This window comes from Amaranthus tricolor, chromosome 2, assembly GCF_026212465.1.
Source record: "Amaranthus tricolor cultivar Red isolate AtriRed21 chromosome 2, ASM2621246v1, whole genome shotgun sequence".
NCBI lineage: Eukaryota > Viridiplantae > Streptophyta > Magnoliopsida > Caryophyllales > Amaranthaceae > Amaranthus > Amaranthus tricolor.
This window is the reverse complement of record NC_080048.1, coordinates 12,202,354-12,262,353: the sequence shown is the minus strand read 5'-3', so window position 1 is coordinate 12,262,353 and position 60,000 is coordinate 12,202,354. Positions and strand designations below refer to the sequence as shown.

The 60,000-nt window shown below is 33.8% G+C and overlaps 3 protein-coding genes across 3 annotated transcripts; 1 reads left to right on the top strand and 2 right to left on the bottom strand.

The window, feature by feature from the left end:
- Nucleotides 1–9,160: 9,160 nt before the first annotated feature.
- Nucleotides 9,161–10,094, bottom strand: LOC130805527 (DEAD-box ATP-dependent RNA helicase 53-like). Its single transcript, XM_057670299.1, has 2 exons — nucleotides 10,005–10,094; nucleotides 9,161–9,929 (listed from the first exon to the last, which is right to left on the bottom strand). The coding sequence occupies exon 2, from the start codon at nucleotides 9,452–9,454 to the stop codon at nucleotides 9,161–9,163; it is 294 nt and encodes a 97-aa protein (XP_057526282.1). The 5' UTR covers nucleotides 9,455–9,929; nucleotides 10,005–10,094.
- Nucleotides 10,095–12,352: 2,258 nt separating this feature from the next.
- On the top strand, nucleotides 12,353–31,254 carry LOC130803058 (uncharacterized). Its single transcript, XM_057667219.1, has 18 exons — nucleotides 12,353–12,682; nucleotides 14,640–14,712; nucleotides 16,196–16,239; nucleotides 17,414–17,456; nucleotides 17,570–17,710; nucleotides 17,913–18,032; nucleotides 23,676–23,747; nucleotides 25,890–25,934; nucleotides 26,022–26,101; nucleotides 26,280–26,344; nucleotides 26,427–26,493; nucleotides 26,589–26,702; nucleotides 27,958–28,031; nucleotides 29,480–29,577; nucleotides 29,662–29,718; nucleotides 29,818–29,886; nucleotides 29,972–30,025; nucleotides 30,585–31,254. Exons 1-18 carry the CDS (start codon nucleotides 12,573–12,575, stop codon nucleotides 30,660–30,662), a joined length of 1,404 nt encoding a protein of 467 aa, XP_057523202.1. The 5' UTR covers nucleotides 12,353–12,572; the 3' UTR covers nucleotides 30,663–31,254.
- Nucleotides 31,255–51,800: 20,546 nt separating this feature from the next.
- On the bottom strand, nucleotides 51,801–54,885 carry LOC130803050 (protodermal factor 1). The gene is made up of 3 exons (XM_057667210.1): nucleotides 54,564–54,885; nucleotides 53,343–53,748; nucleotides 51,801–52,387 (listed from the first exon to the last, which is right to left on the bottom strand). The coding sequence occupies exons 1-3, from the start codon at nucleotides 54,649–54,651 to the stop codon at nucleotides 52,036–52,038; spliced, it is 846 nt and encodes a 281-aa protein (XP_057523193.1). The 5' UTR covers nucleotides 54,652–54,885; the 3' UTR covers nucleotides 51,801–52,035.
- Between the last annotated feature and the right edge of the window lie 5,115 nt (nucleotides 54,886–60,000).

Genomic DNA, 60,000 nt, shown 5'->3' with positions numbered 1-60,000 from the left:
GTATAAACTTGTCGACAAGCAACAAAAGTTTTATAAACCATCACAATAAAATCACATAACCATTATAATAGTCAACAAAAGTCAATTGTCATGGTCATAGTCAATGCCAAAGTCAAGTTCTCCATTTACATGACTTTAACAACAAATGGTAATAAACTATCTAATTAAAATAAATAAGTAGTACATGGAATTAACACATAACCTAGCAATTAGGTACATGACCAAAATTAATGAATTAATAAATTAAATCAGATTTTAATTCTTCTTAACCTAAATTAATTCACAAAATTTAAATTAACTAGTTTAAGCCATTATTAAGTAATAATTTTTGTAAAATTAAACCCAAACTCATTAATTAAATATTAAATGATTACCAACTAACTAGATACTGAATTAGATCACATGAAATTAGATTTTAACCTTTTTAGCTAATTCACTTAACACTTTACTCATAAATTAGTTAATTTAATTAACCAAAATGAAACTAGACCAATTATATTAAATAAATTTACTAAAATAATTATTAGACTTAAATTAATGATAAAACCTAATTTCAGACTCAAATTTAAATAATTTACGTGGCTAACTAATAATAAAAAAAATTCTGGAAATAAACTGTCAATTAATCGCAATAGTTGAATAATTACTAGAAATTCCATTTTAATTAGATTAATTGGCCCGAATTAACCAAAATTAATTTACACTATTACCTACTGATTATAACATATTTTAGTGTTAAAATAATGTGGAAATAAATTAAAATCAATAAATTACAGCCAAATTACTATTAAATAAAAAGTGCAGATTTTCTAGATTTTCATAATAATTTAAAATAAAATTATTCAAATCACGAAAATTAGTTTTAACCAATCCTAAATTAAATCTATGTTATAACACATCATATAAAATTAAAATAACAATAATATATGCACGAAAATAATTAAAGCAAAATTTACAATATAAAACCGAATTAATCAATTTTAATTTTAATTAATCCTAAACAAGACTTCTATGTTTAATTAAGGAACTAAGTGAGGAAAAATCTAGTTATCTGGATAATGGAGGAAAGTAATAATCTTTAGAAGATTAAAGAAAACTCCAAGAAATTCTCCCAAATAATTTGCAAAATAAATTCCTTGAAGTAAGCTTGAATAATTCAAAGTAAGTCTTCAAAAGTAGCCCAAAAATATGATAATATTTTGGCACTTGAAGAAAAATAAAGCAAGTATTTTGTTATGTTCTTTTTTTGAGAGAAAAGAATGAGAGAAAGAAAGTTTATGAGCTAGTGAATGAATGAAAAATTACATAACAGTAGGCTAGTATTTATAAGAGGGGAAAAAGCATCCCAAAAGACTTCTCATAATGGCTGAAAATTATGAGCATTAGGGAGTTCAATCAATTTGAGGAAAAGAAAATGAAAAAATACCTTCAACTAGTTGTTCGTTGTTACTAACAGCGAACAAAGAAGTTTGGTTAAAAATTTTTTTTTAATAATTATATTAGAAAAAATATAAATTAAGAAGGTAAAGCTAACAAATTAAAGGATAAGAAACCTCCAACTCGTAGTCTGAATGGAAGTTAAAATAACTTTCCAAAACTAACATGTAGGCTCAAATTACATAACTTCCTTGTTCCATCACTTTGCATAGCTTCCCACTAATGCTTAATTTGCAATTTCCTTGGTGATTACTTGATGCTTGGATCTTTATTATTGGCAACTTCCTTGACCAGATAGTTATGTACCCATGTACCAGTTGTCTTGATTGATACTTCATGCATTTTTGTTTTAACTCGCACAAGCATTTTGATTTCAGGTTTACCACCAAGTTTTGGTGTGGTATTGAATATTTTTACTATGTTTTTCTGACTATTGTTCAATACTCTGTATTTCATTCAATAATGGTGAAGATAATATATATACAAGAGACTTCAGGTAACTGCTCCTAATATTCCTAGTAACTACTCCACTACTCTCCACTAATAAAAAAAACTGTCCTATATGAATAACCGAATAACCATTACACTATCTAACACTCCCCCTCAAGTAGGGTCGTAGGGTCACCAACACCCAACTTGCATAAAACCTCTTCAAAGAACTGAGTTCCAACTGCCTTTGTAAGAACGTCTGCTAACTGATCCTTGGACTTAACATGCGGAAGCTTGATTACTTGGGCTTCTAATTTCTCCTTTATAAAATGCATGTCTACTTCTACATGTTTGGTGCGATCATGTTGAACTGGATTTTCTGAAATATTGATAGCCGCTTGATTATCGCAGTACAGCTCGCAACTCCTTCTAGGAGGGAATCCTAGTTCAGTTAGTAACTTTCTCAGCCACAGGACTTCTGTGATTCCCTTTCCTACACCCCTAAACTCAGCTTCTGCACTAGACATGGCAACTACTTTTTGCTTCTTGCTCCTCCACGTGACTAGATTTCCTCCCACTAAAGTAAAGTAGCCTGATGTTGACTTCCTATCATCTCTATCTTCTGCCCAATCTGCATCTGTATACGCCACAAGATCAAGATGACCATTCTTCTGATAGAGTACTCCCTTACCGGGGCACCTTTTGAGGTACCTGAGAATCCTATAAACTGCATCCATATGCTGGACCTGGGGCTTGTGCATGAACCGACTGACTACTCCTACTGCATATGCGATATCTGGCCTTGTGTGAGCTAAGTAGATTAACTTCCCTACCATGCGTTGATACTGCATGCGATCAGCTAGCTTTCCTCCTTCAATCATCTGTAGGCCATGATTCATCATCATTGGTGTCTCAATGGGCTTGCAGTCCAGCATCCCTGTTTCAGTTAATAGATCTAAAACATACTTCCTCTGGGATATGAAAATTCCTTTGTTTGATCTAAGAACTTCAATCCCTAGAAAGTACTTCAGCCTACCCAGATCTTTCATCTCAAATTCTTGAAACAGTTTTTTCTTCAGATTTGAAATTTCGTCTCTATCATTCCCAGTGATAATCATGTCATCAACATAAATTATCAGGCATGTTGTTCTGCCTCCCCTTCGTTTAAGGAACAAGGTGTGATCTGAATTGCTTTGCCTATAGCCAAATTTCTTCATTGCATAGGAAAATCTTCCAAACCACGCTCTGGGGGACTGTTTTAGCCCATACAGAGCCTTGCTCAATCTGCATCCCTCATTCTCCGAGAATCCTGATGTAAATCCTGGTGGAGCTTCCATGTACACTTCCTCCTGTAGATCTCCATGCAGAAACGCATTTTTAACATCAAATTGATGGAGGGGCCAGTCTAAGTTTGCTGCAATGCTGAACAGAACTCGAATTGTATCAAGCTTAGCAACTGGAGAGAAGGTTTCTGAGTAATCAACTCCATATGTCTGAGTGTACCCTTTCGCCACCAGTCGAGCTTTGTACCTTTCAATCGTGCCATCTGACTTGTACTTGATCGTGAATACCCATCTACATCCGACGACTTTCTTTTTATTCGGTAAGATGCACTTCTCCCATGTACCATTCTTATTAAGAGCGTTAATTTCTTCCTCCATCGCCTTTCTCCAATGTGCAGACATTAGGGCTTCTTCGACTGTGACTGGGGTCTTGGTTGTATCCAAAGTTGCCTTAAATGCTAAGGCATTCTGTGACAAGTTTCCTGATCCGGACGACTTTTCAATGGGATATCTCGATCGTTGTGCTTCATATTCAGGATCATATCTTCTTGGTGGGACCCCTCGAGTGGAGCGAGGAGGTAACGTATACGAAGCATCATGACCCCTTGTTTCAATTGTATCTGTGGCAGCTTCCTCAGTCAAAGTATTAACAAACCCATTATCACTGTTGCCTGTGTCAATTTCCTCATTCGAAGTATCAATATCAACTATCACATTATCACTGTTAGTACTTGCTGAAACAATTTGATCAGGAGCTGAATGACTTACCTGATGGTCAGACAGGATTGGTGGTGGTATAGGAGTAGTGGATAGACCATCTTGGTGAGGTGACTCCGTAGCATTGTCAACTTGATCTTTTGGGTGAAGGTTGGGCAACCATGGACCAACTAACCAACTGAGATCATCGTCGTCATGATACTTCTCCCCCTGACGGCGAAGATGGCGATAGTAGTATTCATTCTCGATGAACTCGCAATCCATCGTGGTATAGACTTTTCTAGCTGAGGGATCATAGCACCGATAACCCTTTTGATTTCGACCATATCCAATAAGAACACATTTCACTGCTCGTGGTTCAAATTTGTTTCGTACCCTTGCTGAACAATGAACAAAAACCGTGCACCCAAATATACGAGGAGGTAGAATATGCGTAGAGGGAATAGGGAAATGGGTTTGGAGGGTGGCTAGGGGTGTGTGGTATTGGAGACTCTTTGTGGGAAGTCTATTGCTAAGGTAATTGGCAGTGGCGATGGCTTCCGGCCAAAGATGAGTGGGGACACGAGAGTCAAGCATAATCGCACGGGTCATCTCAAGCAGTGTACGATTTTTCCGTTCTGCCACACCGTTTTTTTGGGGTGTGTTAGGACAAGATGTTTGATGTATTAGGCCTTTTTGTTTAAAGAATAAGTCCATGTTCGAATTGATATATTCTCTACCATTATCCGTGCGGAGCATGCGGGGCTGGGTTCGAAATTGGGTACAAATCATATTATAGAACTCAACAAACACATGAAAGACTTCAGATTTCTGTTTAAGGAAATAAATCCAACTCATGCGAGTACAATCATCAATAAATGTAACATAGTACAAAAAACCATGTAGTCCTATGACTGGGGCAGGACCCCACACATCAGAATGAACAAGCATAAAGGGCACATCAACTTTAGTCAAGCTATTAGAATACGAATGTTTGTGGCTTTTTGCAAGAATACATGTTTCACACTTAAACTTAGGTTTTAACCCTACAAAATTAGGGAAAAGTTTTTCTAAATACCCCACTGAAGGATGTCCCAGACGTCGATGCCATAGTTGTCTTTCCTCTAGCTCGCGAACAAGTGCCACTTTGCCTTTTGGAGTCTCCTCTTCCAAGTAATACAGTCCATTGCTCTCAATACCACGCCCAATGATTTTTCCTGTCTGAGCATCCTGCACAATACAACAACCGGGTTTCATGAGTACCGTACAATCAAGATCTCTCGTAAGTTGACTCACTGATAACAATTTATGTGACAGGTCTGGTACGAATAAACAATTTTTTAAAGTGAGGTTTTTTGTGAAAGAAATAGTTCCGGCTCCGCTCACTTTAATCCCTTCCCCATTCGCGGTTTTAATGACGTCTTTCCTAGGTTGGTCATGAGTCAAAAAATCATTAGGGTCAAATGACATTGTATCGGTAGCACCGCAGTCAAAGATCCACCCCTCTTTAAAATGAGATGAAGTATTAAAACAGGACGAAATGTTTAAGGGTGGGAGCAAGGAATCAGAGGCACGTGAGGCACGTGACCTCCTTCCCTTATTTAAAGGCTCTTTGAGCCTTTCATCTTCACCTCCAGTTTCAAACCCTAATCCGCCGTTCTCTTCCTTGTTGCTTCTGGTACCTTCCTCTGTTGGTTTCTTCCCTTCGTCTTCCTTCATGGGTTCATGCCTCTCTGTGCTCCATCCCATGGCTACTCTTCCGGTGCGGTGCTGATCGGAAAAATGGGTTTGTTTTTTCTCCCCTTTCTTCTTCGGATCTGGCCACCATTCAGGGTAGCCCACGAGTTTGAAGCACTCATTTTGTGTGTGCCTTGTACCTCCACAGTAGGTGCATTTGAGGTGAGATTTGTCATCCTCCCGCCGGTAAGTCTTCCCTTTGACTGCAAAGACTCCACCGGAGCCCGATGATTCTAGATTTGATGAGGGCTCTGTTTTCATGATTCCCCTCCTTAATACCTCCCTTCTGATACTCGCATATGCTTCCTCCACTGTGGGAAGTGGATCTAACAGTAATAGATCTCGCCTATCCTTATCAAAGGTTTGATGGATTCCGGCTAAAAATTGGTATAATCTGTTTTTTTGAATTAATTGATTATAAACAATGATATCACCTGGGTCTTTCATTGGGTTTGGTTGTCTTCTGTCGATTTCCTTCCATACCATAAGAAGCTTGCTGTAATATGTCTCGATTGTGTCTGTGCCTTGCTGGATTTTATTTGCCTTGACTGTTAAATCGAAAATTTGCAGGCCATCTCTCCCACTACTGTAGAGAGTTTCAATCCCTTGCCACAAAGCTTTGGCTGTTGGGAAATCAAGATATTGATTTACTAGGTCAGAATCTATATTCTCTAAAATCCATGAAATAACAATCGAGTCACGTTTGATCCATTGGCTGTACGCTGGGTCATTTGTGGGAGGAGGATCGTCGATGATGTGATTGAGAAGATCTCGTCCACTGATGGCTAAGTGCATCAGCCTGGACCATTTGGTGTAATTTTGATTTGTTAATTTTTCCGAGATGGAGAGGGTATGGGTGTTGGTCACGGTTTCAGTGGGCGGTTGATTGGAGTTTAACTGTTTGAACAGTTGCAACAATTGCCTCATTGTGACCGGTTGATCTGGTGTTATGACAGTTCTTGATTCGTCTGCCATTTTTTGGGTTTAAGCTTTGTTAATGGTAAATGATGAAGCTGCAAAAACGACTTAGAATCGTTGCTGCTCTGATACCATGATTTCAGGTTTACCACCAAGTTTTGGTGTGGTTTTGAATATTTTTACTATGTTTCTGATTATTGTTCAATACTCTGTATTTCATTCAATAATGGTGAAGATAATATATATACAAGAGACTTCAGGTAACTGCTCCTAATATTCCTAGTAACCACTCCACTACTCTCCACTAATAAAAAAAACTGTCTTATATGAATAACCGAATAACCATTACACAATCTAACACATTTGATAACTTGCACGAATTTATACATTATGTAAATATCTTCATAGGTGTGATTTCTCTTGCAACATAGATCCTGATTTTACACATAAAGTCCTATATGCTAAAGTCCTTAAACTACTACAAGTTTACAACTTAATAAGAGAAACTAATAAAAGCACACAAAAAACATCCTAATGAGTTAACTAATAGTCCTTAAATTAAATCATTACAATCAAAATAAAAAATAAATAAAAGCTAAATAAAAGCTAAAACACACCTAGCTTTTCTTGGATGAATGGATGATGGATTTTGATGAATGGGGAGGGGTTGACATTGTTAACATTTTCTCCAACATCGAGAAAAGTTTGCCCTCAAACTTAATTCTTGAAGATTGCATTGAACACTGTTATGGGGTCAATAATAACACATTTAGTCAAACCCTAACTACCCCCTTTGTCCACTACTATCACTACTCTTAGTCACTTCCTAAAATAACTCCCCATTATTCCCACATCTACAAACATTATGTTCATGATCATCCCATGATCAAGTAACCACATTTAGAATCCTTATAAGAAATTGCTATAAATATGTCATGAAACTACATAAAATGGCAGACAATTCTACTCTTCTACATTCAATTTATTTTACCAAAAGTACTTCCTTCAATCATTTAATTAGAAAGAAAGTTTATATATTCCTACCATTACTCCGCAAAAATGGCACTACCCTCCTACTTACAATCTATATTCTTGATCAAATATTTCTTCAATTGATCTGAACTCATCCTACAATCCGTTAATCTTGTATTCATTCATTATCATATATTCATTACTTTCTGTCTCCCGATCTGACTTGAGCGTCGGAGGGGTTTTCCGGGAAATCACCCCCGGACAAGGCTAACGTTGTATTGCAGGATTTGAGGTCTCATCAGCGGAAGGATCATATAAACACTTTCAGCATATTGAGAGTTGTACCCGATTACACCTATCTCCAGGTATTTAAGTGTCTTTTGCACTTCCTCGTTTCATTACCGAAACAAACACCTTGTGACCCAATAGTCCTTTCATATCAAGCTTTACTCCACCAATATCCTAATTTTAGAAATCTTTTTAACACCCTTCAATTTTGCGACATTGTGAGTAATTTGCCTGGTTTACTAGCAAATAAAATCAAAAAATTATGAAATTTTACGAGTGCGTAGATCTCGAAAAAATATCCAAAATGAAAAAATAATTGTAATTTGGATATCGAATGAGGGAGATATGAACTGCCAGAAATTAAACTTTGGGAAAATTTGCATTTGTTTCTGAAAGGATAGTATTCATTTAGATGTCTATGGAGCATGTGCGGCGAATTTTTGATGAAACATGATGGAATGTCGCGTGATATGAGTTGGAATGATGTTTGATTATTTAGGACGTAATGTTTATAAGGTAAATGGAAAGAATAAGGGAATGGAGATGAATGCAATTCCTCTTTATTGTTGCAGAAACACAACTTATTTAAGATATATGTAAGTATGAGAGATGAGTGTTAATGGACCTTATTGATACAGCAACACCACAAGGAACAAGTAGAGAAGTGACTAAATTGTACGAACAAATAGAGTAAATGGTGTGTTGAATGTAAGGAAGTTGGATTTGAATGTTAAGTGAAATTGTTGCTATAGCCAAAATTGTTATCAGATAAGAATTTAATCGAACTTTTCTCTCTGAGTTTGAACGATATCCCCATGTAACGCCTCACATTTGTGGTTTTTGCTTCCCAACGCTATAGCTAACCAATCTGCATCACGTTTTGTTTGAGTGAAAACAGTACATTTCCCTCCATTTGCATGTTCCTGGGAGCAATACTGAACTCATTATATGGATCAACAGACAAATACCGTTGAACAAATGAGAAATTCATAGATTTTACCGTTACAAGAGGTCCAATGACACCTGCTTTAAATGCTGATCCACTAGAACTGAATACAAAGTTATTCCTTCAGCTAGCTTCTGCTTAGAATCTCCAACCTACAATTGATTAACATTCAATGATGAATTATTACAAACAAATAAGACTTAAGCTTTGCGAAAAGAAAAACACGAATATTATCTCTCACATGTAATGGAACAAAGAAGGAATGCTCTTTTTTTTAGTTTCTATCCAATCAAACTTGTAAAGCCCCCTCCATCATTCTTTCCCTCTCTCCTTATCCTACCTAGTTTCTCGGTAGGAGAAGACTTTAACAAGAAAAAAGCTCATCAAATTCTAAATCAAACTTCAACAATATGGGCCATAACCTAGATCAATAACAGTACACAAACAATAAAATCTATGTTTTCAATCTTACAAGATCAATCATCAATGGATTTTTCATATACTTTCTAGTAATGTCCCTGATCTGATCGGGCATTGTGGCTGAAAACATCAAAGTTTGGCGATTTTGAGGCAGCATCTGTAATATAACCCCGACAGGTTCCTCAAAACCAACATTAAGCATTTTATCAGCCTCATCCAGAACAACAAACTGAACACTAGACAGATTTAAAGCTCTTCTCTTTAGCAAATCAATCACCCGTCCAGGTGTCCCCACAACCACATCAACACCGCGACCGAGGTAACTCATTTGTTTCCCGATTGGTGTACCCCGTATACACACAAAGTAGAGCTATGACCTGTACCAACTCATGTACATATGGAGATATGGAGATACGCCTGTGCAAATGTGGTGTTCGTTAGGCGTAATATGGAGATACGCCTGTACCAACTCATGTACATAGTAGAGCTATGACCTGTGAAGTTATCTCCTCCAACCAATCTAGAAGCTCGGTCATTCCACGCATCTACATGCGATCTATGTCGTACGAGGTAGTTCTTGTCCCCAGTCCTCCGATTGATCGCATGTAGTTGAGGTTGGGTGTTTCTTAGGCTTGCGGAATTACCTGCTCCAAACCGAATTGACGCATGACACGATCCGGGAGATGTAGCTCGACGATGTCAAAGCAAATAAGTGGACAACGCGATCTCCAAATCTCGTGGCCCGATGTACATATGTGCGGCAGAGCGTCCATCTTAGCCGCTGTGTAAGGCTGTCATGTCATCTGTAATAGAAATCAATATGTTTAGTAATATATACAATTTATTCATAACTAATACAAATAGTAAATGTTAATAACCTGCTCTTCCCGTTGTCGATCTAGTGCGTCTCTATAGTAGACGAGAGTATGTGGAGAGTGGGATCTCGAAAGATATACGCGAAGCCAGCTGCAAACAAATAAACATTGTTTAACATTTTCATGTATCATAAAATAGTGAAATTATGAATTTGAATAGTAAATTGAGTGTTGCTACCTTACTGCCAAAGGATCCATCCCGCGCCGATGCTGTGACCCTAATACCGGTTCAAAATCATCCGCGTCATCTTCCTGATCATGTTGCTCATCCGGTCGAATCGTCCCAATAATGGGCCTCCCTATATGAATGTGCTCCCATGACCATATCTGTAACAGCATCAAGCAGCCACCAATGTCCTTGGCACCCTTACGAGATACTCGACATAAGTTACGATACAGATACGCTATGGTAGCACTTCCCCAACTGTACTCATCTACGCGCTCCAAGTCTCCCAGTAGAGGGAGATAGATCAACTGTACCGAGTCGCCGCTCTTGTCTGGAAACAAGATGCATCCAAACAGGTACAAGATGTAAGCTCGCACATGTCTATCAACCGTCACATCATCCGCGTCATCTTCAAGCGCGCTAAAATGCTGTCGGAGCCAAGTGAGCTTCAATGACAATCCAACAATGATCTTCGGCTGTGTGGGGTCTTGAGGGTTTTCAGGCCAAACCCCTAGTAGCTCATGAACTATTGCTGGCCAATTTCTCTCTCCATGACATGACCAATCACTACTTGTCCTTCAATGGGCAGTCCCATGATAATTGCCACATCTTGCAACGTGATCGTTGCCTCGCCAACTGTGAGGTGGAACGTATGTGTCTCCGGCCTCCACCTCTCCAGCAATGCAGTGATAAGAGCTTGATCGAGTTCTAAGCCCCCGCCCAACAACCTATGAATGTATCTGAATCCAGCTAGTTCGACTGCCTCTAATACCCTGTCATCCACCTCCCACTGTAATGTACTCGCCTGGTAGTGCTGACGAGTAACCAATTGGGCAGTGGAGCCCTCCCACGCAGCTATGCTTCTGTATGTCGCCTGAAGCATAAGCACTGATGGATCAACTGGGCCCGGCATCGCCATAATCGCTGTTACATACATAAGTGTCACAAACTTGTTTTTCATGTGATTTCACATACACTTTATTGTTGATTATGAGTAAGGGAAGTGTAAATGTGAATACAAGAATTTCTCATATTAAGGTATTAGAACACTTATTAGAACTTTCAATTCAAATATAAAGCTAAAAATACCATGAATATATATTAAAACCATTAAACTAACCCAACAAAGTAATAAACTTTCATTGAGGCATTTCATCAAACACTTTATATGCATAGAAACCAAATCATAAAATTCAACTACAAATGTGTAAAATGTAAGCTCAAATCATGAAATCAAGAGAATGTAACAAGCAATCAATGTATTTATAACTTCAAATGACAACAATAATGAACAAAATATTCAATTTGCAAATTGAAATAAATTAGGGTTTATATTAATACCTTAAATGATGATGAAAATGAACAAGTAAAGAAGGAGAAGATGAAAATGTAGTTGATTAATTTAGTTGAATGAGAGGAATTGTGAATATGAAGTAAATGAGGATTGAAGAAATTTTTTTTAGAGAACAACCCGCAGCTTGAAATGGCAAATGAAGTAAAGTGAAGAAAGAAAACCAGAAACTGGCATTTTGTACAGCCATAAAACCGCCAATTGAAGTGGCAGTTTGCTCCATATATATATATATATATATATATATATATATATATATATATATATATATATATATATATATATATATATATATATATATATATTTAAAAAAAACGGAAATTCATCTAAACCGCCATTTCATATAGCGTTTTAGTTCAGATTTCTAAACAAAACCGCCATTTCATGTGGCGGTTATATTAAAAAAAAATAAAAATAAAAACTGATCCTACGTGGACGGTATGTTGGGAAATACTTTTTCATGATACGTAAAGTGGGAATTATTGTTTTTGGGGCAATATAATGGGAAAACACTCCTAAAAGTATCATCATTTTTTTAAATAATATTTTTTACCTAAAATTAACACCTTTTAGCAGAAAAATAACAATTATTTATTAGATAAATTAATTACTTTAACTTCTTCCATTTAATGATTAATATTGAAATAAAACAAGTAACTAAGTGCACCAAAGACTTGAGTAATCCAAGTAGAAGTAACTAGAAAAATAGAATTGTAGAAAACAATAAACATATTTTACTATTTACTATTTACTATTTACTATTTACTATTGAGCATAATAATCATTTTATCATGTGATCTACCTTATACTCTTGACTTTATATTTTTTCAAATATTATTTCTGTTGTTCTGTGCCTACCCGGATACCCATTGATCCGCCTCTGCACTGCGTATTTTGAATAACGTCCGCTTAGTAGACGCCGCAAAACCCCCAACCATAAACACAATCTTCTCAGTTTTAACTCTTAAATTCTTAATCTCCAATTTCACTTTCAAGTTTTAGCTCAAGTGAAGATCAATAATCAAACCCAAAAGAATTAGAAAAAAAAAAAACAATGTCGCATCAGTCTAGAATAGAGTTGGAAGAACAAGAACTCCGCCGGAAAAAATTTGAGGAAGCTTTGGAAGTCAAATCCCTCCGACGAATTATCAGTGCTTATCTCAAGTATGTCTTTGATTTTTAATTCTTCATATTTCAATTTACCAATTTTAATTTGTTTTATTGAAGTAAATTCCATTAAATTAGATAATGTTTGTTACTTTGGGGCTGTTTACTTTGGAGCAAAACATTTTCCAATGCAAAATGCGAATTATAATAATTTTTTGTTGAATTTTTTTTGTTACGTTTGACGAAAAACTCTTATGGGAAAGGGAAATGTTCAAGATGGAAAAATGTTTGCAAAGTATGTAAAATGTAAAGTTATGTGCTTGTCAAACCAAAGAACTGAAAAATGGGAAAAATATTTTTCTTGGAAAATATTTTCCCCTAACCAAACACCCCTCCAAGTGAACTGTTTTTTATTTTTTAAAATTTTTTTTATCCCAAACTGCTTTGTGCATATTCATGATTTCCGTTTTTGGGTATTGTGCTTTGACATTTTGGATTTTGCTGCAATTGCTTGCCCTTTGTCGAAGACTGTTTCAAATTAAGAGTTTTAATAAGAACCAAGAACATATGCTATTTTTGAAGATTGATCAATATATGAAGTAAAACTACTGAGTTAAGGTTAAGAATACTGCTATTTTAAATGTTACTAGTTTTGTAGGGATACATACTATTTTAGGATGTCCATATGAAGTTGTCTAATTTGCAAAATTTTGTAATATGGTAATGCCTATATCAAGTGATTGTGAGATATAGTAATGACCCATGTATTGCAAAGGGTCTATTTGTAGAATCATGTTATTTTAATTTTTAGTCATCATATGTTCAGTTCAATTTCATGACTGATTCAGGATGAATTTTGTAAAATTCTGGCTTTGTTTTGGTTCAGCGTGGGGGGTTTTGGAGCATATTGAATTTGAAACAAATCATAAATTTAGACAAAAGAAATTCTGTATGCAGATTATAGAATGTTGATAGAGTAGCTTTTTTGGGTAATGCTTAAAACAGAAAGAAATATTTGTTTTTCTGGAATAGTGGGAAGTTTGCCATTGATAGGATAAGAACTTAGATCAGTATAGCAATGAAGGAAGTAGTCAGACACAGGCATCATAATAACTATTATATTTTTCGTTCAGAGGCTTATAACCATTGCATTAATCGTAATAGTGAGTTTGTGTGTACCGTATATTTGTAATGAAGTAAACAATTATCCTTTCCCTGACTTTTAGATTATGATCGCTTTAGTCAAGGTGACTAAACTTTCTCGATGTTTTTGAAATTTTATATACTGTGATGTATCACACAATGATGGATCATCCATCACCATTTGACTGGATTGCCTTTGCATACATTTGACTGTCCATACCTCTCATGAGATAACAACCCTTGCAGAGGCATTGGAGTGTTCTTGACATTCATGTGTTGTTTTTTTGTCTATTAATATAACAGGGGTGTTTTGGTACATGGCTTTTAGCTTAGCTTTTTGGTTGGCTTTTGGCTTTTGGCTTGTTGGTTGGTCAAACAGCCAAAAAAAGTGTTTGGTAAATGGCTTTTAAAGCAGGTGAAAAGCTAGCTTTTAAGCCAAAATGGAAAAGCTAGCTCTTTTGGTTGGCTTTTGGCTTGTTGGCTCACTTTTTCTCTAATAAACAGCCAACAACCAATACTGAAATTTACCAAACAACTCCACAAACAACTAGCTTTTTCAGCTAGCTTGAAAGCCAACAAAAATAGCCTAACATTCCAACTGGTCAAACAAGCCAACTAAAAAAGCCAACCGCCAACGGCCAATTGCCAAACACCCCCAATAACATTGGATACATTTATGTCCATTTTCGATGCATTTCTGTTTTAGATACCATTGCATGTGGCGTTGACTTTTTGTTGCCTAAATAATGGGTCATTTATTTAGGGCTGATGTTTGTCTCTTTCTTCTCTCTTCTTTGTGCTCCTTTTCTCCCGGATTGAAATGACACTGCTTCTGAATGGACTATCTTTATTGCTGAAACTCCTTACACAGTTATCCAGATGCGTCGGAGGATGATGTCAAGCGATATGAAAAATCTTTTAAAATGCTTCCACTTGCTCACAAGGTATTCCACTCATTTAAGTTCTTGTATTTCGTAGTTATCTTATTTATGTAAGATTTCATGGTTGTTATATTTTTAAACATGGAGTAATAGTAGTTTAACTGCTTATGAAATCTTTAAAATGCTACCACCTAGTGATAAAACTTATTTCGATAATAATCGTAAATTGAAAAAGAAATATGGTTTGGAAAATATAGCGCCGAAATAATTTGGTTTAGATTAGATTTGAGCATGTTAAAAACCGAAAATCAAAATTCCAAATTGAATAAAAATAGGAGCTAACATTCTAAATTGGGTTAAACCACTAGTTGAGTAAACGTAGTGCAATCCGTCATTCACATGTGGAGACTTTAGTAGGTTTGCTGATAAAACTATTTAAGCACTCTTAAAAAATAATTTAATTAAAAATTCAGGTTTCATTTTTTCAACCTCTCTTTTTTAACTATAATTTTGCAGTTTTTTTCGACTTAATATTGTGGATTTCTAATTTCGTTTGGCATGTAGATTTGGTTTTTGGTTGAAAATTTGCTTTGATTTAAACCGAAAAACTAAATTGAAGTATTTTAGTTTGGTTTGGATTTGGATTGAAAATGTTAAACAAATTTAATGTGGTTTGGTTTGGTTATGAATAAACCAAGTCGCAAACTGAACTTTCAATTGACTTCCACCTTCTCAACCTGCATTAGGTCTTAAGCTTTATAATTAGCTTATCTGTGTAAGGTTTCATGGTCGTCAAATTCTTATAATTTGGAGTAGTGCAATTTTAAATAATTTTGCCTTTCACAATTAATTCCCCAAACGAATCATTACTTATATACCTTTCTAGAATATATGGCCTTAATTAATGTTGTCATATTTGGTATTGGTTAATGTCGTAAGAGCTAACATTCAATCTTTCATTAGAAACTCTCTTATCAAATCTAATTTGTTATTTTATGAGCTAGTATTTGTATCTAACAACAACAGTTTTTAAGTTGATGCATGTGTATGACCTAGAAATACTAACAGATTATAAGTTAAAAATAGTGTAAAGCCATCGAAGTATTTCCAAACAAGTTATAATACACCAATACAATCTTTTACGCTAGTATTTCTCAGTATAATTGTTGTAGATAATAATTGAGCATGTTTATCTTAAGATCAAGACTTAACGTATTTGTTTCTTGCATTTGGGGATTGTGCTAATTGAGAATTATGAAATTATTTCATTTGGATTTATGAAGCTCTGACTTGTGCATATCCTAGTCTATAAATTAGTAAGGGGGTTTGGCAACATGCATGTTCTTAGACCAAGGGGTTCACTGATCCGGTATGGCTTCGCTACTCTTGACCTTCAAAATTTACGAACTCTTGTATTTCCTTAAAGAACATGCGATATACTTAAAAAAAATTTAAGTTGTATTTTTTTGAATTGAACTTTACGTAATTTGTGATAGCCTTTCATTTCGTTTGGTTCTAATCCCATTTACTTTCTATACTTTTGCAGTCTCTTCTATCCCATTTGCCATCGAAATACCGAAGTTTGAGAAGGTGATTCTGATTCCTTATATAGCATCTACATGTGTATAACTAGGAGATAATTATATTGAGAAGTAGTCTCAAGAGGATTAATTGGCTTAGGCTTATTCTAGTATGGTTTCATTTGCGTAGCAGTGATATATTACATGCTTAGCATGGAGATGCTACCCTTTTTGAATCTCGTCCCATCTATCTTGTGGTTAAATAGAAGCCTTTTTGACCATCCATTGGCTTTCTTTTGGTGAACTGACATATTGTGGCCTTGGGAAATTTTAACTTCATTATTTCGTGAATATCTTATTTATAAGTACCAGGACTTGGTCTGGCTTAATTGCTTTGGATTCCAAAGCTGTAGCTTTACTTTTGATCTGTCTTTATACTTGACCATCCCATAGAGCTTTTAAGAAATTGAAGGCTAAAGCTTTGAGTATCATGAAGTTCATTTGTAATTGCTTTCCAAAGCACAACAAATCAAAATATCCTTACTTAACTCAACTTGATTTACATGGCTCATTCTATCCTTGAACAAATTGATTTCCTGTTCAGATTTAAGGAACAGTAAGTAAAAGGAAAGCTATCGTAAAAGTTTTGCTCCCTCTATTCCCATTTGTTTACGTACGAAACTGTATGGTCATACATACACATAAACATACACATACATACATACATTCTATTATTTCAATGCCATTAAGTGGTACGGTGATGCCCACCTAAGCTGGGTCTGGGGAGTTAGATATGCACAGCTTTTTACCTTTGTTAGTGATAAGTAAGAGTTTAATCAGAAATTATTGTTGTTAAAAATAATTATCTTTTAGGATATTTGTTGGATGTAGCAATTAGTAGACTTTGGAGAAGAATATATGTGGATGATTATTGGAATTGATTTCAAAAGGTTTCTGAGTACGTCAGTATGGTGAGCTTGAGTGTGAGTGAAACTTGAGTAGCTAGAACTTGGGGTTTGACTCATGAAGACCCTCTATTTTTACATATAATGTCCTTGTTACTTAGTTGGGATATTGAATTCTTTGGATTCAAAGAAGTATTTCATTTGAAAATTTTCAGCACTGTAGCTTGCCATGTTGAAACATGCTAGCCTGCTGCCAACTTTCTTTGTTTGCTCTTGCAATCAGTTTCTAATTCTTAGAGTTTGATGCGGCAGTTATTACATCTAATCACATTGTTGCAGGTGCATATCAGCGAATACATATTTTATTTTAAGTATGCTTCAGGTAAAGAAAGTGCATATTATCTTCTTTTGCTCGTTTGCTTCATTTTGTCTCAGCACATTTATTTTAGGGCGTTATTAGTATTTTGCGGATTTACAGTGACTTATTCAATGCAGACTTTTCATCCCCCACTAGATCTGAGTATGGATATAAGTATTTGTGAAGATCAGCATATGGAATGCTGTCCTGATGATCACCATGGTCATCCAGATGGGATCATCTTGGAAGGTCATCACGGCTCAGCAGGGGGAACTATGGTGAGTACAAGTATGCCAATAGTTTGTGATCCAAAAAAATGAGATGTCTAGATCAGCTAGAGGAAATGCAAAAATCAGGATTCTTATCCTGCTCCAATTACTTTATTAGTAATGGAAGATGTGACTTCTTTTATTTCTTTCCTTCTTATTGCTGTTGCATAATTTTTCATTGGAAAATTGACCTCATGTAGATGAAAAACAGGGAGAACAATCGTCAGGCTTTCAATGTAAACCAAAGTGTGGGGAGGCAGGTTGTAGTGACACTGAAGCAAATAGCGGTCGAGAAAGAGGGCAATTCAGAACAAATGATGCAAATGGCAATGTAAGTATACTCATATATTTCATTATTTCTTTTCTTCTCGAGTATTCACTTACTTAGTTTGGTGTCTTTTACGGGTGTGCTCTCACCCAAGATTGAACAATATGTTAAGCCTATCTCGCAAGGCTCTAAGTCATCCATGTTTATTTCTATTTCTCTTTCATTTTACCTCTGGTAATTATTTTAAAATTTTCTGCATGTGTGTTTTTTGAAAAATTTTGGTTGAATGATGCACTCCTTACTGTTACTGTACTACCATCACCTCACAGACTTTTCTTAGGAAAAACATAAATTATATTAAATTACTTTTCATGTAGTTAAACAACATTGCTACAAATACTTCCTCATAAAGCACCCACCATTTTTAGGATCTAATCCCGCTGCCAATGTTTTTTATTGCGAATGCAATCTCATCATTTTTAAATATATAAGGATTGGTCCATTCCCAAATCTTGTCCTTCATACTAAAACTATGCACAACTGTAAGAATTTTCCTATGATGTATTCCATTCAAGTCTTCAATCTACGCAATCTAGTTTCAAATTAAAATTAGACAACACAATGCAAATTGTTATACTATGTTGGCCCTGCTTCGTGTCTACTGGCTAGTTTCATGGCACAATGATAAATAGGTGTAATGAACATAATAACCAATAAGTACTTGTAATATCCTGGAGAGAAAACATGCTTGTATATACAGAGGGAAACATAGGTAGGGATTGTTATTAATATTTTTTTCATAAAATATGAAAATATAAGAAATAAAAATCTAATACAAACTAAAAAGTTACCCAAAAGTTTAGTATGATTGTTATTAATTTTTTTATCTAATAAAATAATATAAGAAATTAGATATCACAAATTGTGAAGAAATGTAAATCTTATCTATATAAAACTAATTAAAGTCAGAGAGAATTAGAAACAATCACGACTCACAACGCTTTCTTTCACTTTTGATTAAAAGAGTTTGATCGCTTAGAGAAGACTAATTTTGAGGTAAGTTTTAAGTACTAAATTAGTTTTATTGGTATTTTATTATTATTATTATTATTCAATTCAATCCAAATTCCACAAATGTCAACAAAATATTATAAGTAAATATCAAAAAATCATCGTTGCTTATACGATTGATGAAAAGATGACTAGAATCAAGAAAAAGTAAAGTTGTGTTGTTATTTATCTTTGTTTTACCTCCCAACAGTTGAAGTCGTAGAAATATCAAATTTTTGAGAATGATAATGATAATTGAATTTTTTTAGTTGAGTATGCATGATGTTGGCTATTAATTCATACTATGTTGTTTTGATAATTATATATTATGGTCGTTAATCTAGATGTCACAACGTCTTCAAAATACTCTTTTATATTAAGGAAAAATTACCCTGAATAATCCAACCTTTTGCTGATTTTCGTAGAATAATCCCAACTTTTGATTAATCATGCATAATCTAAAAATATTAAGTCACTTACCCAAGAATGTAAATGTGCAAATCATGACCTTTTTCTGAAGGTAAATTAACAAAAAATAAAGGAAAACTATAATAGAATAAAAAAATTAAAAAAGAAAAAAAAAAGAAAAAGAAAATTCAGAATCCATTCTCCCACAGCCTTCCCAACCGTCACATCTAAGGGAAAATGAAACCACCCAGAAATTTTTAAAAAACAACAATAATTTTGCAAACTTAGATAGATTACAATATACGAACATTGCGTAAATGGACCCGAATTTACCAAGGATGGCTAACGATTGTGATTATCCAGATCGACAGAGTAGTTAATCAGCTCTGGGTGGCAACTCCTTCATTGATGAGATGCCGAGGATGAGCACAGAAATTTCAACAATGATGATGTCTCCATGGAACCAGATTTCACCATTGAAATCTCCTTGGTCTCACCGATCTCAACAATATTAGGACTCTGGTCAGATTAACCTCCTTTTTGGGTCACTTGGGGAAGGGGTATGGCGGTTGGGGAGGAGCATGAGAGGGGATGCGACAGCTGGGGAGGGGCAGGAGAGGGGTTGTGGTGGGGAAGGTGGTGGCAGTGGGGGGTTGGCTGGTTGATTTCTTTTTTCTTTTTTTTTATTTTTCTAATGTTATTTTAATTTTATTTTTTTCAAAAAATACCTTTTATAGTAGTTGACCAGTCATCATAGCATACACTAGGCAAATATTCCTCAAAGTTTGAATTACTTCATGGTTAATCAATAGTTGGGGTTATTGTAGGAAAATCGAGTAAAGGTTGGATCATTTTGGGTAAATTTTCCTTATATTAATTTACATCAAACAGCTCGTATGATGCTAGTAGTGTACCACATATGTATGCACAACTCTGAAAGTTCAATCGTGTTGATTTGAGTAACCTCTCTAGGGATCCAACACTTGGAAAAAAACTTGAGTATCGTTCGGATAACTCGTTTAAACTTATGAGACATTATGCTGTAAAAGAACTCTTTCAGCCTCTTGTTAATTTTTCTCCAAAAGTCATTGGAGGATATACTATTCATTTTAAAGAAGAGTGATATGATACTTAAGAGTGATTTTTTGGTTATTTTTTTGTGAAAAATGTTGCATATCATCGATTTTCTATTTGTTTTAATATGATGAATCTTAAAAGGAGGATATAAAGCTTTATAACTAATGTGTGGTCCTCTTTAAACAAAAACGAAATATTGGAAACTCATGTCGATAGTCTTGGTAGTTCTGAAAATCAAGAAAAGATTATGTGTAAAGCTTTAAACAAACAAGAGAACTATTAAACATGCTTTAAACATTTTCATTGAGAATAAGATTAAAGATTATCGAAAAATGCTTAGAAGCTTCGATTAATTCTATAAGATGACTATGCTGAATATGTTTAGCATTTAGAGGTCATGACAAGACTATGCACTCGGAAAATCAAGTAGCTTTCTTGAACTAATAAAATTTCTAGCAAATTATAATGACATTGATAAGTTTCTAAAGAAGGCACCGAAAAATTTACAAATGGTGGCCCTTGAGATTCAATAATACCTTATTCATGCTTGTTCTAAATTGAAAGATAAGGTCATTATGAAGAAATTAAACATGACTCAAGGTTCAAGTAATTTGTTTGAGATATGTAAATAAGAAGGGACATAACTAAGGTGAGGACTATTGACATTTTGGATAGTTTGTTAAGGAGAGGTGTGGTAAGATGGCTCACGCTTTAAATTCTTTTGTAATTCATGATGTTTTGTGTTAGTCTAGTATCGTTTTTACGACACTTTGCCTCTTGTTAACATAATAAATACTCATTTGCTCTTTCACTGAGATATCACAAAATTTATCGACAAAACCCTAAATGATTCATCTACAATTATTTCCATAGTGACCTTCAATTGCTATTTAGAACATGCATGGACAATGTCTTATTGAATCTCAAGGGAAACCATTTGTAAATTTTTTGGTGCTTTCTCTTAAACAATCCAAACAAAGTCATCGTTATTATTTTCTAGAAATTTAATTGTTTCAAAGAGTTGTTCAGATTTCTCGAGTGTATAGTCTCATTATGGCCCCTAAATGCTAGATTTATTTGTCAAATTCATCTTATAAAACCAGTCGAAGCTTCTAAGCGTTTTCGATGCTTCTTTTTCTTTTTCAATGGATGTGTTGAAAGCAGGTTTGATAGTTTTATCTTGTTTCTTTAAAGCTTTAAACATTATGTATGCTTGATTTTGAGATCCACTAAATACACCAACATGGATGACCAATCTTTCATTTTTTTTAAGTGGATAATACACAAGTAGCAAAAGTTTGATATCAGTAGTGCAAAAACAAGTATGCATCATATTAGGTGTGTTTTAAAGGTTTTCACAAAAAGTGATTCAATATTTCTTGTGTTGCAAAGGTGTTAAAAAATTGATTTTCGGACGTTTTAAGGGATATGTCATGATTTCAATCGATATTTGGCATTACGATAATCACATCATTCCTGTTCCGTAGCAGTGTGTCATATAGTGTAGTAACGGTCGCGATTGCGATAACGGGAATGGTGCAGCTGTCATGACACCAACTATCGGTCGAAAGTTCGAGATATCCCTTGATGCCGCCCAAAATGCAGTTTTATTAAACATTTACAACGCGGAAAATAACTTTGTTATTTTGAAAACCTTTGCAATCCGGCCGTTGCGAATTGCGATGCGGTGCGACCTAAATTTTGCACTATGTTGCGTTGTCACCAAGATTGCAATTGTGACGGTGTTACCGTATTTTTGCACGATGTTTATATCCCTCTTTTTTGTGTTTATAACTATAAGATTAAAGCAAATAACAACGTCTACCATATTTCACATTTTTCACAAAACTATATCTAACCAACCACTATAAGTATCATACCACCGTAGTTTAAAATGAATAGTGAATCCCCCAATTACATTTTGTGGAAAATTAAGGTCACGAAATCGAAAAGGTTTTATAGCATGATGTTTCCTAGTTTGGACTTGGTTACCTTGATATACGCTAGAAGTTTATTTTGATGATGTTTTGACATTTACGTTAAGAACCATTATTTATTTTTATGAAAACAATATTATATAAATTTTAGCCTATAAACATGCATTTTATACTAAAACTTTCAAATTTGTCACCATTATCCTTAATAATTGCTATTCTTCTATGTTTAATTGTTAATAAAACAAAAATTAAATAACAATCTATTGTTATTTTTCTTGATTATGATCTTATTTTTCCAAATTTGATTGTATTTGATGATCTTATTTTTCCAAATTTAATTGTATAAGAAACAATGATTTTTGATTCTCATGCATGCCTTAATAGTATGAGTAAGAATATTTTTTGATTCTCATGCATGCGTTGAAAAAGAAGCCCTTGAAGGCTAGAACTAGATGCCCATGACATGACACCAACGTTTGACGTCCTTCTATTTTGAGGAGAAGAGAAGACTAAACGTACTTTATTTATATTGCTAAATTTTAGTTTAACAACATTGACTTCAAAGTTGATTTTGAATTTTTTGTAGACACTTATTGGAAAGTCTTAACATTAGTGGCTTTTTGATTGGCATAGACAGTTGTAATGTTGTCGTTTGCTTTATGTTTTTTTCTTCTCTTTTTCTTTTAAATTTCATTCGATATCCCATTAACGAATTTTCCTTAATTCCGGTCTCTTTAAGAGTGATTTGTTTCTTGTTGCTTTTACAAGAATCATTTTTTGCCTCCTTTTCAACTTACATTTTGAAGGCCCAATTTTTCTTGTTCTTATGATTCAAAAAGATCAAAGAGGGAGAGTGTAAAATTGTTGATGAGTTATTTTTAATATTCGACTTATGCAAAGAAAAAAAGTATTAAGAATGGAAAAAAAATGGAAGAACACATGATATTTCAAGTTGATATTTCAATGCTTTGAGCAGACATATATTGAAACCAGTCTGTATGGAAAAACTTATTTCTAAAAGAGATGCTTTTTATCTCCACTATGCAAGTAGCAAATGTGTTTTTGCATTGAATGATAAGCTTATTATGTCCCTCTCTGTCTCCGTTTTGTATCTTCTTTTTCTTTTAATCAGTAAAAGGTGCCTTGTGGGGCCTGTTTATGAAAATATCTAGGTAAGTTAAATTGATTGTTGTCCTTTGACTAGCTGCTCGATGACAAATTCTTATATTCCCAGGTATTATCATCCTCTTACGATTGGTTGGATCCATCATTGCAGTTGCATGTGCCACTAATTGATGTTGACAAGGTATGTTGTTTTTACTTTATTTTATCAAGATTGAACTTTTTAGATCCCAGTGAATGTGGCAAAATGTTTGCATTCATCACAGGAGAATATACTATATTAAAATATGAACTAAGATGATTTCTGAAGCACATATAGAGATAGACAAGTATGCCAAGGTTTGTAAATAAATCAATTGCATTAAGAAGTACCTAACATGAGTCTTAATTATAAGAGCTAAAGCCTCAACAAGCAAGTACACAAGGCTACTCAGGGCAGGAGTTGTCATCATTTTTAACTTCATGTTTCAGGAAAATAAAAAATCTAGTGGCTCGTGGAGAGAATTATGACAATGATTTCTCCTCATGGAACACCAAGTTTTGTTGTCAAAGATATGTCTCCTAAGGTGGATGAATTTGTAGAGGGTGTGCTGCTTGGGGAATGCATGTAATTAAGTAGATTAACAGTATGGATTGAGGTTTCCTTATTTGGTAAGGAATACTACATATTTCCAAATTCATAATGACTTGGGTTGTTTTCATAAATAAGAGTAGTTTGTGCTATTAAAAGAATATTTGGAAATATAATACATTTGAGTTTTGCTCGGTGATTAGCTTGAAGAAAAAGGCTGGAGAGTTAATTAGAGGAAATGGGACGTTAGCTTATTAGGGAACATTTGGTTGGGAAGAATTAGGTAAAGGAAAGGTAATCGACACTCCTATCCCTCATTAAATATTTTATTTGCAGTTTTTGGTGATTTCATTTCCCACTTATCTTCCCGATAAATCTTCTAACCAACTCTCGGGGGGCGGGGGGCAGGAGGCATATCTTTGAGTTGTTCATGGACGATGAAGATTTCTTTATTTGGAGTATTTTGGTTAGTGCGATGAATTATTTTCATTGATGTTAAGACTTACTTTGAATTTGTATAGTGATTATATTTCTTGTGGAATGTTTGTTTGTATTTTTAAGTTTATATTTTAAATTTTTTATATTGGTCATGCCCATTTACTTGCGCGTCCCGCCCTCTAAGAAAAAGGGTGGATAGCTGCCAAACAATTAGGTCCGCAATGACGGCCGGGCTTTTGAAAATTCAAGCCTATGGAAAAATTTTATAAGCATGCCCCCCGCCCAAACCCGCCTAAGAAGACCTCAAGTGCAACTTAATAGATCATACACAACACCAACCACCACCGAGTCAACGAGCCTTCGCCGAGTGAGTAAAGATCACTAGTATTAGTAGTGAAATTGTCGCCAGAGGATCAGTGATATGAAGAAATCAATATTACCATATAGCGACTGTAAAGGTTTTTGAGCTTAACGCGACTAAAATATAGCCTAAATGATCGTGAAACCATCCGTATTAACTGCAAAAGTTTTCAATCCTGACCAAAATCGTATGTTTGCACTATGTTATCAATTAGACGATGACACTCACCAATAATACACCATCTACAACTCTCGAAGTAATTACCCGATCCGCAACATGCAATACGTTTTTAGTGTACCTGTGACCGGAAATAGATATATGTTTTTTTGAGGGTCATTTTTGTCCACAAAGCTATGGTTGTCAAATATTGATGGTTTATTTTGATGTTCAATAATCTTAATTTATAGGTCCAAACACACCAGACTATCTTTCTTTCCCATACTATTTTTACCTCCCCTATCTAAAGTGAATGTTATGATTCAGTTGTGATATGATGAATGGGGACGTAGAAAAAACTTTCAAACCTTGGATGAAAGTTAACTACCTTTTAATGGTTTATCGAGGTAGCACCTATGCAAGATAGAATAAATTGACTTGTATTTTCTTGTGCCAGAGGTGGTTTAAGAAAAAATAAACTTGCTACAGTGGAGCTCAAACTCATGATCAATAATGAGCCCTATCATGGACGCAGGTCACCGACTAGATTAGAGGCTGCGAAAAAAGTTTCATCCCTTTTTGTGGGTCTCTCTGAAATGAGTGTTGAGTAAAATATTGCAGCTGATGGAGATTGTTTAGGTGTTCAATATGATGCATTTTTGTACTTTTGGGAGTATTTGTAAATATGTTTTTGCAAATGAACTCTTCCCCCGAAATAAAACTCTTACTAAAACTAAATATAGTAGTCTGCTCTTGAATTAGTGTAGCTTTTTCTCATGAATATGCTTTTCCATTATTAGGTTCGCTGCATAATAAGGAACATAGTTAGAGATTGGGCATCCGAGGTAAATTCTTTAATCATTTTTGTCTTTTTCTCCTTTGCATGTAAGGAACATGCTTTCCCAGGTATTCTTACTTTTGATGTGCAACAGGGGAAAACTGAGCGTGATCAATGCTATCTGCCAATTCTTGAGGAGCTTGAGAGATGTTTCCCTAAACGCAGTAAGGAGAGGTAAAGTTTTCTGATAGCTTTTTCCATGTGCTTTGACATGTTGCAAGTTATTGTAACATCTTATTTATCTAATGACCTTCTTTGCTAGTGGATTTCTTTTTTTGTTTACTTAAAGTTCACATGAATCAGCTTATTATCTTTTGGGCTTCACTTTTTCTCTCTTATATCTGTTTTATAGACCTCCTTGCTGCTTGGTTCCTGGTGCTGGACTTGGGAGATTGGCTTTGGAGATTTCACGTCTTGGTATACAAATGCTCAATAGTTTTCTGAATTGATGATAATGTATAAACTAGCCACTGATATGCTTGGAGGAAAATGTGAACAGGGTTTGAATGCCAGGGTAATGAATTTTCATACTATATGATGATATGCTCTAGCTTCATTCTTAACCAGTAAGTTCCCATTCTCATTTTCAAATTTCTCTTGCAACTTATTTGCTAGGTTTATGTATCCTTATACAGTTTTTTATGGGCTTGTTTCCTTTCAGCACTCAATCCATTGATGAATGGACTATATACCCTTGGATTCATAGCAACTGCAATTCGCTTTCAGATGAGGACCAACTTCGTCCCGTTTCTATACCAGACATTCTCCCTGCTAGGTATCGTTTAGATTTATCGATGGCATTTGCTAGAGATACTTTTAAGTTTGCATGTTTATATTATTATGTATTAGTTACTATATGTTTGGTTTGTAGTATTTTATTTACTGCACTTACAGGCTGAACCATGTACAACTAAACTAATTATATGATGTTATTATTCCCCCCCCCCCCCCCCCCCCTAAAAAAATGATTCCTTGTCTAAAATTCAAACTAAGCTTCGGTAACTTTGAGTGAGATAATGGAGGGTCTGACGTGTAAAAACATTGAATAAAGTTAATTCCAAAAAACCTAATTAGAAGTTAGAACCTACATTGCTTAAGAAGCTAAATTATTTTGTTTTGGGACCAAAAAATACACTTGTGCTTTGTTGCCTTTAATAATTACACAAGAGAGGGTGATGATGCTATAAGGATTATCCTCTGTATGATTAAAAGCTTTCTTTGAAATTCTAATTTTATTAGCCTTCCCTCACGTAGTCGAATCATAACTTAATAAATTTTATGTTGAAATTTCTGAATTAATATATTGCACCACTTTTATCCCCAAATGAGAATCCCTGCATTCATTAATGGATCAAAGAATGTTATATATCATGTGTGCATTTAAAATTCAATTGGGAGATAAGATTCTCTTTTGGGAGGATTGTTGGGTGGGTTAAACTCTTCACTTTGATTATGCAAGAGGATTGTGGGGTAAACTCTTCCACATCAAAGAGGAATCTTGAATTGCTCCACAAGATATTTGTGATTTTTTGGGAATAAAATTTTATGGCTTTGCGCCTAACAATATTGTAGATAAGCTTTGGAATACATGTTTCTTGGCTACCATTTGGTCAACATGGTTAGAACGAAATCATCGTATACTTAGAGACCAATTTTGTCAATATATATTATGTGGGAGAAAATCATGTTTTTAGCATCTTTATGGATGAAAGCTTTCGGATTTTCAAATGATGTGTCTATGGGAGATCTTTATCGAAGTGAACTTAAGGTTATTTTGTAAGTAGTTTCTTGGATGGGACATCCTATCCCTTAAATTACTTACTATTTTTATTAATATATTTTCTTTACCAAAGAAAAAAAAAAATCATGTGTGCATACGGTACCAAGGCAGCAAGGCTATATATGTGGTCTAATATTTATGAGAATCCTCTGATTCTTCTTTTACTTTTGTCATAAACAGTTTCCTTTGTTGTTTTCTAGTTGGAGCTTTTTGTTGATTAAAATATTGAGCTTAACTTTTGACTAAACAGCGCAGGAATAACTGAAGGTTTTTCCATGTGTGGTGGGGATTTCGTTGAAGTATATAATGATCCAGCTCAAGAAGGTAAAGGATACTATTTATTAATTTTGAAAACTAATTCTGTTGCAAATAATTGTTGACCATTATGTTCTTTAATGATCCAGCTCAAGAAGGTAAAGGATACTATTTATTACTTTTTTGATCACGTTTTGCCAATACTTGACCATTATGTTCTACAATTGTATTTTGCATAAGCTAGAAAATGGAAATCTCATGAAAGTACTTTCTGACACAAACCTTAACATTAGAACTCTACACAATATGACTCATTGCCTAAGAGATCTTTGATAACAAAGTCAAATGTGGCCTGTTGTTTCTTCAAATGGGAGAGAGTTCTCTTGCTCGTAACTTTTGAAGTGACATACTATGTCCTATCATTCTATCCTGTTGCACAGCAGGGAGGGGAGTAATTAGTCTTGATTACTTCTTATTAACCCCGGTAATAGTGAAATGTATAAGCTGTTAGTTCTTGCAGTTCCCTCTATTTACTGCACTCTAGAAAGCTGATCACATTTTGGTCACTGATTGTAAGCGATTCTTCAGCTTAGGTGGTCTGAGAGCGGTACGAAGCAGTTTAAGCACATTTTCAGGATTTTTCTTCTCCCTAAATTTTATATAATAATAATACCGAGAAACAATCCTCAATTGCTTGGATGGAAAATGCAGTTCTCAACATTCATATTAATAGAAATATTAAATTAGCAGAGTTTGAATTCATTTGCAAGCCTCTGAACCTTTATGAACTATATATGGCTTACACTATGCTTTGTAGTTGCTAAAAATGGATCCTTAGTTGGGTATTAGCTCTCTTGGATTATCTACATCTACCATCATGAAAGTGTTTTTTTAACATCTTATAGACATTTTGAGGTAGTGTCTTTGGGAATTAATGTTGTATGCTACTATGCTAGAATATGAAAGTGTAATGCATGGTCTTTGGAATTAGGTTTTTCTTGTTTTGTTATGTATTTTTCTTGTCATCTATTTGGGCTTTTACCAACAAATGACAATCATTTTCAAGGCATCGTTCCCTCTAGTTTCGTCTGTTGGTCAGAATGGTTCAAGTAAGAAGAGTTATCAATGAAATATATGAAAATGAAATGCCCTGTTTGAGCTCCTCTGAGCTGTACTCTGAAGGCTTTGTTATTACTGAGTCAAATTTGAAACATTGGAAAGTGGAATCTGATACAATTACTAACATGTTATCTTTTCTTTGTCAAATTGACATACTCGTGAAGAAAAATAATCATAATGCTTGCACCAGTTTACATTTTCCTTCAACGAAATACAATTTGTCGGATTACAGGTTGCTTATCGCCACTGTCACTTCGAGGTGTCAACAAAAACTTATGTTCTATTTGATCTGTGCAGTTCAAAACCATTAGTCAGAACTTTAAATTTCCCTTTGATGTTTAGGGTTCCTGTAATCCTGTCATTTAATAGAAGCTTTATGTGGGTTTGCTATCGTGCAGGAACCTGGGATTCGGTAGTTACATGCTTTTTCATTGATACAGCTCATAACATCGTAGAGTACATCGAAATTATATGGAAAATCCTGAAAGATGGTGGAGTAAGGCTCAATCTGGTTCCTATTTGGTATAGTGTGTTTTTTTTTCCTTATTCGACATGTTTAATTAAGTTACTGCCGAAATAGGTGTGGATAAATTTTGGACCATTGCTTTATCACTTTGCAGATACTTATGGGGAAAACGTGAGTCTTTGACCCTTTATTCTTGTCTAGATTTCGACACGTCTCTAAATGAAATATGCGTATAAGTTGCTAATCTCCCTTGTTTTGACACTTGAATAGGAGATGTCCATTGAATTGAGTTTAGAAGATGTGAAGAAGGTGGCTTTCCATTATGGATTTACTTTAGAGGTTAGCTACAAACCTTACATATATGTTGCTTTCTATGCAAAAGTACATGGTTTGTACTTATTAAACTAAGTTTATAATTGTACAGAAAGAAAGCACCATCGCAACTACATATACATCAAATTTTCGGTCTATGATGCAGGTAATACTCTTAACGCTCATTAAATTGTGGTAATGATGATGAAATATTAGTGTACTTTTAGTGGAATATATCTTGACAAGTTTAATGGTCATGTTTATTCTCTTTGAACAATCTCATTTCTTCACAAATTTCATTCCAATGCATTACTATTTAAATATGTGGTATTAAGTGGTAATGGAAAATTGTGAACAAAAAAAAAACTTTTTTTATGATCAAACTTTCATTACTATGGGAATAAATTGATAATACCTTGTAAATTTACACTATAAATCTTCCTATTACCACCAATTAGTACCGATAACCAAACAGGCCGTAAGTGTGGTATGTAGAGTATGGCTAATTGCGGAACACTTGGGCAACTAACAAGTGGTGAAATATCGGCAGCACCCTTAACCCAACTATGTTTTGCTCATTCAGGACATTCAGAATATTTCACCACCTATTAGTTGCCCCAAAACAAGTGAGGAATTTATGCAACGCATGCACCTCCTTTCGGGGTGCATTTCATAATAATGGGCACAAACTCCAGTATGACTAATCAGATGTTACATATGGGCAGAACCGATATTATGCAGCGTTCTGGACCATGACTAAGAAATCTGGAAACAAGTTGGCAGGAAAGCATGATGCACAATGAAAGATCTTATCTTTTACTACATGTAGATCAAGAATGTTTCAGAGGGAACTGGGAAATGTTGTTTTACATTTATTACCAATTATAATTATAATAATACTAATTATATCGAGAGTAATAATTTTATTCTGGGTTCATTAGGATGGAATTACATTTACATTTGCATTTGCATGGACTTAGTAGTTAGTACCTGAACTAATAGGCAGTTTATCAGACCATGTCAGTGTTGGATACACTCTGGCTTCTGCAGGCTGCAGTACTATTTATTGTTCACTGAGAACTGACAAGACTACAGTATTCTTTGTGGGCCCAACTCTTTTGAATTTAATGGGCCCCTGTTTCAGGCTCCTTGATTCAGAAATATTTTCTTTTCTCCTGAACAAAGTACTTCCTTTGTTTTTTTAACCGAAAATGACATTTTTTTTCTCATAATGTAATTTTCATTAGCAAACTTAAAGAGATATAGGAGTACTTTTAGTCTATTTTATACTACATTTGATAAGATAGTACTATGAATAATGTTGAGCATTATGTAATTATTTATTTACCTTTGTTTTTCATTAAATAATCTACTATAATGAAATTGGTATTATTCTACGCAAATCTATAATTTGATAATATTTATAATTAATCAAAAATTGGTACAATTAGGAAAATCCTTAAAAATTTATGGTATTTGCGATAAATTTTTGCGATAAATTTTTCCTTGTGGATCTACTTAGTTGGTGAATATTGTTTGTTCTTGTATGGTAATGAACACAATGATGATCATATTTGATTGATTCCAAAGGGAAGTGGATGTAATGCTATAGATTTGTCAGTTAATTCATAGCCCGTTCTTCATAGAATATCACTTAATATTATGACTGCACAACCAGCACATGTTAGGGGACCCGAAGGGTGTCTTTAGAGACCGTCTTTGACGCCTAAATTAGTATTTATATAAGGTGAAGTACCTAAATAGCTTGACCAAAGTGCACTATAGCCTTTAGCTTGGGAAATTTTTGCCAGGATTTCTTTAATTTCGTGAAAACGTAATAAATGCAAATGAATCTTATAACACTTTTGGGATTTGAATACTCTAAAGGAACATAATAGTGCGTAACTGGCATTGATGAACATACAAATATTTATAGTATGAAATTTGGTTACATGTTAGATTAACTCTTTTCTACATTTTTATTTGTCGGTTGCAATTATTCAGTTACTGACTATCCTAGGTTTTCCCATTACTCCATTACTTGGTTGTTGTTAGGTTTAATGCTAGTGGGAAAGACTTTTCCATGTATAACCTACCTTGGAACACAAGATAATTGATGGGCTTCAAGAGAACATCATTACCGATCAGGTCCAAGCCCTGGATGATCCAAAACATACATTATTAATTTTTTTAGGTTGTTCTAGGCCTAGCCCGCATATGGCATGTTGGTTTAGATGCATACAATTTTCATCCCAAACCCTAGAAGTTGTGAAAACAGATTTCATCGGTTCGCTTCTCATTTGGAGCATTTGAGACCCTTTATCCAGACTCTTGGACGATGGTATCATTTGTCTGGGGGGATACTTTTGGGCAAGCTTTCAATGGAAAGATGTCTCTGTGAAGATCCTTCCTTGAAAAGAAGTCACAGGGATATTTCTTGTCTAAGTTTCAACTAATATTCTTGGAATTCATACATATTATATCATGTAAGCTTTCTTACAAGCCTTGTGACATCATCTGCAGATTGACAAGACAATTTGGAAACACCATTTGATTACACAATTAAAAATTTATTTAAATTTATAAAATACCATACCCACAAACGCTAAAATTCACCGAGTGTATTTTAACACAAAACGACCCTATAAACACCATACTCATCTCTTCATTTGCAATCTATATATCATTCCACAAACTTGTATCCGCATTTTCTATCTCCTGAACTTCTTCTAACTCAAAGGACTATCTTTTTGGAACAAGTACACCTTCTTCATATGATCAACACAAGGTTGATACTGGGAACAACATAGAGGAACAGCATACTGAACCCAGACCAACTCAAGCAAATGAAGAAGAGGAACAATTACTCAATACCATGAATATACATGGTCCAGCCTGGAAAAAAGCTTACATAATCCTGTACCTAAAAGAAGAAGGATAAGGAACAGCTGAGTGTTTCCAGTCTCTAAGAAGGAGAATAAGGAACAGCTGAATGTTCCCAAAATCCCAGCACATTCTGTTTTAAGCCTTCTGTTATAGCCGTTAGAAGTAGGCGCCCTTTTCTTGTTTAAGTCGTTAGAGGATGAAAGCCAAATCTATAAATAAGGCTCTCCTCTACATTGTAAAGACATATATGTTTTCCAGTTTTAATTCATCAACGATTCTAGTAATCATTCAGAGAACAAAGTGTTTGATTCTGTTTTGCCATTTTCTGTTGGAAAGGTTGAGTGTGTTCAAGCCTTCACAGATTCATACTTCCCCAAGATCACGTTGATCATTGAGAGATTTGTGAGGATTAAGGCGTTGCATTCCTTAGGGGAATCATTGTCTTCTTCCAGGATAAGTAGTCATTAAAGATTACTTAGAATTCATCTTAAATCAATCAATTTGACCGAGAAAACCTTTCGTCCTTGATTGTCTGATTGTTGTGCGATTGAACAAGTGAATCATAATCGATCTTCTGCTGTAAACTTATTCCAACTTGGTATCAGAGCCGTGTTCTGATAAGGGACACGAAGATAGGTTACAAAGGAAGTCAGGTAATAGGTAATTTTGCGTTTTTTGAGAAAGGAAATCAAAAAATCAGGTATTGATCGCATTTTGTTTCAGTTGGTAATCACAGGTATAAATTCATTCTTGCTTGATATTAAATTCTGTGTTAAAGATTGTAGAATTCGATTTAATCATCACATGCATTTGATTGTGGAAAGATTTCTGAAATCTGATTTTATTATCAGTGCATGCATATAAAATTGTTGTCTGATAATCGAATTTTTGAGTTGTCGAATAAATTGATTCATATAATTCATTTCTTGATTGTTTTGATTGTGTTCACTGATAAGAATTTAACAAGCATTTGTTTACAAATTTTTGAACATTACGTTTCCTTTAAAAATTTTTGGTATATACAATCTGATTCTTGAAAATTGTTCTGAGAAATTAGGGTTGTGTATCTGTGCATTCATTGTTGTTTCTGAAAATTTGTTGATTGGGAAAGTTTCTTGCAAGATTATGACTGGTGATTATCTGAATTGTGCTTTTGTTTTGGTCTCTGAAAAATTTGTTGTGGAAATCTTCTTGCAGGTTCTGGTTGTTAGTTGCCTTACCATTGTCTTGTTTGTGAGTACCTTGGAAAATATGGATGTGGATGAGAAAATAGAAACCCTTACCAATCTACTCCAACAATTAGCCGTTACAATAGCCAATAACATGGGGAATCAAGGGGAAAGACCTCAACAACACCCACAAAATCATAGGAACAATGAGGATAAAACCTTGAAGATTAACTTACCTAATTTTGATGGACATTCTCTAGACCCAGAGGTGTACTTAGATTGAGAAGCCAACATGAAAGATATTTTGATTTTAAGGAAACCACACCTGAACAACAGTTTAAGCTAGCTAAGATTAAACGGACCAAGCTTGCTACTATATGGTTAGAAGGAGTGCAGAAACAAAGAAGGAGGGAGGATAGAGAAAGAATCAGTACATGGGAAAAATTAAGGAAGCACTTAAGGAGGAAGTATGTCCCACGCAATTATAGGCAACAGCTATATATACAATGGGGTACATTGAGACAAGAACATAGGACTGTATCAGAATATATCCAAGAATAGGAAAGGCTTTCTGTTGTGTGTGACACTAATGAGACTGAGGAGATGAAGATTGGGAATTTTATAGGTGGCTTAAGGGAAGACTTGAGGAGAAAGCTAGAGCTGACCCCAAACCTTACCTTCAGCCTAGCTTGTAGCAATGCCCTCACTTTAGAGAAATATTCAAAGAAGAAACCCAACACAGACCACCCAAGAAGTGTTGCAGCACCAACACATACTGTCACTCAGACTATTGCACCAGATAAGATTCCACCCTTGATCAACACTACCAAAGATAGGGACCCTAGGGACTTGAAGGGGGTAGTTTGTTTCAAATGCCATGGACATGGTCACATAAAGAATCAGTGTCCCAATGCTAGAGCCTTCACTGTGCAGGAGTGGGCAGCAATTAGGAAAGCAGGCAAACCTAGGGCTATGTTAGTCAGCAGGAATGGGGAGGAAGAGGTAGTTTGGCCTTCCACATCTAAGGAGGATCCTGATGGTTCATATTTTGTGAATGATGAAGGAGTTTTAGAGACTTTTGGAGGAACTGAGAGCGGTGAGGAGGAAGAAAATAGAGAGGAAGTCTACCCTGAACCAGATATGCAAAATATGTTGATTAGAAGGAACTTCCATGCTACTCCAAAGATCAAGCCAAATGACCAAAGGGAAAATATCTTCCAAACTAAGTGTAAAATCAAGAGCAAGATTTGTGACTTAATCATAGATGGGGGGAGTGAAACTAATTGTGTTAGCAAGGATTTAGTTCAGACCTTGGACTTAGAAGCTAAGCCACACCCACACCCATATAAGCTAAAATGGTTTGATAGCAAAGCTAGTGGTTATGTGAAGAAGAGATGTCTGATTCAGTTTGCTATAGAAACATTCAAAGATAAAGTGCTTTGTGATGTGTTAGATATGACTGCCTGTCATGTGCTCTTAGGTAGACCCTGGCAGCATGACAAAAGGACCTTACATAATGGTTACACTAATGTTTATACCTTGAGACATGAGGGGATATTGAAAGCCCTTATGCCCCTGTCACCTCATAGAACTGTGCCTCCACAGAAGACAGCAGGCAGTAAGTCCACTTTACCTTCACAGAAACCAGTAGGTAGTGTACCTTTGTTAAGCAAGAAGGTGAGTATTAAGGGAGATAGAAGGGAAGGGAAAGCCTTTCTATTGTTCAGCAAGAAGGTCAGGCAGAAGAATAACAACTTAGATGTTGGGAATGTTAACTTGTTAGAACAGTCTGCTAACAATCCAGACCATGGATCCATTAGACATACCTGGGAACAGAATAGACTTAATGCCAAGCATGCTAAGTGGGTTGAGTTCATGTAGAATTTTAACCTTGCTGTTAAGCATAAAAATGGAAAACCTAAAATGGTGACACATACATTAAGTAGGACAGCACACTTATTAGCTCTACCAAATTCTAAGGCCTTGGGAATTAACATGATTAAGGGACAGTATCAAACTGACCCAGATTTCAGAACTATATACACAGGGGTTGAATGTGTATATGGAATGCATACTATATTTCCTGTATCACTAATTGATCTTTCTTTGCATTGTAGAATACATGGGGATGCTAAACAACACGCTGAAAAAAAGATGAACATCCAGAAGCAAATGCGAAGGAACACTGAGAAAGCTACAACTATATATCAGCAGAAGGTTAACAAGCACTCCTCAGCTACACAAGAGCTCCAGATTGAGGATAATGAAGTCCCTTCCATATACAACATTGGGAATCTGCGACCATACTATGCTGATTCTGAATTGGGGACAATTCGAACTGAAGAAGGAGGGAATGGAACAAGTAAACTTTTTTCATATAATCAACCCAAGGTTGATACTGGGAACAGCATAGAGGAACAACATACTAAACCTAGACCAACTCAAGCAAATGAAGAAGAGGAACAGTTACTCAATACCGTGAATATATATGGTCCAGCCTGGAGAAAAGCTTACATAATCCTGTACCTAAAAGAAGAAGGATAAGGAACAGCTGAGTGTTCCCAGTCTCTAAGAAGGAGAATAAGGAACAGCTGAATGTTCCCAAAATCCCAGCACATTCTGTTTTAAGCCTTCTGTTATAGCCGTTAGAAGTAGGCGCCCTTTTCTTGTTTAAGCCGTTAGAGGATGAAAGAAAAATCTATAAATAAGGCTCTCCTCCACATTGTAAAGACATATATGTTTTCCAGTTTTAATTCATCAACGATTCTAGTAATCATTCAGAGAACAAAGTGTTTGTTTCTGTTTTGCCATTTTCTGTTTGAAAGGTTTAGTGTGTTCAAGCCTTCACAGATTCATACTTCCCCAAGATCACGTTGATCATTGAGAGAATTGTGAGGATTAAGGCCTTGCATTCCTTAGGGGAATCAGTGTCTTCTTTCAGGATAAGTAGTCATTAAAGATTACTTAGAATTCATCTTAAATCAGCCAATTTGACCGAGAAAACCTTTCGTCCTTGATTGTCTGATTGTTGTGCGATTGAACAAGTGAATCATAATCGATCTTCCGCTGTAAACTTGTTCCACTTTCAAATACCACTTTCTTTTTCAAAACCTCCTCTTTAAAAATTCTTTTTATTCAACAATGCCACGAGTTAAACCCATTTTTGTTATTGATGAAGAGTTGACCCATGACTTTAATGTCAGTTGTGAGGATCAAAAAACTTATGGCTTTCCACCATCATAACTATCGTAAGGCTCTTCCTCATGAATATGCACATGAGTAGGTTGAGATAGTTAATTCTTTTATATCTTTTCTCCTCACAAGGGGTGGAAACACTAGTGTCAGACGAAACCTATTGAGAAGGCCAGTGTTGAAGACCTTGAAGGTTGTTCTTTTATAATGCTTCCGCCGGAGGACCTCTAGGATCAATGCCTATTGTATTTGAGGCCAAGCTTTGTTACACTGATCTCATTTTAAGGATATGATTCCTCATATTTTCGAGCGTGATAGGCATGCCTTATTGTACTTTAACCGTACCCAGGACTCCAGGAGGGTAAAGGGAAAGATCATTTCTCTGAGAACCGAATGCCTCTCGTAAAGGTAGTAATGCAGGTTATTGTCCTTGCTATGGTTGGCATGACCAGCTACACGTCATAAGGTACTTTTATCTCTAACTCTGGTTGATTCACTACTCTTCCATACTAATTTATGCTAACACTTTTTTTTGTTCTTTGTTGTTAGTGAATAATGATTAGTGTATGCTTTTTGATATTATGGTTTCTTACAATATGAAAACATAGAGATATTTATTCAATTATGTGGGTATTAATTGGACACTAAGGCTTGATCATTAATAATACTCTCTCCACACCAATATAAATGTCCCATTTGCTTGGGCACGGATATTAAGAGTGGGGTGGGGTCCATTGAAAATGTGGTAGTTGGGTATAGTTAAGTGATTGGATTAATTGTTAATGATTCCCTCCTTTTGCTTAATAAAGTAGATAGAATTGAATTTTGAAAAGAAAATTGGGTTTCACATTTCCAATAGAATTAATTGACATGAATACATTTCCGAGATTGTTATAATTAACAAACCATTAAACTACTTAATTTAAATTACAAAAACTTACATCAATTAAATTACAAAAACTATCAAAATCATAAAATAAACTAAGTTTTCAATTCTTCCTCGATTTTTTCAACGTTTTTTGAACGACAATTGAAAACGAACAACCCTCTCGCCACATGCGCATGCGGATATTAAATCTTTCGTTGACTTCAGATTTACAAAAAAACAAACACGGTATGCATTTAGTGTTCAAAATTAATTAAGTAGCTACAACAAATCTAAATGTTTTGATTTTGAAAAGAAGCCGTCAGTGAAATTGGAAAAAAAATAAGCTGATGAATGATCAACAGATATGCAACAAATCCAGAGAGTTGACAGTTAGCTTTGGTGGAATGGCGCCAAACTAAAAAAAAATTGCGCCTATACAACACCTCAAAACACCAAGAATCAGTGCATATATATAAGACAACATTAAATAAAGAAATCAACATTAAATTTCCACCAAGCCACATTGAAGTATACTCATGGTTACAAAAAAAGAGCTAGATCATTTTAGTAGGAGTCAAATAATGTGTGAGCTTTCACTGTCACTAAATAGTAAAGGGAAGCCAAAACACGGGTTCATCAATGAAATTGCAAAAAAGTACAATGTGCATAGGAGGACAATAGGAAGGATATGGAGACATATTCGGGATCAAAAAAATAATAATCAAGTACCAATTACTAGAGAAAAGGCAGCAAAGGAAAGCCATCCATCCCCTTTGATAAAAAAAATTAAATCAATTGAAAAAGTGAAGAAGACAAGTTTAACACCACTGTCAAAGGCCATGGGTGTTAGCTAAACCACAATTTGCAGATGGAAAAAAAAGTACTTTCGAAAGCACACCAACGCAATCAAACCGTTTCTTACAGACAAAAATAAACTCGACAGGTTAATTTGTTGTCTTACTAGTTGCATTTTAGATGAGCATACAAGCAACTTCACATTTAATTACATGTCAAATGTAGTGCACATAAATGAAAAGTTATTTTACATTACAAGAACACAACAAAAATTTTATCTGACTCCAGATGAAATGGAGCCACATAGAGAAATCCAATCTAAAAGATTTGTGCGCAATATCATGTTTATGTGTGCCGTTGCAAGACCAATCTTTTCTAGTGAAGGTTAGATGATTTTTGATGGAAAGATAGGCATATTTCCAATTACACATGAAGTGGCAGCACAAAGGAGTTCAAAAAACAGGAAGAGAAGAGAGCCAGAGACCAAGCCAATACAATCAGTCACTAAAGTACACACAAGAGACATGATTGTGCACAAGATACTACCAGCAATTAGAAGTAAAAGGCCACAACATTTAAGCAAAACCATTTTCATTCAACAGGACAATGCTAAGCCACACATTTTAAATGATGATGAAGTGTGTAGAGAGGTGGCAACACTTGATGGATTTAGCTTCCACTTAGTTCAACAACCTCCTAACTCACCAGATATGAATGTGCTTGGCTTAGGGTTCTTTAGGTCAATACAATCGTTACAACATCAAAAATTAGCATACAACTATGCACAGTTAGTAAATGCAGTGAGTGCAGCATTTGACAATCTACAACTAAATACATAGAAGTGTGTATGGACCACACTACAAGCATGTAAAGTTGAGGTTATTAAGAAACTAGGTGGTATAAATTATGACATTCCACATATGAGCAAATCAAAACTTGCAAGTGAAGGGAGACTCCCACATTGTTTGGGGGTACAAAAGGAAATTATTTATGAGGCAATACGTTATGTGGACACAAAGGTGGATGAAACTACATTTGAGGTCATTTTATTTTACTTGGGGATCAAAGACGAAGAATTTTTCCATCAACATCATTTACCAACAGCAACCACAGAAACAGTAGAGCCAACAACAAATTCATGTACATCAACAGAAGCAGCACCAGATATTCCAGCAACAAATGAAGCAACAACACCAACAAAAGAAACAACAGAGCAAACAACAACTCCATGTACATCAATAGAAGCAGCACCAGATATTCCAGCAACAAATGAAGTAACAACACCAACAAAAGAAACAATAGAGCCAACAACAACTCCATGTACATAAACAGAAGCAGCACCAGATATTCCAGCAACAAATGAAGCAACAACACCAACATGAACACCAGTAACATGTAAATAGGACACACATGAGTATACTTTTGGGTTACGTTTTGTACTCACTTTTGGGTAACATTGTTAGGTAAATGTTTAGGTCTAAACATGATGTACAAATTAAATCTTGAAGTTGTTTCACCGTAAACATTTAGAAGAAAATTTCATATTCAACAATTTATTGATGGCTTCAAAACCAAATGAAAACAAATGCATCTCAGAGAACAAATTAAACTCATCACAGATAACCCAAATCCCATACTAATTTCCTCCTACATTTGGTACGAACATAGCCTCCTAAACATAATGTTTGGTGGCTTATGAATTGAAAACCCTAGATTGGTGGCAGAATGAATGGATTTAGGGATTTTGTAGCTATAATCAACTGTTTACCCTAAAAAAAATCACCGAGCAACAAAAACAGAACACGAACATAGACATGCATACCATACAAACCACATAAACAAAATCATCATTAGTCATAGAGGAAAGATGTATCCATACGAGAAAATGGGCCTCGAACATCAAAATCAGACACCAAATCATCTTCATCCAATGATTCTTCATCTGAGGAAGGGAAAAAGTTCTCAATGTATAGATCTTGAAGATCCAGTTGTAAATCAAACATACCCTGTATTTCTTCATCTTCAGAAGTTATACTTCTTCCCCAGTTAGGATCCAATTCAACAGAAGTTGTAGAAGATGGAGGTAGGCGATTGTAGAAGTCGAACCATGGGTTAGGAGGTCCAATCATGGGATCACTTTCTTGGGACGAAGACAACCAAAAAAGACAAGACCTTGGTGACGCCATGTTCGAAGAGCTAGAAAAGTAAAGAACAAACCCAAATCTTAAAAACCCCTAAAATTATTAGGGTTTCAAACGAAGACGAAGATGGTGGAATAAAAATGAAGATGAAGACAATAAACCGTAAATAGTAAGAATGGGGATGAAGATGGATATCATTAAAGAAGATGAAGAAATACAGAGACGTTAAGGATGATGATGAGAGAGAGGGAGAGATAGGGTTTCAATAGAGTATATAGGAATAGGAGTATTAAAAAAGGGAGGGAATGATTAAGATTATTAGTATTGGGTTATTTAGTTTATTAGTTTGGGTAAGTAGAGTATGTGGGGGTATATTTGTAATTACGTGTGTGAACTAAGGTTATTTAAGTAAAAACAAGATTGACAAAAATAGAAATGTGACAAATGATATGGTTTTGCCAAATAAGGAAATGTGACAAATATATTGGTGTGGAGGGAGTATAATTTTCATAACATGTTTAATGAAATTCCTTAGACATGAGTAATCCTTAGCTACATTGTTGTGTTAATCTCATTTTGATTTTGTCAAATGTCACATTTAACCATGGTTATAAAGGCAATGATCAAGTCAGTTAGTTCATGCCTCAGTGGAAAGTAGTTGGTTTACAAGTATGAATATTTCTTTCTATCTTGATAGAATTGATATGCGTTCCACTTGCAAGTGAGAACTAAGAATTAAAACATGACCATAATGGTAAAATACTTGGTATCACAAGGAGTAGTATACTACTATAATGGTAAAATATGATATTATTAGACTTAAGGAATTCTAATATTATTATCTTGCTTACGGACAAGTGGGAGATTGAACGATCATGTTCGAGCATATTAAATACGTATAGGGTTAATATTAAGATATAAGTTATACATTTAATATATCAACATTGCTTGCTAGAGAATAACATATGATTTTTGACTAATCAAATAGGATTAAATAAAGTTACATGTATCTATGATCTATAAAATCTGAGAAAACTTTTAACACTATTCACAATTGGAAAGTAAATAGTGATTTTGCCAACAAGTTGTCATGTAATATGCCACTTCACCATGCCATTTGCCACACCATCTCCCATGCCTTCCCCTCATTTACCTCATTTTGATGCTATTTTTAAGTGAAGATGATGAAGAAAAGAGGTGAATTTTGTTTTACGTCTTTGATGGTTGTACATGTTTAAATACTCATTTACCTCATTCACCAAACTGAAGGCCCAAGAAGCAAACATTATTCTAACTATGAATTTTCTAATTCGAAATAGAATTTGCTACATTTACAACTTGTTATAGCCTTAATTGTCATTTCGAAATTTACTTTAATGTGAACAATTAAAATTTTTAAAATTAGTTTGTTGTATTGACTTGTTCACACCAATATTTATATCTTCTTGAAAAATAGTATAACAATCACACCTTTATTGTTGTAAATGTTACTGCTATTGTTTCAGCTGATCATTAGTCTAGTCAACAACCTCCTTATGCGCTAACTTCTGATCATTGAAATGTGTCCACAACAGCATCACTGAAGCTTAGGACAATTTCATTATATAGCAATGAAAGACAATAGCACATGAACAAACCCTCAAGGTATCATCAATGCCTCGATAATGCCTTGACTGAAGGGAGACAATGTGATTTTTTCAACCATCAGAAATCTGTTTTTGACAGCTTTGCATGGATTGCATAAATAGGCAATGATCGTGGTATGTCTATTCTCTTTGATATTTCCACTGCTAAAGTTTTTCTCTATCCATAACGCATATTTTGGTTCTCTTGTTAGGTATTAGTATGCCTATTGCATTTATGGAGGAAAGTTGGCAAATGGCTGAATTTTATAACAACAAGGTATGACTTTTGTGTTATCATCATACTTCGCTGATACATGTATTTTTTTTCCTTAAATTATTGTAAGCAAAAGTTTATGCCGTAATTTCTTTTTACAGCTTTAACAACTAACACAATTAGTATCCTTTATTCACCATCAAACTACATAAAGCTTTGATGGTCAAACTTGATTGCCCAGTGGTGAAATTAGTTTGAGTATCTCTTATATATCACTTTCACCAAAAGATTCAGTTAATTGACGAGAGTATAAAATTTTCTCTTTGCCTATTCATTATTTATCACTTTTAATAAATTTGGTTAATGATGATAATTTCCAACCGATTTTGGATTTAAGTTCGATAAACGATTTGAGATTATTCGTCCTCTTCTTCTTTCGCTTCAAAAGATGACCAAGAGTGTTGTTTAGAGGTATATTTCAATACTATTTCATTAAACAAACAACTAATTTATAACAGTATTAAAGCATTTGTATATACACTTAAATTGTTTGGTTTCTTGAATAACCTAGCTACGCTTTATTGGTTGAACATGTAAAGTTGTCCATACTTTTTCATGTCTACCTATACATCTTCATCCCTTAATCCTTCAAATTTTTGTCACACATTGAGATTCTAATATTTTAATTCGGATTATCATTATTAGAAGTTTATGAAATAGCATTATGGAATTCAATAGTGTAACTTGCGCACACAGTCCTACAACTAGTAATCCTAAAAGGTCATACAAAAAAGATTAAGAATCACTTATTGACTAGCTAAAGATAATTATGGTAAAAGAATCGATTACCCAAAATAAATGATATTAGGGTTTATCTAAAAATCTTTTAATTAAGATTTTTGACTTTTTGTATTTAAAGACCTGATAGTTAGTAATAGAAAAACTAACTAAGAAAAAAAGAGAAGGAGAAAGTGAGATTTTTTATCCGCTTTCCTTTTTCATTGATTTCTCGGTGCTAACATATCAGTAATCTAAATCTAAATGGCTAATTAGAGGTATCTATTTTAATACTAATCTCTGAATTGATGATTCTTTGCAGTACTTGTTTCCTACATAGTTAATTGTTGTACTTATAACGAAATAAAATATATACTGAAATTTATATTGTTTCCATTTACATTATTAGTGATGAAAGGCCGTGGTATAGGTGTGATTGGCTAAGGCATTGACATAAGCATTAAGCTAGATGTGGTCCATTACAAAATTTAGGTAGTCATATATATAATGTGACTTTGGCCAAATTTGATATATTTTTAGAAAAGATCTAACGTATGTAATTCATTGGTATTAAATTCTTGATACATAAATATAAACATTATAGGAAGATGAAAATTTAGCTTGATACATAAAGGCAATGTTGATCGACCTGGCAATGCTGCGTAAATCATCTCTTTGAAATAAAAATAATACTTCCTCCTATTCAGCTTATGTGTCCCATTTTCTTTTATGGTCAAGTCACTTTAATTGTTTATTTTTGGTATGAGTTTTTGACTTTTATGCCCTTAGTAACTTTATCCTATTTTCAATTATACCCTTCATTACCCATACTAATTTTCCTCTTTTACATTAAAAAACCCATAATACCACTCTCTTTCTTATCCTTAGGGTCACACTTTTGACTCTCCTTAAAATCCGTAAAAATTCAAATGAGACTTCTAAGGTGAATAGGAGGGAGTATATTATTAGATATTTGTAGTCAATCAACATAATTTCTAACTTATAAAAAAATATCAACAAAGTAAAAAAATAAAAACTTATGTTACTCCTAAATCCTAATAGTACATTACAACTTCTTTCACAAAAAAAAAAAATAAAAAATAAATAAAAAATAAATAGTATTCCCTCCTATTCAGCTTATGTGTCCTATTTTTTTATGGTCAAGTCATCTTAATTGTCTCATTTCTATTTTTGGTATGGGTTTTTGACTTTTATGCCCTTAGTAACTTTATTTTATTTTCAATGATACCCTCTATTACCCATACTAATTTTCTTTCTTTACATTAAAAACCCATAATACCACTCTCTTTTCTACCCTTAGGGTCTCACTTTTGACTCTTATTATAATCCGTAAAAAGTCAAATGAGACTCCTAAGATGAATAAGAAGAAGTGTATAAATAATCAAAATAATATATTAAATTGCGTAAAAAGTCAAATATAATAAATATAAGATGTGAAACATTTGAAGTATAAGCGACACCTATTGGCTATACACAATAATTACAAAAGTTCAAAATATTTTGCAACTCAATTACTACAGTGTGCAAAATACGCGTGATTACAAATGTACAAATTAAAGTAGTAACTTTTTAATTTGTGTAGACGTCAGACTGAGAGAAGGGTTAATTAAAAGTTAATCCAAATTTGGTCCGGAAAATATGACATTTGTTATCTCTAAAGTAAAGTTAGACATGATTCTCAAAGTAGTGGTAACCGGTAAGTGTATGAATTATTTGCAAAGAATTAAAGATAGTGTGAATATTTTATAAATTATGAGAGTCTGTTTTCTTATTGTTATATGATTTTTAGATGATATTTTTTTGGCTTATAGAGTTTGTGCATCTTATATTTTCCGATAATATGAGGACAACATGATAGATTCAGTCTAATTTAACCTAATATCCTAGTGAATCGTTCAATCAAAAATTGAAGTGAACGACAAGCCATCTTTAAAATTAAACATTGATTAATATATGTGGGACAAACCATCCCATCTTTAACGATAAGCGTTAATATTTACTACAAGCTGTGTTATATATTCTGTTGGAAAAAATTAAAGAAAAAATTAAAAAAAGTAAGTATAATGGAGTGATAGTGTATTGTTTTCTCTAATTTTAAAGAAAAGTTACAAAAGAATTTAAATAGAGATGCTAATAACTAAATTTTTAAAAATTAAGCCAGTAACTTTTAACTGTTGATTCTGATTTCTGCATGAATATGGGTGAGTTTTTAATAAAGATAATTAATTTGGTAGGAAGTTGAAATGCTGATCAGAAATTAAAACCCGTATTTTTAATAAAGAAGGAGGGGGTCCATGTCATTTATTGAGAAGGCAATTTAATATTATAGGTGCAATTTCCTTGAATTGATTAATTAATTAATTATATTGTTTTCATATTAATTATGATAGTTAAAATCATTCTGTTTCGGTTAGAGACTAGGAAAATAAATTAATAAAGGCGAGAAAATAAAATAAACCGGATGAAAGAGGCGAGTTATGCTAATATAAAATGAAGTGACTAGTCCGAGGTCTGAGCAGTTTATCCGAAGTATGTGATCTGGAAAACTACTCCGGGACGATCTTTTGGAAAATTTTCCGACAGCTAGAAAACCTGAAAAGTAGATAATATAATTGGTTGGGAGCGTTTAGAGAGAACCTTTGATAGTAGATTTGTTAATTTGAATCATGGGGTTAGTTTCGAATTGATGTTGTTCGGTTCTATTAGATCTCCAATCGGTTAATTTTCAGTTTGTGCCGCATCAGGTCATACTCATATCAAATCGGTTAGCTATAAGTCGGTTTAACAACGATTATACGAGTTATTAGTTCGCACCAGTTCGTTACTAGTTGAAATTTGAGGCGAGTGCCAATCGGGCTTGGGTTCTAATCGCCCTACAATTGGTTCGCTTATTTCGGCACAAATCGGACTTGGGCCTTATTTTTCGAATAGGAGTCGGTTACGAAGTGCTATCGATCAATTCAATGTTGAATTAAATTGATAATTCGTTTTTTATTTGATGTAGGCTTATTTACTCTAAAAAAATAATTACCAACTGTAGTATTGGATGTGTCAGATCAATTTGTTGTAATTGTTCTAATTGGAGATCAGACATAATTGTTATTTGTTAACACTTACTTTTCAAATTAACTTTATCTTTGGTATACCCTATAACGCTTTGGACTATAGAGTATGTACTCGGTGGTTCAAAAGCATATAGTGTTGATCATTTGTAAATGTTTATAGTGTATATGACCATTATATGATATAAAAAAGCATCGAGTTCATACTTTTGATATATATGAAACTATATATTTATAAAAGCTTATTTATAAAAATTTATTTTACTCTATTAGACTAATAATAAGATAGCATAATAGAATATAAGTCAATTATACTTTAAAGTTCAATAATCAAAACTCGATCTATATTAAAGTATGCTGTTATAAATAATAAATTCAACCAAAAAAACTTGTGGTACTTTATAAGAAATCAAGAAGTACAATTCTTCTTTTATGATTTTATAACTTTGTCAAAATCTTCTTTCATATAGTTTTAAAAGCATACTCATATTTACATGTATTGTCCATTATGTTTATAAGCCATTATTTATATTTTACTTAAACTGTATTTATATATTTTATAATTAAAACATTTATCAACAAATTTAATATGAGAATAATAAGAAGTAAAAAATTAATAATTTTTTTTATTTTGATTTGATAACTTTGTCCCAAACTTATAAATAGGGGTCATCATTATATTTGGGATAAAGCTCCCTTATACTGTGTAATTTAGATTGTTTAATTTAAATAGTATATATCATCTATTTTTCAAAATTTAGATGATCTAAATTTAAATATAAAATCAAAAATATTCAATGAAGATTTTATATTTATTTATTTAAATAAAATATTTATATTTATTATTTAAAGAAAATATTTTATAAACAATTACAAAGTCTAATTGATTAAGTTTTAGCCTAAAATTTATGTTGTTGTGTCCATGACTCATGAACAATAGAAAATCATAGTTGAATTTTACAAGACAAGTATAAGTAATGATCACAAATTTTCATCAATATGGGACAATATCTTATACTTATAATACTTGTAGACTAAAAGATATCTCCCCCACAAAACTTTTTTTTTTTAATAACTTCATTGTTCTCATTCAAAAAAAAATGTTGATAAAAATTTCATATATCACTATAGCGATGGGACAAAAAAGGGTGAAATTATTACTGACAAATAGGATTAATTATGTTAAATTAGAAGAACAAACCAAAAGAAAATAAAACTGAAGAATATCTGATTCCATAGCACAAGAGATAATCTTGAAACAGAAGTGATTAGATCTTCTAGATTAACACGTATTCTCTAAAGTGACGACCCTTAATGTTATCACTCTTAGTTCTCTCTGATAATGGGATGACAGGAGAAAAGAAAATATGTATAACCTAGGGACCATAATTACTGTATATATATGTAATAACTTGTGACTGGTATTCGGCCCATCATGAAACCCAGTCATAAAACGAGTCTCTACACATTTAAGGCCCACAAGCTATTGATACATTTAAGTCCAAACTCTTTAATTTTAATTAGGTCACTTTAACTAGACCATAAAGACAATTTTAATTAATTATAATAACATATAAATATTTACATATAAGTCCAAAATTGAACTTTGGTCCAACATATGGCTGACAATTTTGATAATATTCACCTCATTTATTTCTTTGAACCTCACTATAGCCAATCAATTGCAACATTGGCTCACACATGATTTCAACCATAGATTTCTAATAACTTTAAACTTATTGTTAGTTACGCGTTACAATCGGGTTGGTCGGTTAGTTACGATTCGGTTGAAAGGAACTTAACTATCTCTAACGATCCGTTTCGTTAGTGGTACTAAATCGTGGTAATGAGTGATTTATAGTGTAAAATTTCATCAAAAGTTTCATATCATTCCCATGATAATGAAATTTTAATCACAAAAAAAGTTTTTTTGTATACAAATTTCCATTACCACTTCTCCGATGGTAATGTGAATGAATTTTATGAAGAAATGAAATGATTGAAGTTGGACAAGTATGACCATCAAAGGTATTAAAGAGATTTTTCAACTAAAATTACACTAGTTTTTCATTCCTATCACCACAGTTTATTACTACCACCAAACGGGTCGTAAGTGTAATATTCTAAACTTGATCTAGTTGAATGAATGAAACTAATCTAATCAATTGATTAAACTAGAATTGATGTTTATATTTTTTGAGTTATTTAATTACATTGAGACTTTAAACTAGCTAATTGAAACAATTAGATTATCTATTAATCTGTTATACACTAAATCTAATTATAAATGATTAAAAATAGAGTTATTTATAACAAATATAATTGATTCAATGTTATATATAGTAACCGATGAAATTGAAATACTATACCTAAACTTTGTCAATATAAAGACAACAAAAGCAATAACAAAATCAAAAAAAAGAAGAGCACATAATTACAAAACAAAATTTTCTCACATCACTTGGAATAAAAATACAAATAAAAGAAAAAGGGAGAAAAGCTTCAAGTCACTAGAGTCTTAGAATAGCTATTATGCGGTTCTATAGTTCCAAAAGCTACTAATCTAGTCTTGTTCATCATAGTCAATACCTTCCTATTAATTGCAACATTTAGCTACTAATATAGCCTTGTTTTGTATCACCTTACCCGGCTCTCCTCATTGGGTTTATTCTAGAAGACCCATTAATTACTGATTTGTTTTTGCATCTAAAAACTAGAGTCAATACTTCATTCCTTTTGAATTCATTGAAACTCACTTTTCATAGACATGATCTAAATACCTTCTTGTAATGCTTCATGATGTGTCTTAGGTTCTGTAAGAGAAATCAAAGCATGAACAATACATAAAATTTTTAATTGTGAACGATTTGTGGTATCAGATTTGGATCTGACATAATATTCCTAGTAGGATGTGATGATGCATGTTTGAACATTCTCTTCAACAACGTTAGAGTGGCTTCCATTAGGCAAGCAAATTGTAAAGGCCCTGACAAACATTTATAGGTTTAGGATGAAATTCAGTCACTGGTTCAGTTTGTAACTCTGGTTTAAAGCTCTTTATTGGTTCAACTATTTCAACATAAGAGTCTTGAATATGTTCCGGCATGTTTGGAACTTCTTTTATTTATAGCCTTTGAAACATTAGAATGATCTTTCATCATCATCACGCACTTGATTTAATTGTAAATCTGCAAAGCCTTCACTTAAATACGTTTAATTATGTTGAACACACGATTAGCTTTGATATTCAAATAGTTACCTAAATATGATATTTCTTTATCCCTACAAATGTTGAATTTCTCTGGGTTGTCATTTTCATTAATAAATAAACATCAAAAATGTTTAAAAAAGAAATATATTGTTGTCACTTTGAGTTTTTTTGAAAATATAATGGGTCAAATCAAAACTCTATTTAAAACAAAATATGTGGTATTAATAGCTTTTGCTCAAAACGTTTTTGGTAAATCGTTTTCAATGTGTAGAGTCCTAGACATTTCCTCTTGTGTGCAAGTCTTGCGTTTTCTTCGTTACTATTCAGTTGAGGAGCCCTGGGGGATAATTAGCGTAATAAGTATCAAAATCATTTTGTTCAAATTCTTTTTCATAATTACTTTTTACTGATCTTATGCGATCAAAGTGTGCCTCTAAAGCTTAAAGACAAATTTTATCAAATGACAATAAATGCTTTGATTGATAAGAATGTTCAAATTTTAAGAAGAATGATACTTTCAAGAGAAAAGTAGCACAAATGTTAATGCTTCTATGGGTGAGTGGGCATATCATGAGAAATACAATTCAAAACAAAGATGTATGGGTGTGTTTAGGACTCGCAAGTTTTGAGTAAAAGTTAATAGATAATTGTTTAAGATGTTTCAGGCATGTGCAAAAACGACATATTGGAGAATCGGTAAGAAAAACAGAAACTTGTAACTCGAGACACTTAAAAAGAGGGAAAAAATCGAAGATGACCTAGAGTGCATGAGTGTTACGGGATATGAGGGACTTAATTATGGATTGTAGAAAACCGATATGAATGAAGAACAAGGATCTATGCATACGACCATTGAATTAGTATGGTGGCTGTAGCCAACCCTAATCTCTTAGAATTAAATCATCATAACACCTCCCTCTTTTTACTAATTAAACTAATTTACCCATTAATGGTTTTAAGCTATAATAATCATTACTTATTTCAATCAATAATTACTTTCAAATTTTAATAGAATCTCATCATATATTATTAATCTCCTTAGTTTCTCCCCATATTCTAAATGAGAAGAATATTCTAGGGGTGGATACAAGTAACTTGATGACTAAGTCTGAGTTATACCCTTTATGGTTTTGTCTTATTAAAAAATAATGCTAGTTGTTTGGAAGTTTATTCTTGCTATCTTGCCAACCTTGCAATAAAATCAATCTAATGCCTATAATTCCTGCACAAGTAAGACTAGTTAGAAGGGTTTGGAATGATTTTTCAAGGACCTTCTCCGATGCTTAAGTTAATAAGTATTCCAAATGTATGTCTAATAAACTCTTGCCCAAGTGCATAGTGGCTCTTAGCTTGGAGGATTAATATTAGGGCTTTTTATGGCGTGAGGCCTAAGTTATCAAATAATCCTTTGTCTTATAGATCGAAGGCAAATAATTGGAAGAATGTTCTTAGCTTAGTCACTTAGTTCTAATAAATATTGCTTAAATTTCAATATACATAAATATTTGACAGTAAATGCTTTTATTATTGAAGATTAGATACCTGATATTTGATGTCTAAGGTTACTATTTATACTCAGAGTATACCTCTGCTCATTGCTCCAAGGAATGTCTCTTTTGACCTCATGATATTACCATTATTGACATTGAGACATACCTCTAGGGTTTCGTGTGAAGACGACTATAACCCTCCACATGTCTTTAAAAGGTGAAATATCTTCCTATTTCCATTGACTGCGAACGTTAGACGCACAATGATTATAGAGGATATAATACTACCAAGGAGTTGTGCTGTCTTTACTTTACTTTAGTGACCCAAATCCCAGTAGCACAACTGGATCAGACCAATCCATCCAAGTTGTCTTTTAGCCTAGACAACCCGTAGTCCAGTCCGTTTCCCACCAGTTTAGACTACTAGAGTTGTCTTTTGATTCAGATTACCTAGAATCTGGTCCAGATACATACAAATATACAGAAAAAGTTCAAGTGCAAACCATGCTAGCATACTTTATATTGAAACTAAAACATACACCACTTTTCAATTCTCATCATCTAAAGATCTCATAATAAACTCCAATTAACATGGAACAATCTCTCAAACAATAAATCAACAAAACAAACACATTTCACTGAATTTAAACCGTTCCAAATTCAACATAATAATATAGACTTAAGAGTAACAAAATATGATATCATCGTTATTTAATTTGAATAATCTATGGCTTATTGGAAGAAGAAAGGGTAGTAGTCTTGAACTTCCTCTCATTAGCAAGCTTAAAGAGTCTAGCTTGGGTGGCAGCAGCATGATCAGAGTCAAGTGAAGCAAGGAAAGAGTCCTTAACTTGCTTGGTGGAGAAAGGGAATTCCTTAGCAGCCATAGAATTAAGGAATGCAGCAGTTCCTTCCCTGTAAAGGGATCCATACCCATCATTTGTAGGGTTAGTAAGTACTTGTTGGAGGCTGGTCGCTGAGCTCAATCCTGGCAATGTTGTCACTCCCCATAGTCCTCCCACTGTTGCCCACCATCCTAGTACCCCAAATATTAGGGTTGGGTGACTTCCCCAATAGCTGCATTAATATTTGAATGTGTCAATATGTTACATCAATAAATACAAACATATCAAACTTATTTGTATGTTTTTAATAAATACCAATACCATAAATTGATATCTCTATATGACACGTGTCTTGCCTTTATTATTCTTGTATTTTAGAAATGAATGAATATTTTTAATTTTAGTTTCTTATCAAACTTAATCATTATTGTCTTTACTCCTTTTATAATCTTATTTCTTTAATTTATAAGTCCTCACAAAAATTAATCCAATCTGCTATTCTAATTTGAACCTTACATGAAATAAGTGGGTTTGAGTTGAGATTTTGACCCAATTATTAAATGGGTTGATTCGACCTAATTTGTTTATTAAATGAGTTGAATCAATAAGTATAATCTAAATTTAAATTATTTAATGTTTTCCTATTTTTCATATACTAATACAAAATAAACAACTAAAGAACCAAAAGTTCAAATATAAGAGCTAAAAATTAAACATGGTCAATGTTAAAATCTTTAAATGAAACCAAAAATCTATAAACAGGTTAAGTGGGTCGAAATCAGGTCCGACCTAATTAATTAAACGAGTTAGGTTACGTTGAGTTAAGAGATTTCTAATAACCTGTTTGAAAACAGGTGTACATCTACCCACGGGACAGCTTAGCCTCGTGAGATAGCATTGATGATTAGTTTAATAAATAATCAAATTTGCTTTTGATATATAGTTGGTGAATAATAAATACATATAATCTTTATATCCACAATATAGTTAATTTAGGTGGATAGTTTACCTAATAGGTAAACAATGTTTTTCCCTAATACTACTATGTAATAGAGCAAAAATTATGTTTCACAGATAATTAACAAAGATTTTAATAATGACGTACCACACAATAATTAATCAAATAAGGCAATGAGTTAATTAAAGAAGAATAATTAACTTAGGGAAACAAAAGAAGTAAAACTTACGTGCATGGGAAAGGAGGGTCATAAGGAGTAAGAGGTGTCCCAGGAGTATAAGGAGGAGACGGCCCAACAGGAACCACTGGAGGTGAAGGCACCAACGGTGAACTTGGAGGAGTGACAATTACTGGTGTCGGTGTTGATGGGGTAGGAGGATAATATCCACCGCCACCACCACTAGTAGGTGGTGGTGAGTACGATGGTGGCGAACCACATGGGCAACCGCCACCACCTTTTGGAGGATTAGTTGGTGTATGCTTTGGAGGGTTATAATGATGGCCGCCACCACCTCCGTGGCTAGGAGTAGGTTTAGGTGAAGGGTAATATCCTCCGCTTCCGCCACTACCGCTTGGTGGTGTATTACAATTGCTTTGGCTAATGGAGTTTTTATTTTGAAGAGATCCTCGGTGACCTACACAATAATAATATACATATATATATATATATGTACAACATGAATTTCTTTATTGCTTAGAGTATATGTTAATTAAAATGAAGCATTCTTTGTTGTGATAATATATTATCATGCATGATATTATGAGACATGCTTTAAGAGTATTTCTTGAGAACATAGCCCTAGCAAGTTTTTCCACTTTTTCATTTGAATCTTTCTCAAGGTCATTAATAAATTTTTGACATAGCGAAATGGAGTTAAATGTCTTCCAATAAACGAGGCAAGACATCTTTGTTTTGTTTTTAATAACATTTTAAATAAGTAAGAGTTAGTTTTTTAAACAATTAAAAGAATAACACGATCAATAGATTGATCTTATGGTAAAGCTTTAATATAATGTTATATATTCAAATATGACTCGTGTTTCTTATCATGTTGACATAGGATTTTGAATATCATGTTAAATAATCAATTAAAACAAAAATGTAATCACTAGCAATTTACTATTACATAAATTCAAGAATCAAGTGATTAATTAAGTATATTAGACTACTCGTAGCAATAACAACAATAAAAAATAATAATAATACTTTTGTCAGAAATAAAAAAAAGAATTAGAGTGTAAAAGCAGTGAACAGAAGATATTCAAAAATAGAAATAAAAAATATATTAAGACGACTAAAATAAAAAATAAAACAAATTGAATAAGATTGAAAAGCATAATATTATAATATAGTACAGTTAATATAAGAAAAATGTAGTAAAGTAAAAAAAACAAATTTCAAAAAAAAAAATTAAAAAAGAAACAAGATAAAAATACAGAAAATAGGAACCTGAAGTGGAGGCAACCGGCAAGAGTAGGTTGTTGGTAGAAAGCAAAACCAAAACCAAACAGAAGAAGAAGGGTTTGGTTCTCCCCATTTTTGAATTGAACTCAAAAACAAAGAAAGAAAGATAAAAGTTATCAGTTTAAGATGTGATATGAAGGAAGGAAAAGAGAAAGTGGAAAGCTTATAAAGCAGAAGAAGAGAGGAAGCAAACAGTGTAAATGACAATGCTACATAAATACAAGCAGGTAGAAGAGTATGTATGGTTAGTTGATGTGTTGCAGACTGCATTTATATCATCATTTATGCCTTCTTTTTTCGAATCGTCTTTATTTGCATGTATTCCTTTCTTTTATACTCCATCCGTTTCGGCATATATAGATGATAAAATATATCTGTAGAATCTTGTTAGATTTTTCTCAAAGTATATTTTTTTACTTAGAAATATTAAGACTTAAAAAGTTTACTTTAAAAACTGTGCAAAAAGTAAATAAGAAGAACATTAGGAAACGGATGAAATATCTAATTTCTTATTACTTTCATCCATATTTTCTTACATTTTTTTGGACCGAATCGAGTTATACATGTTAAGTACTCAATATAGTCCGTTTGGTAATTAGTAATCGTTACAATTACACCTATAAAATTTAAGTTATCAATAGTTCAACAACACTATCAGGACATAATTACTCACTCTATTATCTTTTTATATAATATTAATTTTAAAATTGTATTGCTATATCAACTTTTGTTTTCATAATCTTGTTTGAGAATTTAAATAAAAGAAATATTTGTATTAAAATAATTTGAAAAATAAGCTTGTTAATTCCTATCTTAAACAAAAGTGACCTCTGTTTGAAAGAGAAAACTTTTTCATTAACATTATACTTACATTGAGAGTAAATATTTATAGAAAAATAAAAATCAAATTAAAAAAAATAAGATTATTGAAGTAGAAAATCAAGAAAATATTGTTTGTCAAATGTAAAAATAGTTATAAAGTGAATGAGAAGAAGAAAAAAATTAGTCCCCCAAGCGAAGCAATGTTTCAAACCACAACTTCAGTTAAAGTTAAAGTCGGTGTTATGACAATACTTCATGGTTCTAGTGAGCTGAAAGCTATGTATTTGGAAATGCATAAGTAGTTGTATGAGACAACTTATGTTTATGTGAATATGTTGTTTGAAAACCGAATTCTCCAAATGTAGATATTTTTTTTCTAAGGTTCAAAAAACTTAAATTTCAAACTACGTCCAATAAACATAAGTTGTTGTCTCAAATGACTACTTCAAGTGTTGCCCAATACTCATATAACAGGACATAGGGGTTTAAGTTATCGTCTGAAACAATAATTTTACTTTTAAGTGAAGCCTTTATTTAAAACATAATTAACTTCTTCGTTTTAAAGAAAAATCGTTGTTTTAGACGTAGACTTTTATCTAAAAGTGAAAAAAGCTTCTTTTTCAAATTATTTTCATCAAAAACATATTTATCTAATTTATTCCAAAAAACCATTCTTAAAAAAGATTTCAATCTAATGGTTAATTTAGAAACAAAACTACTATAGAGAATCACCGCAACCATAATCAATCAGCTTATTACTCTTTATATGAGATTATTTTCAAATACACTATTACAGATTTTCAAATATTATAACACACCATGATAAAAAGAATATAAAAAAAGTGATAGAACCAAGTATAAAGTCTATAACTAAACCATTTAAAAGATAAATCAACCAATAGTACTTAAACACATAACTGAAAATGAATCATACGAAATATGTTAAAAACTTTTTTTTTTTCAATTAATTTGCATTATATATCAAAAAGAAAAATGAACTACAAGCTCAAGCTAGACAACGATCTTTTATCCCAATTTTTCATAAAAAAGTCTTTCAACTAAAAATTTTAAAACAATATCGAATTTTTAAAAACTCGATACCAGTTAAGTCATATTGACTTGTTATAATATCTCAAATAACCAAGTCAATAATTAAATTATAAAATTAATAGTTAAAAATACCACTAACTATGTTATACTCTATCTATGTATATAATTATATTATAATAATTTTTCTACTCGATTAAATAGTAGGAGCATACAAAAGTTGGCTCTGAATAAGAAAACTATGACTTTTGTAAATTATGACCTAGCATAGTAGCAAATAGTCCTTAGGCTCAAATAAAGGGAAATGGGTACAGCTGTCACATTGACTCACTTTTTGACTTGTGTCTTGATTATACAGACTGGATTTCAAGAATGGTGATCAGATCTCATCAGAGTTGTGCTGCATTTGTACCCTTTCATGTTCTACTAAATGACCGTGTTTCTATACTCTTTAGATATTTATATTTATCGTCGATTTTTTTTATAACAATAATAATAATAATAATAATAATAATGATGCAAATGCATCAAGGAATAAAATCTTCACAAACAACATACAAAGGCAAAACAGTGCATTTGACTTAACATCTACGCCAAATGCTCTTGAGAAACAAAGGACCACCATTGACACTTCTCAAACGACAAGAATAGACCTAAGAACACATAATTAGGCTGAGGAAAATCAGCACACAACAGAAACTAGCACCATGAACATGAGAAAACAAATAGGCAGCAAAATCAGAGCAGTAGAGCCTTTTGACGACCAGCAGACCTTGTTGAACCTCCTGAGCGCAGACCAGAGACACCTGGACCATGAGGAAGACTGGAACTCCATCTCACTACACGGGCCAAGCCATAAAGGGCCTAGGGTCTTACTAACAATCCACCAAGAAGCCTATAATACACGTTGAAGGAAGGCTGGTCAACAGATTATGAAGATCAGATGTTGTCTAAGTATTTGCCTTCTGTTTTCATTCTGTTTTGTTAGTTAAGAACACGTGTAATAAGTGAGTCATTTTGTAACGGCTAGGCTTAGATGCAAAAACCTATATATACATAGGTTCTCATTGTAATTGAACAATTCACATTTTCATTTGATCATTCAATATATTGAGGTAATTCAGAAAAAGGATTTTTCTGTTTCTGAAGTTTGTTTGCAAACTTCATCAGAGTTATGGAGCAACTCTGGCCTGAGAGTTTAAAGAGTTACGGAGTGACTTGGATTCTCAAGGGAACCTTACAATCAAGGCCTAAACGTCCTTGCATTGTGCTTATCATAGGACAGTCAGAGAAGGCTGACAAAGATCATCAGTCACCAACATAAGAAAATCAAGAAATTTCTTCTTGATTTGTTTTGAGTTTCTGAATGTTTGTTTGTTGATTGTTTTGGGCTTATGTGTGCGTGATTGATTAAAGTTGTGGAACAACAATAATCATTGCATAACAAAGGCCATATTCAGCCTTTGTTTTGCATTAACTTGGTATCAGAGCCAATTCACGAAAGGGATAAAGGTAGTATAGAAGCAGGATATTCAAGAACATTGTCATTTGTTCTGGGCAGTTTCAGAGGAAGAGTCTAAAGGGCGATTTTCAGACGACAAAATTGAAGAATCATTCATCATTGTTCCTGCAACATTCAGGGAGTGATTTCTTTTATTTTTAATTCATTATTGACTGTCATTATAAGTTTTTCAATCAATTTGGTCACACGATTCACATCAGTGCACAAATTGTCATCTGGTATTACGATTTTTGTTTTGTTAAAATTGATTGTTGCTGAAAATTTTTTATGTTGGTTGTTAGCTGTTGATTTGAGACCATGAATATAGAGGAAAGATTAGGATCAATGGAAGAAAATATGCGTAGGACGATGGAGGAAAATATGCGTCAGATGAGACAAGAGATGGATGGTCTGATTATGCATAACCAAATAGATAGAACACCAAACCCTAATTTGCGCCCTTACGAAGATCGAACAATGAAGATAGACATTCCTGAATTTGATGGACTTTCCTATGACCCAGCCAAATACCTAGAATGGGAAGGTAGGATGGAAAAATACTATGAATTTAAGGACACACCTCTAGACCAACAGTATAAGCTAGCTAAGGTAAAATTGACAAAGTCAGCTGCGATTTGGCTAGAAGGAACACAGAAACAGAGAGTTAGGGAAGAAAGGGGTAGGATCACCACTTGGGGAAAACTTAAGAAACACATGAGGAGAAAGCATGTCCCAATCACCTATAAGCAACTGTAGTATGTGCAATTCAATTCCCTAAGACAAGGAAACAGATTAGTGCAGGAGTACATTAATGAATGGGAAAGATTATATGTTCTATGTGACCTCCATGACCCTGAAGAATTGAGAGTGGGTAGGTTCTTAGAAGGACTGAGGGAGGACATTAAGAACCAACTGATGATTACACCTGACCTCACAGTGCACTCAGCAGGTTTGCATGCCATTGAAGTTGAGAAGTATGCTAACAGGATAGCTACCTCACACAATAGGACCACCAGGACCTGCACACCTAAGAGCACAAGTAACATGGTTGTGCCCAGGAAGGATGCACAGAATAGAGAGCCAAGGACTAACACAGAAAGGGTAGAGCCACACACAAACCCTAAAGATGTAGTATGCTTCAAGTGCAATGGGAGGGGACACTACAAGAGAGATTGCCCTAATGCCAGAGCTTTTACCATGAGGGAATGAAATGATATTAGACAGGATACCAAGCCAAAAAAATATTAGTGTCAAGGAATGGCCAAGAAGAGGAGATATAGGTTTGAGGGGGATACTGAGGAGGAAGAGGGGGAGGACCTAGAGAGGGTTCTACCTGAGGAAGAGCACGTTAGTTTGATCATTAGGAGAAGCTTCCACACCACACCCAAGGCAAAGAAGTCTGACCAAAGAGAAAACATATTTCAGACCAAGTGTAGAGTGCAAGGAAAGGTATGTGACCTAATCATTGATAGTGGTAGTGAGTTAAACTGTGTGAGTAAGCAGCTGGTAAGTGAGTTGAACCTAGAAACTAAGCCTCACCCTCACCCATGTAGGATGAAATTGTTAGATAACAAGGCAAGTGGGTCAGTGAGTAGGCAATTGTTAGTAAGCCTGACCTTAGGAACATATGCTGATGATGTTTTGTGTGATGTGCTTGAGATGGATGCTTGCCATCTGCTGTTGGGCAGGCCATGGCAATATGACAGAAAGACCACACATAATGGCTATGCTAACACCTATACCCTTAAGCACAATGGGAAGAAAAAAGAGTTGATACCTTTGCCTCCACACAGAGCTGTTCCACCTAAACCCACTAAGGTACCTGTCCATTTAATGAATAAAAGAGAGTGTGAAAGAGAGGTTAAAGGGAAAGAAGAGCTATACCTTCTGGTCACCAAGGAAGTTCATGATCCTATGCCTATACCACCTGAGTTGAGGGGTCTACTAGATCAATATAAGGATGTCTTTCCTAATGAATTACCCCCTGGTCTGCCACCTGTGAGAGGCATTGAGCCCAAATAGACCTAGTACCAGGAGCTAGTTTGCCCAAGC

Coding starts and splice junctions, on each gene's coding strand:
- LOC130803050 (XM_057667210.1), bottom strand. CDS start 54,651: ATGGGGAGAACCAAACCCTTCTTCTTCTGTTTGGTTTTGGTTTTGCTT. Junction 53,749..54,563: donor GCCGGTTGCCTCCACTTCAG/GTTCCTATTTTC, acceptor ATTATTGTGTAG/GTCACCGAGGATCTCTTCAA. Junction 52,388..53,342: donor GACCCTCCTTTCCCATGCAC/GTAAGTTTTACT, acceptor ATATTAATGCAG/CTATTGGGGAAGTCACCCAA.
- LOC130805527 (XM_057670299.1), bottom strand. CDS start 9,454: ATGAGTTACCTCGGTCGCGGTGTTGATGTGGTTGTGGGGACACCTGGA.
- LOC130803058 (XM_057667219.1), top strand. CDS start 12,573: ATGTCGCATCAGTCTAGAATAGAGTTGGAAGAACAAGAACTCCGCCGG. Junction 16,240..17,413: donor AAATACCGAAGTTTGAGAAG/GTGATTCTGATT, acceptor ACATTGTTGCAG/GTGCATATCAGCGAATACAT. Junction 25,935..26,021: donor TTAGAGATTGGGCATCCGAG/GTAAATTCTTTA, acceptor GATGTGCAACAG/GGGAAAACTGAGCGTGATCA.